Below are 64573 nucleotides of genomic sequence, written 5' to 3'. Positions count from 1 at the left end.
ATTGGCGTGTTTCTCGGCAATTACTAGTATCTCGCAATTTGGAATTCGGAATGAACAATAAAATTCGTTTAAAGCCAGAACAATAACACGGAGTATATATTCGAATTATTTAACATGACTGTATGGTTACTTACCAGCTTTAATGAAAATCTTGATGTGAAGCTAATCAACACGCAATCGATCAAATCCTTCATTTTTATGTCAGTTGTCTCCATGCAGTTTGATACACATTTGTTAAAAAAAAGAAGTACCTTTAGGGAATTATAAAGTCACTGATGGCAACTTATTTTAGGCCAATTCTCACAAACACATTATTGGAAACTGTGAACATATTTCTATTATTCGTCTAGCATTTTTTAATATCAGGCCGAATTGTATGAAAAGTAATTTACCACAATAATATAAACATCACTGACGAAGCCTCTGTTGTGTGATATTCTTATCCCTTCCCAACAGGTTATTTACCTTGATCAAGGCCTTTTCCGGGTTTGTGTTTTATTTCAAACGGGAAAACATATAGGTAATCACAGATTACAAAGCTCACCAATACGAGACACCACCTTTATGAGGCATCACCTTTCTGACACCACCTTTATCTTATTATATGAAATTAAACTCTATGATCTTAGATTTTCATGGATACTGTTTTGACACAATAACGTATATCATCTGTTAAAAAAATTGTATGATAATCATAATTATGTTCATTTCATACGGTATTGTAGGATACAATGTTTATCAATACAGTAATATAAAATATTGCATACTATCATACTTACAATATATACATGTATCATATAATACAATAAAATACCGTAATAAAAATTATGAGATTTGATATTATAACACATGATATGACATTGAACAGTGTTTTACATTATTGTATTTGATCACAAAATACAAAATCATAATACATAATATATGTTACAATATAGTATTATATGATACAATATTATATCACATAAAACATCACAAAATTGTACATCATGATATCATATTGTATTATATAGTATTGTATTATGTTGTATGATACTGTTTCATATTTGAAACATAATAAAATATTGTATTACACGATACAAAATAATTTGATACAACATTGTATAATATAATTTGATACATTATCATTTGATACAGTAATGAAATTATATAATACAATTCATATAATACATATTGTGTAATATAATACATTGATATAAATAACAATATCTTATCATACGATTGCATGTGATATGATAATATTTTATATAAACAAATATAATATTATACAATATCACATGATACGATATTATTAAATATACAATATCGTATCATATGATACAATATTATATTTTGCAATATTATATGTAATTTATCATGTGATAGAATTATATATTAATGATACAATATCATATTATACAACATTGTATCATAATATACAATACAACACATACCAAAATGATGAAACCATATCATATCATAAAATATATTCAAAAAATGATACAATAGTATATTGTATCATATAACTTTTTAATAATATATGATATAATATTGTATCATATTAAACAATATCATTTCATACAATACTATATCATAGGAATCATGTCATATCATTGTACAAAAAACACATCTATCAATCAGGTTTAAGTGAGGTAGGAGATTTTAGTATCCTTGATAATGTAGATCAGGCTCTACATCTGAAGCTACATCTACGATTTATATCATAGTTAAATCAACTATGCAAACTATTATCTATAAAACATGTGACCTGTTCCACAAACTAAACCCCATCCAGCATCCGAAACCTATGGATCACATTCAGCATTTAAGCCTATCGGGTGCATCAGTATCATAAGATGCATCATCCAGGCAAGTTTAGTGAAGTTAGGACCAGTAGTAACTAAGATATCATCATCAGATGGCACCTGTTTCAAAAACTTTAACCAGGTCTTAAAACCTATGGCTCAGATTCAGCATCCATGCCTGTCGGATCAGTATCATAAGACACACCATTCATGCAAGTTTGGTGAAGTTAGGACCCATAGTAACTAAGATTTTTTTTAGCATCCTTGATAATGGAGATCAGGCTTTGCATCTGAAGCTTCCTCTGAGATTCATTTATATCATAGTTTAGTCATCTATGCAAGTTATAGATGGTACTCTTATCTATTGAACATGCGACCTGTTCCAAAAAATTTAACCGTATCCAGCATCCAAACCTATGGCTCAAATTTAGCATTCAAGCTTGTGAGGTGCATCAGTATCACAAGACACACCATCCATGTAAGTCTGGCGAAGTAAGGACCAGTAATAACTAAGATATCATCATCAGAGGGCACCTGTTTCAAAAACTTTAACCAGGTCTTCAAACCTTAACCTCCTCCAGCGTCCGAAAACTATAGCTCAGTTTCAACACTAATGCCGGTCTGGTGCATCAGTATCATAAGACGCACCATCCATGCAAGCTTGGTGAAGGTAGGACCAGTAGTAACTAAGATATAATCATCAGAGGGCACTTGCCCTAAAAACATTAACCTCCTCTAGCATTCGAAACCTTTGGCTCAGATTCAGCATTCAAGCCTGTCTGGTGCATCAGTATCATAAGATACACCATCTATGCAAGTTTGGTGAAGTTAGGACCAGTAGTAACTTAGATATTGCTATCAAAGGGCACCTGCACCAAAATCTTTAACCTGCTCCTAAAACCTTAATCTCCTACAGCATCTGAAATTCAGTATCCAAGTCTTTCAAGTCCATACTTAAGTCCCGATGCATCAACCATGAAAGTTTGGTGAAAATAGGATAAGTTATAACTTAGATACAGGACCTGCAACAAAAACTTTAACCAGGTCCGGACGCCGACGCCGGGGAATATAGCACCTGACTTCGTCTCGGTGAGCTAAAATTGACGTTAAGAGAGAAAATATTAACAGCTGCAATAAAAAAAATTAAATTAACTAGCAGTAGGAGAATGTAGTTAAAACTAGTTAAATGTTGATTTTTACCTTTAATTTCCGAATTAATCTTAAGAATAAAAAAAAATGTTATTGTTACATGTGACTAGCCTTTTGTTATAATGTTAATTTTGTGATTACAACCACTCAGTATTTACAATTAACAATACGGCATTTAATGATTAACTTGATGGGTGTAACGTGTCGCGGCCTCGACCAGGCGTCTCGGTCCGTACACGGTTCACCCGAGTTTAATAGGGAATGCAGACACGTGCCTCTATGATGTACAGAAAAGCTTTAATTCAAAATATACAGATATAGGTTAACCACTGCCTTGTGGTAATTCTCAATATATACAGATATATATAAGCCACTGCCTTGTGGCTATTTCTATGTTTGTCAACTGCCCTTGCCACCTGGCAAGGCAACTTGTCGCTCAGCCACTTGGTAATGCAAGTTGGTAAATCAATCTGGCTATGCCATTTGGCCTATCAATTTGTCATTCGAAGAACCTGACTTAATCCACTTTAATTAACCAATGTTTCCTACTTACAGAATTCACGGCTGGGAAACTCTACAACACAGTAATTCGCACTCAGGGATTACTTTACGTATGAGTCTTCTATACAGACTATACAACATCAACGTCCAATTAGCGACACCATCTGGCTCTTAAACCAATTGCATTATGTCTAACACAAGTGTTTAAGGACATCCAAACATATTCTCTCGATTTATAAGTCTATCTGACTAATAAGAAACTAAAATAACTGTTTTTGTTGTTTTGTTTTTATATAATAAAAATACTTGAATCACTCTTTTAATCATTTGATATTTTAATAACACTATTTACAATAATTACTGATAATAAAAATACAAACAAGGGAAGATAACTCTTTCAACCGTTTCACTTCCCTCCCCTTAAGAATATGCGTCCCGCATGATTCTACTGTCAGAACAAACAATAAGTAAATAAAAATTAGCAAGTCAATATGCCGATGATCTACAGCATCGTTTCCCTCTTCACAGTGATTGTCTTGCGTCCGTGCTCCCGGACAATGGTTGTTGTCTTGATCGACTTGGTATATACAACTGGATCTGTCTGAACAGCCTTATCTGCAACTTTGCACGTGGGGTCATCAGCCTCGGTGTCTTACAACGGTCAGGTGTATACACGGGCATGGGTTGAGTCCTCTTTCTAACAGTAGGGTCGACGGCTTTCTCACAGGGTGAAGGTCCACTGGTACCCGGTTCTTCGTCAATGGTTATGTCGGGTTCCTGTGAGAGCCACTCCTCTTCATCTGAAGACTCGTCCTCGTGGAGATCTCTAGATAAACTATCTTCACTGGATTTAATACCCTCTGCATTATCAGACTGTTGGCTGCCTTGACCTTTCTCAACTTCGTCTGGATGGTTTCTCTTTAGATGCCGGATGTAGTTGACTTTCTTGTCCGTCGAATAATCACATCGTCTACAAAAGTGTCTGGTTTCATAACAATCGGCCATGTGGTCTTTCCATTCCGAGTGACTTCTACTTTTAAAGGAACAGAATGGACATTTCTTCAGCTGTTCTGCACTGGTAGTCTTCGTCTTCGCCATTTCTCTACAACAGAAAAAAAACATGTTGTAAAGACAATTTACCACTGGACATAATCTTGCAGCCATTTAGGCTGTCTTCTAATTCTAGAACTACCCGTTGCACCCAAATTAACATCATTGTCAACCTCATCTGTTTCAGACCCTTCATCGCTTATAACATCCGCCTTGACGTTGCTTGTAGCAGATAGGTTAGTTTCTACGTGAGAACTAGCCTCTTCAACAACCTCTTCTCTTAATACCTGATCACGCTTTAGTCGTAACCTGTCAACATGCACAACCTGTGGTTTGCCACGTTGTCCACAATCAACCTTGTAGGTTAAGTCTGTCAGTTTTCTGAGTACTTTAAATGGACCTTGCCAGTAACTAGTGAACTTCGGGGATCTTCCGACCTTTCTGATAGGAAAGTAAACATAAACTTGATCGTCTGGCTTGAACTTTTGCCATGATAGTTTCTGGTCGTGGTACCTTTTCTGTCTCACCATAGCTGTGTTTATATTCTCTCTGACATACTTGTGAGCCTCCTCCATTGTCTCTTTGAGTTGCCATGCCCACTTGTTGCTTGGAATATATTTAACTTCCGTTGGCATCTCGTACATAATGTCCAGCGGTGTAGTCACCTCTCTACCAAGCATCATGAGGTTTGGTGTGAACCCTGTGGTCTCATGTACTGATGATCTGTATGCCATCATGACATAAGGTAAAAACCTATCCCAGTCAGAATGGTGATCATTTACGTAGGCACTAAGCATCGTCACAAGTGTCTTATTAAAACGTTCCACCATCCCATCACTTTGTGGGTGGTAAGGGGTGGTACGTGTCTTCTTTATATGTAAGACATGACACATCTCGGAGAACAGTTCGCTCTCGTACTGGCGACCCTGGTCAGAATGGATGATTGAGGGTGTTCCATATCGTACAACAACTTCCTCAACTATAATTCTAGCAACGGTTGCAGCTTCCATGTGTGGCATGGCAAAACTCTCCGTCCATTTAGTAAAATAGTCGGAAATGACTAGAATATATTTATTGCCGTTTTCAGTCAACGGAAGTTCACCCAAGATGTCAGTCGCAATTCTGTCCATGGTAATCCCACTTTTTACAAGTTTCATTGGTGCTCGCTTCCTCATTTGTGGACTCTTTCTCTTAGAGCACTTTTCACAGCCAGCTATGTAGGTTCTAGTGTCAGCTTGTAAACCTGGCCAATAGTATTTCTGTCGAACTCGGGCTAGTGTCTTGGTAACACCCAAATGTGCAGCAGTCTTCATATCATGGCAATATTGCAAAACAATTCTGCGTTCGCTTCGGGGTATTATTGCTTGTAGACAAGACGCTTTTCCATTGCCAGCATCATACCTCCGGTATAAGATACCATTTTCTACCACAAGGCTATCCCACTGAGACCAAAGAGATCTTAAAACATATCCAAGATCACTTATATCCTCGTATGCAGGTTTGCTTGTACTTTCCAACCAGCTCTTTACTTGCTTCAATTCATGGTCTTTATTTTGTACTTCCCTGATGTTGAGACATAAATTTTTGCTTTCAGAAGCTAACTTAACAACATTGACATGACTCTTTGGTGACTTATCTTGTGGTTTGTCTAAGTCACTTTGGTTTTGCAATTGATTTGATGGATCATATCCACACTGTCTACATGGTAACCTACTTAATGCATCTGCATTTTTGTGCTGAAGCCCCGGCCTATGTTGTATCTTGAAATCAAAGGCACTTAATGTCTCTAGCCATCTGGCAAGCTGACCTTTGGGGTTTTTGAAGTTAAACAACCATCTTAGTGAACCATGGTCACTACGAACCAAAAACTCTTTTCCATACAAGTAGTGCTTGTAATGTTTTATAAAATGAACTACTGCCAAGAGTTCCTTTCGTGTGACACAGTATCTACGCTCGCATTTTGTCAGCGTTCTACTTGCATAGGCTATGACACATTCTTTCCCATCTATGTTCTGTGACAACACCGCTCCTATTGCTTGGTCACTTGCATCAGTATCAAGTATAAATGGGACTTTGAAATCTGGGTGAGCCAATATAGGGGAGTTAATCAAGTGGCTTTTTAACTTTTCAAATGCTTCTTGACATTCCTTTGTCCATGCAAATGATTTTCCTTTCTCAGTCAGGGAGTGAAGACATTTGGCAACAGCAGAGAAGTTTTTGATAAACCTGCGATAATAGCCACAAAAACCCAAGAATGACCTTATCTCAGTGACGTTTGATGGTACGGGCCACTCTTTCACTGCAGCTATTTTGCTTGGATCTGTGGCGACACCTTTTTCAGAAATGACATGGCCAAGATAAGTAACTTCTTTGGCGAACAGGCAACACTTTTTGGCCTTCAATTTCAAATTGGCTTTCTGTAGCCTTTCAAAAACTCTACCCAGGTTTTCCAACATATTTTCGAAAGTCTTACCAGTGACAATGATATCGTCTAAGTAGACTAAACAAATGTCCCATTGTAAACCCGCTAACACGCTTTCCATGAGGCGTTCGAATGTAGCTGGAGCACAACTCAAGCCAAAAGGCATTACATTAAACTCAAAGAGACCTCGCCTCGTTGCAAATGCCGTCTTGGGTTTGTCTGCACCCTCCATTTCTACTTGCCAGTAGCCCGAACAAAGGTCAAGTGTAGAAAACCAAGTTGACCCAGACAACTGGTCTAAGGATTCATCGATCCTCGGGAGAGGATATGCATCTTGAACGGTGCAGCTGTTGAGGCGTCTATAGTCCACACAGAACCTATATGAGCCATCTTTCTTCTTAACCATGACAATAGGTGAGGACCATGGGCTATTGGATGGTTTGATGACGTCTCTCTCCAGCATGTCATCTAATGTTTTATCTGCTTCCTCTGTCAAGTGAGCCGGTACCCTCCTTGGATGCTGTTTGATAGGACGACTATCACCAGTATTGATGTGATGCTTGACAACACCTGTTCTGCCCAAGTCAAAATTATTTTCTGCAAACAAAGAGGTGTACTGTAATAAAAATGCTTTTGCCTCTTTATGTTGTTCGGGAGTTAGAGTGTCTACTGTCTTCTGCAACATTTCTGCCAGATCCTTCCGCAGCATGGTTGCACTCTGGGGATCTTCATCTGACAACATATTCTGTACTGTATTCACTTCAGAAAGCTGTCCTACTGTGGTTCCTGAATAAATGATTTTTGATTCTTGTTCCGTATTCATGAGTCTTACGGGAACAGTTTCTCCAGGAGAAACAACTGACCTTGCAGTCAAAGCAACTTGCTTTCCAACAATGTGGTCAACTGGTTCCACTATACTTTCACAAGATGGAATATGTGAACCTATTGGCACACAAACTTTGCCGGGTATTATGACCTCACTTCTTGGCGGAATGCTAACTGTTTTGGCAGCTGTTATCCTAAAACAGCCAAGGAACCCTTCTATCGCCATTTGCTTCTCATGCCCCTTGATGATGAGTGTCTCATTGTTGACATCAACTGAACACTTGTTTGTCTTCATAAAATCAAGGCCTAAAATACCATCAATCTTGAGATTTGCAACTATAGCATCATTGTAGCATGTCACCTGGTCAACACAAATGTTAAACTCTGCTTTTCCATGCACGGAAAGTGGGGTACTATTAGCTGCCCATATTGTTTGAGATACTTCTCGCAAGTTAGGTCTTATTGCCACTGGTAACTTTTTGTATAGAGTTTCTGATATCAGTGTTACAGTAGCACCAGTGTCCACAAGAAACTTTGCCTTTTCTCCCTGTACCTGAACTTCTACATACAGTCCACATTCCTCAACTGATGAACCAAGGCCAACTGACACATTTGGTCTTCTCGCTGCATTCTTATCACATTGTGCGTCATCTTTCTGGCCTTTATCAAGACTGTCATGTTGTTTCCGTCTTCTGCGTAGCTCAGGGCAATTACGTCTAAAATGTCCTGTCTGCTTGCATTCATAGCACCTGCGCTCTTGATTGTTGTTATTTGCACGGTCACTTCGAAACCATCTGTCATCATTATTCTTTTGCCTAGAGCTTCTTAATTCTTTCAGTTCTTCTGTAATGCACTTCATTCCTTCTTCTACTGACTTCATCCAGGTTTCCAGCTTGTTATCAACATTGATACCATTTAGCTGGGGTTGTTCATCTGCAATAGCTGTCCTCAAGTGTCCTCTGAGTTCTCTATCTCGTTTTTCAACTTTGTTATATGCCTCCAGTTCTACAGCAAGGCTAATGGCTTCATTCAGATTGGCAGGACGAGATTGCTTGATTCGAATACGAATGTCTGAATCAATTAAGGCATCAATAAATTGATCCTTAGCCAATGTTTCACGAACTTCGCCAGGTGCAGTTGGGTATGCCAAGTTAGTCACCCGCCTGATGGCCTGGCCTAATTCCGAAAGAGTCTCTAATGGTCTTTGTCTTCTTTCTTTTAGTTGCACTCTGTATAGATCGGTTTGGTTAGGAGGTGAAAACCTTTCTTGTAAAGACCTGACAAGTGTCTCATAGTGCTGTCCCCTGTCCTTTGGCAAGTCACCTAATACTGCTTGAGCTTGACCTCGTAGGGATAATGCTAAAAACAAACCTTTCTTTTCTTCGTTCCAACCATTGACACTGGCACATGCTTCAAAGTGACACTTTAATCTAATCTAGCCAGGAACTAGAGCCATCATATGTAGCTGGCTTAACTGTCAATTTGCTGTCCCTTTCGTCTCTATATGTTTCATTCAATGTCCTGTTGACATCAGATTTAATGGAAGGCTGGTGTATATTGGATCTATAAGGCAAATTGTCTCTTGGCAAATAGTCCTTCTCCTTGTCAAACTGGTCTGCTTCAAAGCGAACTTTCGGTCTTGCACCTTGATATTGGTGGGGGGAGTTGGTTCCTTTGCCTTGGTAGATACGATCATATAGATAATCTGTCCCTCTGTCAGAATACCCACGTCTCCTACTATCTGTCAGGGTGATGTCTCTTGGTGCCCTTTCATAGTCATATGTATCATCTAACCGACCAGTGGCAAGACCACTGTCCCTTGATGACACTTTGTCATATTGGCTACCAATTGGCGTAGATTGATCAATGCGGTACCTCTTCAACTTTTCTTCCATTTTGTCAAGTGTTTCACGCAAACTGGTCTCAATGTCACCTGACTCCTTTTCTCTGTCCGTCATAATTCCCTACAAAATCCCGCAGCTGCCACCAAATTTGTAACGTGTCGCGGCCTCGACCAGGCGTCTCGGTCCGTACACGGTTCACCCGAGTTTAATAGGGAATGCAGACACGTGCCTCTATGATGTACAGAAAAGCTTTAATTCAAAATATACAGATATAGGTTAACCACTGCCTTGTGGTAATTCTCAATATATACAGATATATATAAGCCACTGCCTTGTGGCTATTTCTATGTTTGTCAACTGCCCTTGCCACCTGGCAAGGCAACTTGTCGCTCAGCCACTTGGTAATGCAAGTTGGTAAATCAATCTGGCTATGCCATTTGGCCTATCAATTTGTCATTCGAAGAACCTGACTTAATCCACTTTAATTAACCAATGTTTCCTACTTACAGAATTCACGGCTGGGAAACTCTACAACCCAGTAATTCGCACTCAGGGATTACTTTACGTATGAGTCTTCTATACAGACTATACAACATCAACGTCCAATTAGCGACACCATCTGGCTCTTAAACCAATTGCATTATGTCTAACACAAGTGTTTAAGGACATCCAAACATATTCTCTCGATTTATAAGTCTATCTGACTAATAAGAAACTAAAATAACTGTTTTTGTTGTTTTGTTTTTATATAATAAAATACTTGAATCACTCTTTTAATCATTTGACATTTTAATAACACTATTTACAATAATTACTGATAATAAAAATACAAACAAGGGAAGATAACTCTTTCAACCGTTTCAATGGGTATATTCACGAATTTACAACATGACAAAATTGAAATTTTGTATTTCGACCATCGAGCTACTCCTTGCAATTCAGTAAACAGCCTACACTTAAACATTTTTTTCATTTAGCATATTGCCATAAAGTGCTTTTGAAACTGTGTAAAAATTCAATACGACTGTAAGAAAATTATCACAGAGAAACATTGAAGAATCCATTAATGTCAACGTATAAATTCTCTTCTGCACAGAAATTGAATACCTCTATGGAAAGCAAAAAAACAACAATCAAGCCACAAATAATGATCCAAATACAGAAAATATGTAGTTTTTAGCTGATAGTGGAGTAGTGTAGCGACTGCATTAAGTTCGTAGAGAAACTGACGCTCTTTGTTTATGTCCCAATAGCATCTTTACATTTGCCGGTCAAGCTGACATTGAACAATTTTGGTAAATATAGGCGCCGGAACCGGGGGTGGGGGGCGCTATGCGGTACTCGGTTTTAATAATTTTAGCGTAAAAAATTGTTATGCCTTCAACTTTTAAATAATGCAGTGGGTCTTCGATGATCAATGATCATTGACACATAGTTTCGAAATTTAGCGCTCAGCGCTGAATATGTTGCAGTCTGAATTTGAATACTCTTCAACGTTGAAATATTTCTTTTAATTTTTGAGATATATCAATAATTGAAGTTGTAGAAAGATTTATTTTTACACAATTACATGTGTGTGAACAATATTTAACACGAACTTATAATTTAATAACCTTTCCGACAAGATTAAGGTCTTTTCAGAGTTTGTTGTCCATTTCAAACAGGAATATTGAAGCATGCATTTCTCACCCACTGTAAAACAGATGATACAGCTTTTTGGAAATTAAAGGAAATTAACTCAAATTCATGTAAAGCGAGAATAAACCTATAGGCATGTATTATATATATATCGTGGGAAGTGAGGAAATGATTCGTACACGGGTACCATCCACAAACAGATCAGCAGGAAATTACTTGATTATAATGAATAGCATGATTGTTAAGAATTAAATGTATATAAATAAAAAAGGTTAAATGAGCAGTATTGGATAAAAATTGTTAACTTTTCAAAAATGTTATTTAGTTAATTTGAACAAAAGCCCATGCAGACTCGAACTCATGATTTGTAGGTCTCAAGCACGATACTACAACCACTGAGCTTTGACATATCACCTGCATTACCTGCATATGGTGTTTTTGTTTCTCAGTTAATTCGATACGCAAGGTCATGCTCTTCGAACAGTTTCTAAGGCGAGGCAGCTACTGACAAACAAGTTGATAAAACAGGACTATCAACAGTCTCGTTTGAAGTCATCTTTTCGTAAGTTCTATGGTCGATACAACGACCTTGTCAGCAAATACAAGCTCCCAATTAGTCCCATGCTGACTGACATTTTTCAACTAATTGTTAGACCATAATTAATCACCTTATTGTCTACGGACTTTTCCGTTTTTGGGAGTTGATTTTTAATCAACTCTCCTATGCAGTCACTCGGACAAACCGAAAGTGAAACAGTGTTTGGACCTCAGCACAAATCATTGCTCCTGACAAGACTTAGTTCTTGAAAATAATTGATGAATTCGATGTGATGTATGCTAAAGCATTGTTTTTCAAGGAAACTAATTTACAAATAATTTAAAAATAGTCAGATTTTAAATGGTACTAACAATTTAAATATTTTTTGTAGTCGTATGTATTTCTACGCCAGAGTTCAATATAGTCTCGTTCAACTCGACGCTCGGCTGTCTCCGTAAACCTTTGTCGGAGATTTACGGTGTCAGCCGAGCGTTTGGTTGAACGAGACTATAGTTCAATATTGCTTGGATCCATACAATTTTCGAGAAATATTTCTACCACTGATACATACTTTGATTGAATTAATGTTATCTTTAAATATTATTTAAATGATTAATATGGAGGTTTCTCTACATTCTAGTCGAAAAAGTTCAAAAATTCATAGTATAAAAATATGCGTAATTCAAATTAGAAACTACGTATACGTGTACTTGTCATGCAAAAAAACATATCATTGATTTTAAAATAAATAAACGTCGACAAAATCAACTCCCGTCAGTTCTTCAGTACTTTGATTCCCGATTACGACAAAGGAGCACACGGCGGGTGTGATCGGTCAGCAGAGGATGCTCACTTCTCCTAGGCACCTGATCCTACCTTTATCTATATGGAGGTCCGTGTTGCTCTGCTTTAAATTTGTATTTCGTTTTATGGATTTTTGAGATGGTTGACGGTTTGTTATTGCCATTTTTTTCATTCAACCAAATTGATTGATCCAAACAATTAAAGAAAACATTTAAATCACCATCTTGCTACGAAGTGTCTTGAAAAGTATAAGATTAAGGCAGTGGTGAGCTACCGTAAAAGTGCACAGTTTAGCAGATTTTGTTTCAAACTTGGAAATTTTGGAAACATTCCCATGAGAATGTGCAGTGTTGAAGTTATGCATAACTTTAAAGGCTTACATGCAAGAGAGATCCCGTTGGAGACTATATATATACTTTTAAGAAGTGACTGCTACCCAAAACCCAACGCACGAACCTCTACTTATCAACATGAATTATTGTAACAGTATTTGTATGGTTTTTGTTTGTTTGGGTTTTTTTCTTGCTTGTGCTTTGTTTGTTCGGGTTTTTTTGTTTGTGTGAACAAAGCTGATTATAAAATGTATTTGAAATACCCAGTTTTTAAAAGGGATATTTTTTTTAATTGTACATGACATGATTAATATATACAGTAAATAAACATCAGTATCATGCCTCATCATTTAAAATTCAGATTTACTGTATGAATGTAAATACAAAATTTACAATATGACGTTAATCTTGTGTTTACAACCTCCCAGCCACTCCAGCAGCCTATAGTTAGATTTGAGAGATTACATCCTAATCTTAAACAGCTTGCATACATGTATAAATTAAATTATCATATAATTATATATTAATATACATGTATATATTGCGGGAAGTGAGAAAACAGAGCATGCATCGACCCTCTGCTAAACTGTGTATTTCATGTACATGTATTTAAACACGATAATAATATTTACATCTGAATCACTTAAAATTAATTTGCTTTTCCCTAATAAAACTATCGAAGTCGTGGTCGAAACGCACACCACTAGGCAGATTTTGCGTATTCAACTTAGAAGTTTTGTAAAGGGATTCAAATGAGAATACGCTGCATTGAACTAATCGGAAAAAAACCCTCTCATTTAAAATCCAATGACATTAACTGTCTTTGTTTTTGATAAATATTCTCCATCAACTAATATCATAACTGGTTTGAAAAAAATATGGAAATGATTATGGTATGCAGGCTGAGTGTTCAAGAAAATAACCATCAGATCTACTTTAATTTTTAGAGATGAATTGTTTGGCCATAAATTATTACCAGTATTTAGTAAAGAAAAAATTCAAATATTTTGGCTTGAAATTTTGAATATCTTCCTATATATTTATACGAATCTCTTCTTCTAAAGGAGATAAATACAGTTTAAAAATGGCCACGACCAACCCTCCTTAATACAGAAAAAAAATATATCTTGAGCTGAAACATGTACGTCAACAAAACGATCTGATAATAAATTGAATTCAATTAACCACCAGAAATTGAATCTCCGGAGTAAAAAGGATACATGTAACATACAACTCGTCTTTTTAAGGAAAAAGGAATCATTCTTTGAGTATTATGAGGTGATGATTTTGGTCGGGGCGTGATCAAATCTAATAAAGCTCGAAGGGCTTTATGATAGATTTGATCACGACCCAACCAAAATTATGTTATGTTTTGTTATCACAGGCAAAGACACTGGAAAATGTAAATATAATTCAATAGAACGCAGAAGGCTCTAGTAAACTGACACCCCGGTTTTATGTTGTCATTCAGTTTCTTTCGAAACCATTTGTTACAAATTCTAATGACATCCTCTTTTCCTTTCACCCTAATCATCAATTTTTAGGTTATCACATTTATTTATTTTCAAAAAAAATCCAAAATATGAGAGAGAGAGAGAGAGAGAGAGAGAGAGAGATTCATTGTTAAACACAGCAATAAAAGAATATCAACTCTTGCTGAATAAAATGGCTGCAATTTTATTCGTGAAAGCATTTCTATTACATTTTTCAAAACCAATCAAAGGTTTGGCACAGTCTGAATTAAATTTTCTGTTTTACATGTGAAGGAAAAAGAGTGCATACTGATGACTTAATGTAGTTTCAAGTCTAAGATATCCATAAAAGATTAACTAAATAGTAACTGTTTACAAACTCAGATACTGTAAAACAACTTTTATTCACGTGCCAGATATTTTTTGCGAGATTCGCTAGGGCCTCATCGACGCGAGTATTTCTCACACCAATCGTTGTCATATTATGGTTTCAAATTGGTTAGCAAACATTAGTCGTCGCGAACCAGTTTATCAGGAGTAAATTGCAAAACGAAGTCGTCGCAAATAAAAGTCGGTTGACAGTAACCATTCATTGAAAGAAAAGTAATATGGCACTGATTGATCCTGACTCAACAGAAGTAGATGACATACATATGCATTGAAATACATCAGGGATAAATTACTGGATTATTTGCTTAACACATATTCATCTAACAAAAACTCCCATACAAACTTTAGAAACATTATTAACCATACTTATAGTACAGAACGAACTTAGTTTCACTAAGCTTTTTGAGAGATAACTAATAGTTGCTCACACTGGCCAGGTATACATCACAGTAAGCTTTTCATTATTAAATGAATTATTTCTCTCTTTGCTCTTACAATGAATAACCACCAAGCCTCCATTTTTATAGAAAGTTTTGTTAGGAAAATTTCAATTTTTATTTTGCTATTTTGCAAACACCAGAGTACATGCACAGCTATAATTATGCTTTGTCTTGTCTAATTATGAATTGTGAGATCAAAGAGAGATAAGTATCCTTTGTTAATATAATGTATCAAGCCATCATTACTAAATTCCATTATTTAAGCTCTTCATGACAGGCTACTACGTATCCCCAAGTATCATTTCTCAACAGTACATTGTTATGTCGTTTCATCAACACATAAAATTATATACGAAATATGACATAACTTACAATGCACTGGCGAAAAATGGTAAACGGTGAAAACTGATCACAAGTCAGTAGAGATTGAATTTTTCCAAACAGAGCTCTCTTTTTCTAAGAGGTAAGAAAAGTCTAAACATGGCCATGATCATCTAGATTTTTTTAATTGTATAGAAATTTTCATAAAAGTACTTAAATCATAAGATTAACAGAATGATGTAGACATTGTCATGGTTATGAAGCTCTTTCAAAAGCAGGAATGTCACCATAATTGTGAAAAAAGTAACTGTATAAAAATTATATCCACAAAAATAATACACAATGAAACAAAATTCATGATAATCAACATTATTTTTAAAATACATATGGTAAAGAAAAAACTTTAATGTGGACTAGTCAAAAACTCAGGAGTTTAATCAACTAGCAAAATCTTCATTCAGATGTTTAGACTTAATCCAGAATAACATATTAATAACGCTATCTATTAAACCTCAAAAAATTGAATTGTTTTTTTTTAATTAACTTAATTACATGTACATTGTATCCAAATAATCTTCACAAAAAAATTCAAGTATGGTACAAACAGTTTCATTGATAACTAAAACACCATTTTAAGTCCAAGGTTTTACCTTAAGAGATCCTCTTATCTTTCTTACAAGAAGAAATCCCTTTTTACAAGTAAGAAAGTTTTAATTACCTACTAGAAAGATTGAGTTATCTCTCTTACCAGTTTTATACAACTACCATGTGTTATACATGTAGCACCTTAAAATAAAAATTCCAGATAAGACTGTGTGTTTTCAATAAAATTTCAAAATAAAACTGAACAAAAATATAGAATATTTCACTTGCATTGTGGATTAAAATGTTGTGAAATAAAATCAACAAGAAATCAAAATATACAAAAGCAAAAGAACAATTCATACTGACAGAATTTTCTTCCATCATCTAGACAGCTGGTGAAAATTCCTCCCTAAAAATCTTCAACTGACGAATTTTTCCAATTCTCCAGATACCGGGTAAAATTACTGTAAACCAACTTTTATTTGCAATGGGCGATTAGATTTTTGCAAAATTAGTGAGAGACTCACCAAAGCAAATATTTCACGCCGTGAAAAATCATTGTTGTATGATTGTTATAACAACATAGGTCTGGATGAGGCTTGGACACGAACATAAGTCGTCGTGAGCCAGTTTATCAGAAGTTAGTCGTGAAATAAAGTTATTCCGAACAAAAGTTGGTTCACAGTACCTCCCAATATCCAGACATTTATTGAAAATTTTTCAAAATAATTTTATCAAGAAAAATGGTGGAACTACTCCAAATATCTCGATATTGAATCAGATGCAATTTCCATCAGTATATCTAGACTCCTGTCCAATTCCCTCTATCTACTGAACAGACTACTAAGGCATGTCATCATAATAGCAGACAATGGCTTGATCAATGTTCATCTGACACTTGTCGATGTAGTATCTCGCCGTTTCTGAGTTATCGGAACCAGTAACTTCCATAAACTCACTAATGAGTGCACTCATCACTGCTTCTACATCTTCATCATTGTCATCACCTTAAAAGAAAACAAAAATGTTAGAAGTTCGCAATCTAAAAACTGAAAACTTGTATGTCCTCTATGCCCAAAATTGCAAAATAAATTATCTACACAGTACTTTTTTCACTTTTTGTTTTAATGATTGATTTTGGCACTGGGAGGTTTGAGACAGACCTAAAGAGAAGCTCTGAGAGTGAGGAAACATGGTGGTGTTGGCAGCAGACTCGTCAAATGCCCCCTCCAGGTCCTCAACTTGAAACTGAGGCTCACTCGCCGTGTGTCGCATTCTGGCAGTTTTCTGTCAAAGGATTATTTGAACAATGCACTTACATGTATGTACATGATTTATATTTATAGCAAACACATATCACCTCAAAACTCTTTGGTATAGAAGAAATTTCATGACAAAATTGACTGGTCCTTGAAACTACTGGCATATCATTAAGCCCTACCTCTTGTAGACTTGGTAACGTGTTGGAATCCACATTATGGAGTTTTTGGAGCCTTTCCCATATGGCCTTATCCTGTTGTATCTTTTCCTGTAGTTATTACATAAAATAGACATTTTATTTAGCCATTGTATTATTTATTGTCAAGATCATGATCCAATTTTAGGAAAATAAGAATTTGGATTGCACTTTTTGCACTAACATGATTGACCTATTCATGGGTTTCACTGACCTCATTAGGGGGTATGTAGGTCTGTCCCCTTTCTTCACATCTTTTCTGTCTAATGGCCTCTCTTACCTGACTGAGTCTGTCAAAATGGTCGTCCTCATTTCCAGAGGATTTCACTCCAACAAATCCTGTTTCTAAGAATCAAAGTTATATATGCATTAATAGAAATAAATTTAAAGACTGAAGAAAAAAAAACCCACATCATTATTTAAGATACTTTTGCTCATGAAATTAAAGAGAAATCTCATTGTTCGCAGTCAATACTGTGGTTTCATCAACATTCATCAGCATCAAATTTAATAGATTAGTTAAGTCACAGTTTAAATGATACATTTTCTTGGCCAATGATCCTTTCAACACAAAAAGTTATTAGAAATTGCACCTGAACATTTAATTTTGATTCATGGATTAAACTAAAAAAAATCCACTAAAATTCGTATTCAACGAATACTGATGAAATCACAGTATCAAATAAAGGACTGTTGTATGTACTATTAGGCAGTAGTATCAAACTAACCTACCTGTACTGTAAATTCTTTATTTTACGCGAGTACTTAATTCCTCTGTTTTGCATCAAATCACGAAAATATAAAATTGCGAGCATCATTTTTTTTTGCAATGGGTTCATATAGCTCAAAACTGTCTGGGAAATAAGAGCAAGATTTTTAAATCAGTGAGGACTTCTTCTCGCGATTTTACGCTGAAATTAATTCCTCGCGTTTAATTAGGAATTTACAGTACTAGTATGTAGGTCTTTTATGAAAACTCAAATCAAGATTTTCATTTGTTTATTTAAGGTAAATGAACACTGTAAATTTAATGATAGATATGAAAAGTGTAAGCTAAGTTTAATATCTTTCATATTTTTACAGCTTTCAAATTGGTCTTTACAAGTGAAAACAAGTGGGAAAAAAACTGAATTTAACATGAGATTTGGACTTTACAAGTGGAAAATATTTGAAATGAACATGAGATTTTTGGGCTCTATGAATATCTTACTTCTCGGGCACCTAAATTATCATTTTGACCTAATCCCCCAGCAATAACTATATAATTAATTCACCTCTTCCTTGGCTGTCAAATAACGGACTGGGGACTCTCTCTCTTAATCTGTCTTGACCTTGCTGGTTGACCCTAAAAGTGATGATGTAATCAATCATTGCTCGTCTGCTCTCATAAATGACATATTCGTTGTAATCTTTTGGACAACCCTGTAAAACCAAAAAAATAATATCTAATCATTTATAGATGAACAAATGATTTTTGAAAATTAAATCATTTTAGCAGCTTTATTTGAAAGTAATCATCAATGCAAAATACATGTACATGTAAAAGATACATGTATATAAAAGTTTACTCCTCCAGGAGGACTATGTCCTATATGGACTACATGTAATACCCCATATGGGCCCCCTCCTCCACACTTTTTCTTATTAATGTTGATGACAATATGACCTTGCCCTTGGTTGAATAGTATCGGGGTCATGCTTGATAATCAAAGGGCAATTGTATGCATTGAGCTTTAAATATCCATGATTATAAAAGAGTTTTACATACAGATGGAAAAAAGATACTTAACAATGTATGATGATTTCTGCATGTGTATACCTCCTCTAGAACTTTGTTACAGTAAGTTTGAAGGGGCAGAGTCAAAGACTACCTTTTATCCATGAATTAACATTCTCCACGAATTAATAAACTAGGATAATAAAGTCATTTTCCCATTTGTAGGTATAAGACATACACGAAATTACATCGCCACAAACCTGTAAAATTTAAGCAATGCACGAAAATTGGCACCCACAAATTTTAATGATTCCACAGTATTTAAATAATGAAGAATGAGGAAATTCTAGCTAGATCGACAGTGCTCACCAAGACAGAGTCGTAAAACTTCCAGGAACCAGGCTTGGGATTTTCCTTTTCTGGTTCTCTCTTCAGTGTTGTTATGTATTCTCCTTTCCTGTATTTCTGGTTGTGATAAGGAAGAAATAATATCTCATTATCTCAAAAAATATTTAATAAATGTCATTGAATAAAAGAAGTTAGTTGGTCATGGACATTTTTAGACTAAGTTGATCTCCATGATTGAAATGAGGAGCCCTGTATAAAGCTAATAGAAAATATTTAAATTAGAAATGGTATGTTACAGGATTTGTCAAACATGTAATTCCCTTACGTTTTTGTTACCAAGGATTATTGTAATAAGTGCATTTCATTATGATACTGTGTTACTCGGTTTGTCACTTTTACCTTACCTTTTGATCACCGAGGATTACCCTACACTTCAGAAGGTATGACTCTCCTTTGGTGTCAGAACTCCCAACATAATTCATACACTTCACAGGAGTATCACTGAAAAAGTTCGGATTTAACACATTTTAAATTCATATATTATTTGGTCAAATTATATTAGGATCTATAGATATTGAACCATTTTAAAGGGGCATGGTCACGATTTTGGTCAAATTCTATTTTTATGTTTTTATTATTTACAATGCTTTAGAATTGCATTTCTAATGATCAAATGGAATTGAGAGTCATTCGTAGAGTTAAAAGCAAGATACAGGGCTCATAATTCTTTGTCATGTAAACAAGGCTCGTGCCCTGTTTTTGTTTACAAAGGTTCAATATACCAGTAAAAATTCTTTTTCCACCATTTTTGTCTATCTTTTTATTTATTTTAAGCATATATAAACAGTTCCTAAAGTTTAAAACATTCGTTTAAGGTTTAAAACTGAAACTATTACTTAAATGTTCAAAATGTAAACAAACTCTTTGTTTACATAGCGAAGAATTTCAAGCTCTGTAACTCGCTTATAACTCAACAAATGACGATCAAATTTCGGTTGCCTATTAAAAATGCCTTTCTGAAGCATTTTAAGTATTAAAGGTCATATGAAACGATATCCTGACCATATTGAGTTATATACGGGAATAAGTTCATAAGTGCCTATTTAATAAGACTGGCATTGTTTTTTGGATATTTTATGCAAAATGTGAGCGCCACAGTCGATCAAAATTACTTAATCGGGAAAAGGAACATTGACTTACGCGGCTTACCTCCCTTGCTTATGACGTCAGTAAGACCCAATCGCCTTATAAAGGTATGTTGTGAATACAAATATCCATGTCATTTTGCAGCATTTTAAAAGAAAAAAAATACTATTTTTTTTATAAAAACTTGTATAATAATACAATAATCAACCACGTCAGTATTTTCTTCTCTCAAGAAATGAAATCGTGTGCGTTTTTATTACATGTAATAGCGTGTACATAATGATATTCAGTTTCGAGACTGCAGGAAGAATAAATGATTTTCTTCATAGATCCACATGCAAGTATAATATAATTTTAATATAAGCATATTTATATGTTTTATTTTGATCTTTTAAATGAAATTGACAAATTCAAAAATAAGTCTGATCGTTTTTTTCCCATAATTTGCACGTTCATGCAATTCATTAAGGTTTTTTTCTAAACAACTTGTAGGCCTCATTGTGCCTCATTCGATTCACGATTATATTGTTTGTTTCACTTTCAAATTCACAAATATGTTACCATTTAATTATTTTTAGTCTAAGAGAAATTTCTTCAAATGTTTTGTTTTTTAAAACGTGTACTTGAATGTGCCGTGTTTTGATTTTAAAACGTATATGTGCGGTGTTTACTCACAGATCCCTTTTATCTCACTTTCTTCCGCAATGTTTCCTTTCGGGTTTTTTTTATCATTATTGATGCTTTTTCTTAATAAAATCTGTTGATTATCTTCACAACCGATTTATTTTACCGATACATTTCTAAATCCTTAAATGCCATATTTCCGCGATCTAATTTAATAAAACGTTAATACACGTGTACACAAAGTATTTTCTAAAGATATTGCTACATGTATATATAAATAAGTCAGAAATTTATATTATTTCGAAATAAAATTTAAGAATAATTTTGAGGCATTTTATAGCAGCTCTTAAATACAAACTATGTACACAATGCCTCAAACATTTTAATTGGCCTGCCTTATATACTTTTTTATGTGACAAAATAAATCAAATCAATTTCAATGCTTTAATTCCCTTTAAATGTAGCTCAATCAGTATACGTACCGAAGAAGAAAATGATGTCTCTATTTCAAAAGGATAAGGATAATTCATTAATCAGCTGTAAATGTTGGAGCATTTCTTTCGTTAAATATCCACTCCAGTACGGGATCTTCATCATGATTTTACGTTTGTGAGAAGCTGATATTAGATTTATTCATTAACGACCAATTAAAACTAAGTCATCTGTAGGCTACTACGAAATCAAATGATCTCATTTGAAAAGAAAGACACGTTCATATATGCAAAAATTACTAAAATTTAATCGATAAACTACTGTAAAATTACACTTGTTTTAATGCATTGTTTACATCAGTGGGTCTTTGTGACGTCATAAATCCACAAAATCAAGAACGATAAGCGGGCAAGAATTTTTTCAGGTGCTCAGTTTTCACGGTTAAATCTATGTAATGCAAAGGCAAAAAAATCTTACATCATGTATTTTAACATTTGTTTATACCAAGCTTTATATTCATGAAAGAAAATCATAGTGTTAAAAATCGTTTCATATGACCTTTAAAATCGGATAAATCTTTTTTAACGAAAATCGTGACCATGCCCCTTTAACAAGAGCTTGGACTTTGGGTAGTTGTGTCGAACAGCAATGTGACATAGGCCTGTCTATTTTATTGCTGGCCAATCAGCCATTGCTTTTTGAAATCAACCAGATTTGTCTGGTTTTTGAGCTAAGACTTTTCAATCGGTGCATATTTCGCTTGAAACCGCGTCATTTTTAACTTGTTTTGACGCAATAAATAGATAGCCTCGTCCAACCGAAAGTCCAAGGTCTTGTTAAAATGGTTCTAAAACTTCCTTCTATGATTACATGTATATGATTCATCAATTCAATTTGAAATCAATGTACATACCTGATCTTGATATCAACATACCTATCTCACCTTGACATAGACATGCACATACCTGACCTACACATTAGTATACATACCTGACCTTGAGATGGACATACAAACCTGACATTGACATCAGTACACAAACTGACCTTCAATATACATTTCTTCCTTTGACATCAATATTCATACTTGACCTTGACATCAATAAACATGTCTAACCTTGACATCAACATACATACATGACCTTGATATCAATATACATACCTGAACTTGGCATTAATACTTATCCCAAACCTTGACATCAATACACATACCTGACTTTGACATCAATATACATACCTGATCTTGGCATCAATACTTAACCTTGACATTGACATCAATACACAAACCTGACTTTGACATAAATATATGTTACATTACATTGCAACCAATATACATACCTGACCTTAACATCAATTTACATACCTGAAGTAAATGCCTTTACCAAAGAAGCCCATCCTGCTGAGTCTCTGGTCAAGTCCCTCCTCACAAATACAAGTCTTGTTCACCGAGGTACCGTGATACAGGTAACGGATGTTTAGGTCCTCACCTGTGTCAAATGGTAATACAACAAATCAAATCCATATCTATACAGGTTTACTTAAAAAGTTGTCAATGATCATTACATTTATAATGAATTGCTAGAGCTACTACGGTAACCATAATATAGACAGCAGATACTGAGCAATCAAAAACACATATTTTGAAAACCTAATATATTTTATTTTCAGTAATCATACCAGGATCCTTTCTCTTGGACATATGCCTGGTTTCAGACTTGAACTTCTCCAGAGAGTCCAGATTCTGTAGCCGCTCCACTTTCACCACATGTAGTCCGACTTTCTCCATGTCCCAATAAATCCGATCACACTCTGGATCACCTCTGCTCAGCAGGATCAACCGAAACATGGAGTGGGACATGGGCTCATCCCTATTCCAGTTAACTGGAAGACCATCCCTATCAATGTCACAGGGTTTGTCAATAGAAATTGGAATTGTTGCCATACGATTTCCAACTTTCCGTGACTGAATTTCCTGGAGTCTCATTTCTCCAACTGAATCTGACAATGTTTTATTTTTCACTAATTCCCGAATCTCCTCGGCCTCTTCATCATTTTCACTATCTTGATGAAAACTCCTCCTTCTTTTAGAATTTCTTACAGCCCCTATACTAGAGTTTGCGTAATCACCATGGTTACTGGAAGCATGAACGCTTGTCCTGCTTTTAAGATTCTGCAACATTTCCTGTCCCTGTGATGAGGAAAGTGTCTGATTTTTCATCAGCAGTCTGATTTCTTCTGCAGCCTCCTCATCATCCACATTGAAAAATTCTCTTTGGTTTGAAATGCCACTACTCTCTTCCATATCCAAGCCTCCAAAATCCCCCATCACCTGAAAGCTTGGTTTTCTTTGGAATCCTCTAACTTCATTGGACATTTCATCTCCCTCTCCTTCCTTTACACTTTTCTTTCTATTTCTGCTGTTTGCGGTTCTTTGTCTTCCCTCTGGTGAATTCTCAGCTCTCTCTTTTATCCACCATGATTGTCCCTGCTCCTCATCTGAATCACTTGAATCTTTATCCAAAGATGCTTTGTTGGAAGCATTATTATATCTGTTATACATCCTCCAAGAAACAAATTCTCTAATCCTTAATTTATATAATCAGCAGACTGCATGACTCTGAGTGTGATGTAGAAAAGACCTCCCTACAACTTCCTACAAACCTTACTGCACATGTATTCCCATGTTGTATTATGATACTGTACCGTTATCTGGCATTTTAGTTAATGTTCCTGAAAGTATGGAAAATCTTTAGAACATTGAACACACTATCACAGTGACATTATGGTTGCTAACGGTATGTGATTCTTAGGTCATGGATTTCCTGGCCTGAGGTAAATGTCAAATGTCAAAGTTACAAAATGAATTACTACATAGGCTACTCTAAGAGTCCCCTAATAACACACGCTAGATCGGTCATGAGACTTTACTTCTGGATTCTGGGGATTCAGCTATTGTATTCCTATTAATATCAAAACAGCTGATTTACAATCTTTACAATACTTGTAACGTTTACGTTATGTGCCCCTATTAGCTTATCAAAAATACTAACAGTAACATCACAACTGTCAGCTGAAAGTAAAGATCTTTTCTTTCAACAATGACAGTGATTTTAAAAACTCTAAAGCTGTGTTGTTGTTATTACTTTGTTTGAATTACGTGGAGGTAAGTATTAAAAACAAACCATGTCATCCGTGCACAGGGGCTGGAACTAGTTTCGATTTCATCTATAAATCATATTTGGAATTACCTCGCCCTTTATCCATTATCATTGGAAAAAAATACCCGAGGATCATCCGAATGCTAAAACCCTTTATAGACATCTCGAGCCCGATTTTATTTATTATCTTTGGCGAAAAAAACCCCCAAAAATGTCGAAAAAAAAATGTCAAAAAATATGTCGAAATTCGTTAACCATAGGCCTCTGAATTTCTATCAATAAGCCGTTAAATGTAGGTGCATTTATGTATAGATAGGATATATCTCTCCCCTACATATAACGGTTTATTGATAGAAATTCAGAGGCCTGTGATTTATTATAATTGACATGCAAGAGTTTGTCGACTCATAATCATGTCTCTAAATTACAAATGATCTATATTTTTTAAAAAAAATAACGATAGCTGTGTAAATGATAAATCATTTAAGTTCCAGGTTTTTATAAAACTGAAATATATAATAAGACCGCGGAACATTAACTGGCAATATTAGAAATACATGTACACGTAACAGCGATATAAACTTAGTTGACAGGCCAAATATCAGATAGCTTGGACTACAAGCAGGGATGAACCGAGGATGAATGCTGGTAATCACCGTACGAGAGAAAATCCGAAATCTATTTTTCCGTTTCTCGTATTTGCAATGCTTCAGTAATGGATTTCTGATAGTTAACCAAAATTTGAGTGTCAGTCGTCGAGTTTTAAATTAAGCGAGACACGAGATTTTTGTTTACATTGGTTTATGCCTAGAATAAAAGTGACTAGGAACTGTGTATTAATTTTATGTTCAAATCGAAAAAGTTTATAGAAAAGAACTTATACCGGTTTATTGAACCAATGTAAACAAAAACAAGACACGAGCCTTATTTAATTACACATCAAAGAGTTAATTGTGAGCTTTTTATCTTGGTTATAACTCTACGAATGACATTAAAATGTTGGTTGATCATTAGAAATTCATTGCTAAAGCATGTAAACAACAAAAATAGAAAAATAGAATTTCATAAAAAATCCTGACCATGCCCCTTTGATAAATATATTACCCCAAAAATATCAATAAGTGTAGACAAACATTTATTTTGTGAATTTTACAAACATGGTAGCATTTTAAAAAAATGCAATGAACAAACAGTCAAATAATTTTTTTACTGTTCAATAAAGCGATGATAAAATCTAATATAAAATAATTTGACACTTTTTAATGATAAATCAGTGGCATTTCCAAAAACCACGATTTTCGCAAAAATTGACATTATGGCAAATATGTCAATACATGGCACTAAATTTATATATTAGTATGGTAAAACAAAAATACCTTTAGTAGTCTATCGCTATTAGTTTTTATTGTAGTTATAAAAGTACATTTAATGTAGTAAAATATCTATGATTTAATTACTACGTCATTTCTAAGTTACATGTATTATGGGGCGCTCTTTCCCATACAGGACTAATTCTGGGCCAACCTTGAGCTTATTCTCTTGTTGTTGGACCCAGCCTCATGAAACCTCCACAAGCTAACACGCGTTTTAGTTTTCGGACTTTAATATAGACTTTACATGAAATATACTTTTACGTGAGTTTGGCATATATGCATCAGCACCGAAGGTCTGATTTCAACTGACTATAATTTACAATTCAGAATAATATATAATGAACAATGGAACAACACAAAGAAGGATTAACATTATAAGTACAGATGTAAGCTTAGTTATCAAACAGCTTTTGATCGAGTAAATCATGACATTTTACAGAATTGGATTAATAAGATGAAAGATGAAGTGTCAATAAACATGAACAGAAGTCAATTAAAAGATAAGCTGTCCATCACTGATTGTGCCTCAGGTGGGATTAAGGCTGCGCGGAATTAGAAACGTTTTTCAAACAGTTGTTGAAATAGGGGGAAAGTTTTTGTAACAATTAACACAAAGTCCGAAAAAAAAGTTAACTCACACAATGATTAAAAAACAGTCCGAAAGACTGAATGTCACACCGTGACAAATGACATTGCACTGTAAACTCTGATGTGCACAAGCTTAAGCCAGATTATTGCAAGTTTTATTGCATATAATACATGTATAGGTGTGTGATAAATGACCTTGTATTAGTATATCACTGTATAACTGTATATATTTTTCATTGATATACGAATCTGAGTAATAAAGACATGTTCTTCACTGCACTCTCTGCATGAGGACTAGCTGGTATTATTCAATAAAAATAAAAATATTCTACTGGCAATGTAGACAAATACATCTTCACAACAAATTGCATGTGTAAATGCACATGTTTATGCATATATATAATTAAATTAACTTTTTTAGATATTTTTACAAAAAAATAGTGTTCTACGATCACAACCAAGCAAAAAGACAGCGCAGAAAATAACAACCAATAACATGACCCACAATTGCAAAATTCAGTAAAATTTTGTTAAACAGCGACCAAAAACCAACTAATCAGTTTACCAGCAATGTATTCAGAAATATATGATACATTAAATGCTTTTACTGTGTACATACATGTAATTATAACAAAGAACGAGTATTACTAGTATACATGCATTCGTAACGTCATCAAACTGTATGTACATTGTAAATGTTTATATATCACAGTCATATAATCGAGCACATTACCTATATTATATTTTCGCGATTGTATAATTTTTCGCGCTTCTCGCAATCACTTTAACATGCATTGCAAGATATTCAATATCAGTCACATGCAATTATTGATCAATTACAGATTTTACCCATAGATTTTTGCAAATTTTTGGGACACGCAAAAATAACTGGATATAAAGTATTACAGTAACTTTGAAACAAAACCGAAGACCTTAAATTGATCAGAGCATTGAGGAGTGAACACTTTGTATACAGCTTAGCTTGATAGGGCCAACATAGTGTCCTTTCAGATATATTTCATTTTATCAAATAAAATATCCAAAATAACTATACATGTACTATATATCGGAAAGGACAATAGCATTGAAATATGATAGATATTTGTAAAAACAAGCATCATATAATGATACCAAATGTTATATTAAAGTAACAAAGCACTACAACTGTCAAATGTTAATCAGTCTCGAGATAGAATTAAAATATTAATATCACATTTTATTAAGTTTATTATATAATTATATATATAAAAAAATAAATGTGTTGTCGAAATTCAAATTGAAAGTCCTAGTTAATTGCATGTTTAATAAGGAAGCTGAATATTCAACAAATTAACCATCAGATCTGCCTTATGGTCAAAATCATCCCAAAAAAGCCTGACTCTCTTATTGAACACCCGTCTAACAAATCATATCAAATACATGTACTGAACACCACCACACAAAACCCTGTTCCTCTAATGTTTTACAGTCGTCTAACAAATGTTGCCAGGGTAAGGTGGGGGTGGAGTGGGGTCATAGTCCCCCGGCCCTTCCCTAGGTTGGTAGCTTGGTGGTTCCTGGGGGTTGAAGTACTGTGGTGGTCTCGGTGGTGGCATGTTTTGCCGCACGGTAACCCTCAAACTCACCCCTGTAATGAGGACAACAGGTAGATTCCGAAATTCGTGGGAATCGTCGATACATTTCCTAGTTCTTTGAATCTGAAGTTAAAAAAAATATCTACATTCTTCTTGTTTCATCGTTAATGCGATGATAAAAAAAATTACGTTAAGTAATAAATCCAGGTAAAATATTGAGACTGCAATAACTATCACAACACAATTCACACCTTTTGTTCTATACCCATGGAATTGTCAAATGTGTGTGCAAAACGTGAACACACCGTGGTGGGGGTGGGGTGTGTGTGTGTGTGGGGGGGGGGGGGGGTTACAGTTGTGACTACTAGTATAGACTTACACAATAGCATGATCCCCCGAAAAGAAGCCAGAGAGGGAAGCAACCCACAATATACAGTGGGTTCATGCAGCAGTCCCAAGGGGTCGAGTAGTTGTGAATCGCGATTTTCATGTCTTCTGAGTCGCTGTTCCGCCTACCGTCACAAAGATCGGGTTGGGAATCTACAGCCCCACTGTACCACTGCCGCATTGACGGACCGAAGTCTAGCTGTGAAAAGAAAAGTGATGAAGTTACCTAGTAAATATTTCAACGCCAATCAAATTAATGTTTCTTTTTCCAGGCATCGCCGCATCAGGTTACATGTTGTCACATTGATTAAAGGCTATATATAGCTCTATGGTCCGATTTGAAATATAATTTGATTAAAAATTTGTTATCATTTATTTGAAATGATGAAAGGTAGCAGCATAAGAAGTAAATCTGCCAATAAATAGGCAAAAAAATAAGTTTTCGCCATATATTGAAAAAGTGAATTTATAGAGCTAAATTTATAGAACTCAATGTTTCAGTTTTTTTAAGAAGGCTTGAGGGTCAACAAGTTGCTCATCAGATTTGCTTAATTTTTTTTTTTAGCTTAAACTATCATTTAGTGTAGAAAAAAATTCAGATATATTAGATGAAAAAATTGAACATTTTCCTATATGTTTACATGTTTACAAAGCTCTTGTATAAAGGAGATTAATATGGTCTAAAAATGGCCACAACCATCCAGCCCTCCTCGAATTCGGTTAAAAACATAGAAAAATTGAGTTATTCTTAACTTGCATAATTTGCTATAATAGCGAGGTTGAGATTTCAAGCGTGTACGGGTACGTGTACGTGAACTAGGGGAATCACCTAAATTCTTCTCGTACGTGTCGTCTACACGTAAGTACAAACGTGTAGCTTTTTACAACAAATAAAATCTTATTGATGAGTGAATGTATTTTTGTGATACATTATATATTTCTAAACTTCATTTGCATGAATATTGATAAGAAATTTACTATTTATTTGGAATTATAACTAAATAAATTCATCATTTATTCATGTCACAAAACTGCGTCGATTTACGTACACGTTTATATCCCACAAGTTAAGAAATCTCAACTGATAAATTACAAAAACCTGTACGTGAAGTTTTAAGACACGTACGCGTACCCGTAAAAGTTTTAAATCCCAATCCCTCTATTATTAATATCTGCCCTGAGAAAAGACTCAATCTATATTCCCATTGCGCTATTTGCGTGTATGTAATAAGTCAATAGAATTTGGACTCACCGCATACAACACACAGCTTAAAAATCTAGAACACAAAATTGGTGGGTGGGAGGGCGAGGGGGAATCTTGACCTCCCAGACCGCCCAAGACAGATTCTTACCTGCAGACAGAACTTTTTGCCCTCTTGCATGTGCTGAGTGATCTCCAACAACTTGTGGGTCAGTACTTCTCGGATCTTTGGATGCCTGGTGTTCACAAGGACTGCATACTCAGCTAAAAATTCATCAACAGACAACTTAGCAAAACACCTGACTGTGAGAATTAGAGTACCACGGCGATTGTGCAAGTATTAGAGATGAATACTATCTACTATCATTTTTTTTTTTGGGGGGGGGGGGGGGGGTTATGGTAGGAAATTGCATAAATATCGATTATGTCAGCTTCAGTATTTGTTCTAAGATGTATCTTCTGTATAACTGTTTTTTCTATTGGTTCAATATTTTTTTTAATTTTTATTGAATTTTTATTTCCTGGATGAATGAAATAATGACACTCAAATCTTAAATAGAGTAACTATTAATACATGTACAAGTCCAATTTTTTGTTCTCGCATCTTATTTGTTTCATATAATTTTTTTTGGTGAAGAAGATTTGACTTTGACCTCTCAATTAATTACATTGATGTTTACCTCTGACATTGGCCTTTTACTTGACTAAATATGAATAAAGAAAGATTTAATGTAAAAGTTGCATGCAGACAGACACATTGCCTACCCATTTTTCAATCTCTGGAGATATTATAAAAATATACATAGTTACAATGTATTAATTTCATGACTATCTCTTATATTATAAATCTAGAAATCCGTATATTTAATTTTTTACACTTTATCTACATGTATAAGTACATGTACTACATATAGTGCCTTAGTTAGATTAGATTAAAATGCCCGGCAAATGAGTCCAGCCTTCCTTTAAGCGCGTGTAGAGGGAAATATTAAATCACATATAAATAATATAATATATGATTTAATAACTAAGTCATATATTGCTTTGTACTACATCTGTAACGTGCAAGGGGGTCACTGCCTGTGATCCCCCGCGGGCCCGTACCCGAGATAGAATCGGATAGCCCTGATTGCTGCCAATATTTACAAGTGCAGACTTTAATCACCGCTCCTGCACATATATAGGGACTCGACGTTACGCAGGCAGGGATGACCACACACCTACGCGACTGAACAGGTACCAACGTTAACGCAAGCAGGGATGACCGCACACTTACGCCAACAACGCAACCTAACGCAAGCAGGGAGTGCCGCACACTTGCGCTAGAAAGGCCAGAACACCAGCAGGGATGACCACACACTAGTGCTCCGCCGCAACCACCACCAATACAAGCATGGATGACCGCACACTTGTATTAATGCGATACAGAGCAGGGATGACCGCACACTCTGTATCGTAGGTTAGATAACACGAAGATTAGATAGAGCAGGGATGTCCACACACCCAATCTAGCCGTACCTGTTCAAGTTTTACCCCAAACAGTCGTTTAAGTGACGCAATTGACACTGTCCCTATATATGTGCCGGCCTAAAATAATTCGTGGTATCTTAAAACAGGAAATCAAAAATAAACAAACTATTCCAACATAATCCAAAAAATATTTATACATTACAACTTATTTACATAGGATATTTATTATTGTACAACAAATAATCATCATAATAATTGGTTAACAGTGGATACATTAATTAAAATCATCATGAATCAATAAATCAAGGGCAATAACTCAATACAGTAATACATGTACAAAAAGACTAATGAAAAATAGCTGCCTGCTTCACATCCATGGCTAGATCACACTTAAACGTCCGTTAATTTGAGCTATTTCCTTAATTTTGTGTACATCTATAAGGACACGTGACTATATGTAACTGGTATATTGCTACTGTCAGATTGTTGTGTACCGTACGGTAATTTGAGTCTGATATCATCACAATTACTATTACATGTATTTCATGCAGTTTGCGAAATTTTTTTTTGGTTGTTGAAGATTTCAACCAATCGATAAACGGGGGTGGTAAGATTTCAGTCCTGTCAGGTTTTTTTTCTTCAGAGCTATGATTAAATAACGATCAATTTCCGTAAGAAATAGCAGGAATCATACATGGACATGGTGGATGTAAATATTTATTCATAAATAGCAATTTGACTATAACCATGTAGCTTGTTTAATAAACACATTTAAGTAATTAAGCAGGAGACGGTTTCAAATAATACAGGTATACTTTTTCTCAGAATTGCAGCTATTAAACTTTCTTGTTCTATGACAAAAAATGTTATTTTATAGAACGTCAGTGTAAGTTAGATGTACAATGTAGCAAGGGACAGTTTTGGATAAAGTACCCGTCAATATTTTCAAATTGTAAAAATGAGAATTGCTGTATTTGAAGGCTCGTGGGTGTTGCTAAATTTCATGAAATGATCTTGAATGATTTTATTTGGTCAGAGGGAATGTCTCCACTTGAAGTCAGTAAATAACATGTAGCACCTTAACATGAGAATCAGAAGATGGTAAAACTTACGGCTATATAGATTTTAATTGAGTTTACACACGCAGTGAAATTGCAAGTTACTGGCGGGTCGGGTAAAATATCATGAAAAGTAGGTGGAAGTTATTTATATTCATTACATACTTAGTAATAAATACAGGTTTTTGGCATATGTGATTCAGATGACATCACGCAACTCATATCGGCCTCCGGGGCTGATACAGGTTATGGCTGATACGGATCCGTATCACACCCCTTGCGGAACTCCTCTGCCTTTTTTCCGTTTCGGCATTTGTGCATGTTTACAGATGAAAAATGAAACACATCTTGCAGTCGACATTTTTAAATGCAGTTAAAAACTACAGTTTTGGAACATTTAATTTAAAAACATGAGAAAATTCCATTTCTGTAGCTACAATGTACATGTTGGTAAAAGAATAAGATTTCATATTTGTATTTATTACATGTACAAACTACTTTCAGATAATATCTAAAATCAATTTGTTCAAGTTGATGCCTTATTACATTATTTATTACTAAGTATGTAATAAATATAATAATAAATACCCTTTTTCCATATCATAGCCTGTATCAGCCCTCGACCAATATCATCCCTCGGGCCTTCGGCCCTTGGGCTGATATTGGAGTCTTGGGCTGATACAGGCTGTGATATGGAAAAGGGTATGTATTATTCTCTATATATATTACTATATATACATTGCATGGTAATTTGTCATTTCAAGATGTGGCACGGACTGCCAACTTTGTGCAGGGATCTAAAAAGGTGAAATAGGATCTAAAAAGCAAACCAAAAAAAAAAAAATAATAAAAATGAAAAAAGGTGAAATAGGCCAGGGTCAAAACCTCAGAAAACCACAGATAGGAAAAATTGCACATTTTTTTTTTTTTGGTCAAATGATTTTCCTAATAAATAGATGTTAGGCCTTATAGAGTAAGTGCAGAATGGGATCTAAGGACATCATAGCGACAGATAGCGATGAGCTTTGACCTGACCTTTCCAAGTCGTGTGGACTCTCACCATTGGGTAACGTTCAGTCTTATGGTGCTCCAGTTTCACATGGAACAAGATGGGCTTTGCCAACATCTCATTCCTGAGGCGCTCTAGTTCCTCTATATTGTCTACTTTAAACTCTCTGTAATTTACACATAGGCCAATAAGAATGGAATCATAAAACAAATACTAAATAAAATAAATCATTATACATTTAGAAATGTAACCTAGCTGCATGCAATATTAATACAATTGTCTCTCCCCTCTCCCCCGCCTAAATTGTTAGAATTCGTGGGGGTGGAGGGGACACTTTTCGTGGATTGCTTCAAGCAGGTTCAGGTGAACGTAATTTTGTGTATTCTCTTATACATACAAAAAGAAAATTACGACTTTATATACATGTCACACTAGTTTATTAATTTGAGTAGGTTGTAAAATCATTGTAAATGTACCTACGACGAATTCCACTAAAATTGAGCCACCACGAAATCTAATGATTTCAGAGTATAGTCTCTCCCCTTCCCAATCTAAATTATAATTTTTTTGAGGAATTAAAGGCTAAAAATATCAGATTAGGTTGATCAGAGTAGGCTATACACTACTGCAATATAGTACAGTAAATGAACAGTATCATGCTTTCAGGGGTGTGAAATTACTAAAACTGGCTATATACTAGCCTAGGAGCTCTAGAGGCATAACGAAGTTACTAGCCCAAGGTCAATACTGTATACATGGGAATATTCGCCCCACCCCCGTACCCTGTATACAGTAGTTGCTATCCAACAAACTTCATGAAAACAGAGTACTAGTACAAAGTGAAATAAATAACCATAACAAGTGAAATAAATAACCACGCAAACAATAGTTTGTGTCAAATATTTTAATTAATTATTGAACCTGTTGGTTGCAGTAGTTGGTCCAGATGTGGATTCAGACATTACATTCTTTCTTTTTTTTATCTCACATGTTGTTTATGATCATTTAGCCAATAAAAAATGTATTTTAATGTGTGGACAAAAGCTATTTACACTGAGGCTTCTATTAATTGTGAAAAATAGTTATAGTCCTGCAAGTGCATGAGTTAATTCGCTAATAGCGAGCACAGCTAGCCAGCAAAACCTACAGATTTTTTGGCAGCATCCCAGCATTTCTTCGAGCTCCCGTAATGCTTTGCCAAAATGGCTGACATTTCATTTGGACTTTCTGGTTTTGTGAAGTTTGTTCGCTCATGTTTCAGTATCCTACACGGTTGAGTGAGAATTTAGGTAGCTATTGAGTCACACATCTCCATTTTTACGTTCTCTGTTGACAAACGTACCAAAAGAAAGTTTATGTACTAGTAACTAAAGACGTTCTTTATTTCCAGCCAGAAATATAGAGGTGGATCAAGCATCCCTACCGGTGTTGTATGTAGTAATTACTCGCTATTTACTTGCTATTTCAGTGTAAACTGCAATCTCTTGGCTGATTAATGTTTGTTTTTATTAATTCTATTATGACTTATATGAGGGGATGCTATACATGTACATTGATGTGTTTGCCCGATCGAACGGTCGCGTTGAAATTTCCTCCATGCACTGTTGTCTATATAATTTTGAGTTCTTCAATATAGTATTTCTTATTTTAGGAACAATGGTTTCAAACGATGTTTTATCAGCACAACATCACTCTCTTCATTATTTCTGTCAAGCGAACGTTTGCGCTTAGTTAACGATAGCAATGCACGTTTCAAAAATGTACATTAAAGAGCATCAAAGATTTTGATTTGGCAAAAAAGTTAGATATATGAAATTAAAAGCAAAGTAAATAAAGTTAATTCAATTCTCAAAATCACAAAAATTTACTTACAAAAAATAATCCCTGCAAAATGTATCAAAAAGCTTAATAAAGAGGTTTTGCCTGATTCAACCTGACCTACAGTCCCAGTTATTTCACCAAGTCAGGACAAAATAGCCACAATAGCTTGATTTGGCTATTTCAAACAGCTAGGATAAACTAGAGGTCAAAAATTCAAAAGACACAATTCTTTATATTGAATCTTAGATAAACATAAGTAATAAAGATTACAGAGCTCACCGACACTAAGCATAACAATTCATATTACATGATTATCATTATAGTTAATGATCTTAATTGATATATTGTATTGTACTGTGTGACATGTTATTGTATAAATATTACATTACACAATATTGAATGATATTATTGTAATTTTAATACTGCATTATATTTAACTCTATTTACCAGTACACTTCTGTACATATGATACAATAAAATGTTGTGTTCTAGGATAATTATAGTATTCCGATTAAATGTAAGATTGTATAGCATCATATAATTATACAATATATATTGAATTATGTCATATTGTATATGATATGATTTTGTGTCATATTGTATTTTATGATATCGATCATGATATGATATCATATTATGTAAATAATATTAATATATGGTAAATTATGATTTGTCACACAAAGATATAGTATGTATCATGTCATATGATATTATTATACATGATATTTCATTATGATATAAAAAATAAACATCATTGTATAATATATTTTAAATGATACAATATCATTTTCTATGATACAATCTCATTTTACAGTAAAACACGGTTACAATGAACACACTTATAGCTAATTAATGCTTACAGCGAAAATATTTTCATTCCTCGTGACTTTATTACATGCTGTAAACTTTACAGATATAACGAATTCAGCTGACAGTGAAGCAAAATCGCCCGTCTCAGGCACTTCGTTATGAGCGTGTTTAACTGTATGTACTAGAGCATCATATCATACAATTTCATATGATAGTATACTAAATAGTAACATGATATGACATCGAAGCATATGACATAATCCTATACCCTATAATACTTCTATAATTTTATATCATATGATATCAAAACAGGGCCATTCAATCTTATTGTTGCAATCGATTGAGATGCGCAATTATCTTAAATTTTGTTTATCTTAGTAAAATATATGTATCTTTTATATAATATAATAGTTAATATAACTGTTGGTTAACATGTACAATTACAATTTAATCAAATTAAGGTATATCTTTTATTGACATTAGAAAAGTGACAATCTAAATGTATATTTAGCTAAAAAAAAACCAAACAATCTGCTGATTTTTACCTTGAATACGATAGGTTTATCCAATTGTCCGCTCTGTGATTCGAAGGCCCTGGACACAGGTTGTACAATAAATGAGGATTAGCGACAAAATCCCCCCATTTCAGAGCCGTGTATGCCGGCAATTGCGAAGAGTTCTCGGCGGTGTCTTCCATTTCCTTACAAACTCGAACTTAACAAAATGAAGTTTAAAGTGAAAAATGGGAAATAACCACGATAGTGTACTTTAAAAACATCCTGGTTGGGATGTGAAGTTTTGTTATCTTAAAGTAATTGTACCCTATTTCATTTATTAAACTGAAGTAAGGTATGAATATGACTGTATTCTCCCTGACTTCCGGTAATTCAAGCTCATTTAAATAACGAATTATCTCGTGAAATTTTCCTTCTTCCTGGCTTCCAAGTTAAAACGACAGTTTTTGTCTCTCTTTTGGAGGAAGTGGGAAAACTAAGAGAGTTATTAGCGAAAATTGCAAAACCAAAAGTTCATCATACCTTGTCCAGAATGACAAAGAAAAAGGGTGATAGCGTGATTCCGAAAAGAAATCGTAAAGAAGTTAAGTCAGAAGACGAGTCAGATACAGAGCCCCTTGTGGATGGAGATATCAGTTCTGAAGAACATCAAAAGTGAGCTCTCTGATAAATTGATCGCAGAAGGTGAGAAACTATTGTTATAATTGTAATAATTACATTTATGTATACCAATTTGTACTCTAAGTTCATCACATGTCAACACAGTCAATTAATTGTAAACGGTTTTCTGTTTAATATTTATGAATTAAAGTTGTATCTTATTTGATGAATACATTTAGCATCCTTATTCAAATACGTGGTTAGAAGAGAGAGAGAGAGAGAGAGAGAGAGAGAGAGAGAGAGAGAGAGAGAGAGAGAGAGAGAGAGTCGAAAGATGCACCAACCACGGGAAAGATGGTAATCTGTTACAGATGTTCCAAAATGAGGCACGCTTTATTCCAGTGTCATGCAACAACAACTTACATAAACAGGTATTTCAGCTGCAGTTACATTAAATTAAAAAGAAGAGCCAAGGTAAATGTTCAGTTCAGCGTTTACTTTCGTTAGTACCACACCTTCAATCTCGAGTCCAAAGACTGATTTAGTAAGTACATTTTCTTGCAATGTGACAACTTCTTTAGAGAACATGCCTACATGTGATGGCAGACCATATGAATGTGAACTCGGTTACTGTAATAGGAGACACGGGTTGTAACGGTGTATTGGTTTAATATAAAGATTTTAATTTGTGATTTGCAGTTAACTGGCAAGTGTCGAGAGTGTGTTCTTCTAGATGGATCCAAGATAAAAGTACAAATTGCATGCGAGGGGATTGACACACCTTACTTTGTTGGGGATTTTGAAGAATATGTATGATGTAATCATAGGGAACATTCCAGACGAAAGAGACCCAAAAGATCCAGATATGAATTGGAGTCGCAGTACCGCAAATGTAGTGTTAACTAGACCACAAGCTTGCAATGCAGGTAAAAAGACTAAGTCAATTTGTGTTCCAGATAATATAGACACTGCAAGCAGAAGAGAAAATGCTACAGTAACTCTGGATTTAATTCGTGGTTAAGTGGGAAAGGATACAGAGGCAGACCCCTAACGTTCATTTCATAAAGATGAAAGTAATGATTTATAACTGAATATTTAAATCGGCCAATGTTGAAAATGGAAAAAGTTCACTCAACTATATAGTTGTTCCTGAAAAATTCAGAACAAAAATATAAACACCCGAAATTGATTTCTGATGTCAGGACATTAAGTCATAAAAAAGAACAATTGGCAGAGCGTATCAGAGTTCTTCTGGTCGGTAGTGCAAGGAGATGTCTGGCGACTTTGTTAGTTATGTAACATTTGTCAAAGGACAACTCCAAAAGGTAGGATAACATAAGAACCTTTTGGTAAGATGCCTGAAACATTGTAAGCGTGCTGCAGTAGATTTGTTTGGCCCAAGTTAACCAGCAGCGGACCAAAGGAACCGGCACATCTTCACCATTGTAGACTTTGCTTAACGGTACCAGAAGTCGGTGGTTTTAAAACGTATAAAAGCTGATGGCCGAGACAAGTCGCGATCGTCTACTCTCATTTCGACAGCTGACGTCGACAACGCCGTACCACATCTTGTGCAATGGATTGGTCAAGGGTTTTAGCCGAACGCTTAAGAAATGATGAGACGACTTTGTGCAGAGGGCCCTAAGGTAGCAAGGAACAGTTTCGGATAAAATACCCGTCAATACTTTTGTAACATTGAGAGCTGCTGTACTTGAAGGCTTATGAGTGTTGCTAAAATTCATGAAATGATTTTAAATGATTATCATTAGCTAGAGGGGTGTCTCTTGTTGAAATTGATATGCAATATGTAGGCCCCATATGTTAGGTACATGAGAATCAGAAGTAAAATGCGAAACCTGCGGCTATGACTGTTGTGTTGACTTTACACAGTGAAATTGCAAGTTACAGACGGGAGGTAAAATAACACGAAAAGAAGGTGGATGGAGCATTGTAAACTATACACTGGTAAGTTTCTGACATGTGATATGGCTACATGCAAGCGGTATGGAAGGTCAACCCTCTGCAGGGAATTAGCTGTGGGAGGTCTAAGAAGCTGAAAAATCATGAAAAATTAGCAAAAATTAGGTAGAGAATTTTACAGGTTTTGACTAGCAATTATCTTCAGAAATTGGTGATTGGCCTTATAAAGAGTGAATTAAAGGTATTTGTGCTGAATGGGACTGAGGAAATTCTAGTTACAGAGTTCCGAAAACATGCATCCCTTGGCTACAATGAATTGTATCAAAAAAACTGTCGCCTGCCACCTAAGGACTGTGATATCAATCTGCGGCGCTATTTGCCTTTCGTGACACCACTCAAGAAACTCTTGGATATTCAACTTTTGAAGTGGTTGAAGGTCACAAAGTCAGAGGTCCTATGTGGATTTTTTGTAAGCTACGGATAAAAGAGGTATCGGAACCTGAAATTAAAACAACTTATCAGTATGTTTCAGATTTAAAAAATCGTCTTCAGTCGACATTTCAACTAGCCAAAGATAATCTGGAGAGATCAGTCACCTACTGTAACGAACGGGCGGGGCAGCGAGACATGAAGAAAGATGAGAAAGTTCTTGATTTGCTTCCTACCTCTAACAAATTATTGATACGGGTGGAGAGGACCTTACAGAATAGTTCAGAAGGTAGAAAGTTTAGATTAAAAGATTGATGTTGACGAAAAGTTAAAGATGTTCAATGCTAATATGCTGAAAACATATGTTGATAGACAGGAAGATGAAAATTTTAGCAGAGATATTGTAGGTGTGGCAATTAATGATGTACAGGCATCAATTCAATCAATGACAGTGATCTAAGTAATTACAGTGTACTAGTATCCGCGACAGCTGAATACGGAAGTTTCAGAGGATGTCAACATAATTAATAAACTTGATAAAAAGACATGAAATTAAAACATTGCTTTGTAAAATACCGGTACTCTGATGTTCTCACGGCCGTTCCAGGACTTACTACTTATTGAGCAAAGTATGTAATCAGATTGACCAGTGAAAAGCCCGTACTTTCAAGACATATCCATTTCCTTTTATTTAACTTAAAATTGTTTATGAAGAGGTAAGGAGAATGCTAAAAACAGAGATCACCTCATCATAATGATAAACAAGTTCAAATACTGTCGAATCATTTTCATTCGTGGGGTCAATGTTCGTTGGCAGCTCAGGTGAACGATTGGGTTCATGGGTCTTCTGTTTTATAATTAATGGCAATTTCTACTCTCAATGTTAAATGTTTCGATAGGTTGGGTCAATATTCAGAAAAAAAGGAATAAATTTCATTTGACAAGGTTTGGCAAAACAAGATTGACCTTATCATTGTTGAACAAAGATATTTGTTCCTACTTTTCCAAAAAATAAGATGTTGGATCCGAAGAGATGCCGGAATTTTTAATATTTTTTTTTAACATGAGGATTTAAGAGAAAATTAAAAGACAGTAACAAGTTATTTTTAAGTTGAACCACCCTAACCAGTATCTCATCGTCCAAAACCCACGATTGATTACGTGTCGTTCATTGCTGCGAATTTGCTATTAAGGATAGCTAAAAATCTCATGGGTTCTCTTTTCAAATCTCATGGGTTCTCTTTCTAATGTTAAATCAATCAAAACTAGGTAAAAACGATTATCTATCATATATGTGTACATTTTTGTTTTTAAAGTGCAATAATATAGATGCTAACGAAAAATTTAAAATGTATATATATAATTTTCAAACGCACTTTTTTTTCAAAGTAATTTTTCGAAGTGCGTAATACATGTATTTCAAAGTGCGTTGTAACTATGCTGTTGCTTTTCTTTAACATTGTTAATAATTTCCCTACATATTGCAAATTTGTTTTTGTTTTTTTAGTTTTTACTGCTTACACAATAAATAAGCCAAGTAAACCGAATGACGTTTTCCTGTCGTTTTATTTTTCTTTTACCAATTTTTGAAGGAAAAAAAATCATTCTAAAAAAAAGAAAACCGTCAGATGTTTTGGACTGATACAATGTACATGGAAAATTGAGAAGAAATACCAGTAATCCGCGTATGATAGAGAGAGAGAAAACAAACCATGAAACCAAATTAAAAGTTTTAATGTTTGAAAAATAAGCAAGCATAATACATTTAATTGCAAAACAAAACAAAAATATAATATCTGAATGTAAATATGTTCAATAGCACTATTTTAACTTTTGATTTTGGAGATATTTTATTAATTTATATATTGCAATGGGAATGGGCACAAGTTATAAAAACATAATTCGGCCTCTCCCTTCAACTTATAATAACAGTATAAAACACTGTGCCGGATATTTATGCCAGTGCCAAGGTGACATTTTTGCACCCGCTTAAAATGCAGTTTCGGAAAAACCCATGTATACCAAATGATACACCATTGTCTTGACAATATAAAACAACTTTTGTTTTTAGTGTGTTTCACTTGACAGGTGAGATGTTTACCTTGAAAAATTAATATCCCATCGGAAAATGATAATTCCCATAGGTGATTTGATTCTCCTACATGAAATATTGACAATCCTATAGGATTTTTAAAAAGTCCTATAGGAATTATATTTCCTGTAGGAGAATGGTATTTCCTGTAGGAATTTAATTCAGACATGTAGTTTTCCTATAGGATATTAAGTTTTCCTATCGGATTTTATCAAATCCTATCGGAATTGAAATTCCTATTAAAAGTTCTTGTATTCCGATATAATATTTCAAATTACCTATAGGAATATTGTTTTTCCTAAGGGAAAAATTATTTTCCTATAGGAATTTATTTTTTAAAAGGTAAATATCTCACCTGACAGGTGAGATACAATGATAACAAAAGTGGTTGTTAACTCTTTAAGCAATGGTCTATCATATGGCATATTTGATTTTTCGATATATGCAGCTTAAGCAGGTGAAAAATGCCACCTTGGCACTGGCATAAGTATCCGACACAGTGTTTATATAAAAGCACAACAGTTTCTCTGCTTCTGACAATAAATGTGTAACAAAAATCCCATACACATACTTGCAATTAACTTTAAATACACTAACATGTATTTAGTGAATTTGACAAACAATATGGGATTAAGTATTGCACTGAATACTGTTAAATTGTTTCTTTTTACATTTAGTATACACAACATTTATCAGAAATTGCATTTTACATCAAGTTTGCGTAAGCTTGATTACATATAAAAGCTCAGACTTTCTCTATTTCAAACATTATTCATAAAAGATTCTGCGGGACAATTAGCAATGTACTTCACTTAGAGAAGAGAGCCGCTTTCAAATAAAAATCTACTTGAAGTTCTCAATGAATTTAAACACTGTTAATTTATATATTTGAGTAAAATTTTCAATATGTTGTCGAGTAGTGATAAATACATGTATAAAGATTTTTTCAAACATTTTCAATGATTAGTTACTTATAAATGGCTTATTACCAAAACAAAAAAACACTTCATAACATTGTATTTCCTAAATTGACATGCTGCATGCAAAAATTTCATTACAATGCCATGAATATGGTAGTATATGGCAAAACAAAGCTACACATAATTAGAGTCTATTAATAATTTATTAATATCAATTAGTATAAGTAGACTACCAGTACCACACGGATAAGTATGAAAGTTGTAAAAATTTGATGATCATTAACTAAATTATTAGGTCTTTCCACCTTTCAGGTGAAAGACCTCTTGTTTTCTTTATGTTTTTAGGTCTTTCCACCTTTCAGGTGAAAGACCTTTTGTTTTCTTTATGTTTTTTATTATTCTTATAATTTTTCTTTTCTATTTTCCTTGGGACAACTTTTTTATTTCAAGAGATATTGAAACAATTTTTTCTTAATGTTATTGGCCATTAAAAGTTATGGTACCAAATGACCCTTTGCTTGATCACTCTCAGAACTTACAAAGTTATTGTCCTTGTGTACGAAAAGCTTGTTATCGCTACTCCTCTGAAACCATAAGAGATAGAGACTTGGAACTTTTACCAATGTCTTCAGTACACTTAGAGGGTTCTTCAATCTACTAATACCGAAAGGATCTGAGCCCCCCTTCTATCAGTTATTGCCCCTGAAAGTATTTGAATTTCCATAAAATCACTTCCAACTTTTTTATTATTTATCATAGAGACTTCGGACCACTTGGGATGGAAGCGTCTACCTTGGCCGAACAAAATGACATAAAGGTCAAAGGTCAAGGTCATCTACAAATCTCTTAATTAATGAGTTTTTAGATCTCTTTTGTTTAGGATGGTAGAGAAAAACTTTTTCATGGATGTAGTAGGACATCTTAAGACATTTCAAAATATATCCCCTTGGCTCCTTCTTATAAATAGTAACAGAGTTATTGCCCCTTTTGTACGAAAAGCTTGTTATCGCTACTCCTCTGAAACCATGAGAGAGAGAAACTTAAAACTTTTACCAATGTCTTCAGTACACTTAGAGGGTTCTTCAATCTATTCATACCAAAAGGATCTGAGCCCCCCTTCTAGTAGTTATTGCCCCTGAAAGTATTTACATTTTTATAAAATCACTTCCAACTTTTTCATTACTTATTATAGAGACTTCGGACCACTTGGGATGGAAGCATCTACCTTGGCCGAACAAAATGACATAAAGGTCAAAGGTCAAGGTCATCTACAAATCTCTTAATTAATTAGTTTTTTTGTCTATTTTGTTTAGGATGGTAGAGAAAAACTTTTTCATGGATGTAGTAGGACATCTTGAGGCATTTCAAAATATCACCCTTTGACCCTTACCATGTAACAATTATAGAGTTATTGCCCCTATTGTACAAAATGCTTGTTATCGCTACCCCTCATTAACCGTTAGAGGTAGAGACTTGAAACTTTTAATAATGTATTCAGTACACTTAGACGCTCGTTCAATCTATCATACCGAAAGGGTCCGCAGTCCCTTTTATAGCAGTTATTGCCCCTGAAAGTTTGAACAATCAATAAAAACACGAATAACTTTTGAATCAATAATCATAGATAGATCGGACCACTTGGTATTGAAGCGTCTACCTTGTCAGATCAAAATGACATAAAGGACAAAGGTCAAGGTCAAGAAATAAAAAATTGCAAACTTAATCGTTTGACACTTTTTATGAAGTAACGCAGAGAAATACTGTATTCTATCGAAGCAATCTTATGTCAAAAAAAAAACAAAAAACAAAGAGGTGGAAAGACCTCTAATTGTTCGAGAACAATTAGTCTACTAGTTTATTCTTCTTCTTCTTCTTTTTTTCTATTTAGCTCGGGGTGACTTTTTTATTATTAGAGTTATCCAAATAATTTAAACTTTAGGTAATTGCTCATTAAAAGTTATGGTACCAATTGACCCTGTGTCAAAGAACTCCCAGAACTTACAGAGTTATTGCCCTTTGAGATGGAAATGCTTGTTATCGCTACTCCTCTGAAACCATAAGAGATAGAGATTTGGAATTTTTACCAATGTCTTCATAACTCTTAGAGGGCTCTTCAATCTATTCATACCAAAAGGATTTGAGGCCCCCTTGTAGTAGTTATTGCCCCTGAAAGTATTTAAATTTCCATAAAATCACTTCCAACTTTTTTATTATTTATCATAGAGACTTCGGACCACTTGGGATGGAAGCGTCTACCTTGGCCGAACAAAATGACGTAAAGGCCAAAGGTCAAGGTCATTTGAGAAGCTGTTAATTAACGAGTTTTTATATCTCTTTTGTTTAGGGTGGCAGAGAAAAAACATTTTTATGGATGTAGTAGGACATCTTAAGACATTTTAAAATATAGCCCCTTGGCTCATACCTTTGAATAATTACAGAGTTAAAGCCCCTATTGTACGAAATACTTGTTATCGCTACTCCTCTGAAACCATAAGAGATAAAGACTTGAAACTTTTACCAATGTATTCAGTACACTTGGAGGGTTCTTCAATCTATTCATACCGAAAGGATCTGAGGCCTTCTTCTAGTAGTTATTCCCCCTGAAAGTTTTTAATTTTCTATAAAATCATTTCCAACTTTTTTATTATTTGTCGTACAGACTTCGGACCACTTGGAATAGAAGCGTCTACCTTGGCCAAACAAAATGACATAAAGGTCAAAGGTCAACGTCAGTTAGAAGTCTTTTAATTAATGAATTTTCATATCATTTGAAATACAGAATTTTAGTAAGGGTTTCAATAGCTTGCTGGATTGCGCAATAAGGTATTCAATTGGGTCAGCCAGGTATCACATCAAGTCCTGTGGTTACTCAAGTGGAACTTGTTATTCATTTTGTATAAAGACAGCTAGCCTGTAGAACACTCTCTTCTATTGTTAGCTTTACTGTTTATACGATTGTGTAAAGAATATTCACTTGGCTCAGTTTTGTTCATAGTAAGTGGAAAAAAATTCAGAAAAGTAATTAGATAAATCTTTACCGATATATACAACATGTAATTTTTAAAGAAATGGCTTGATAATAATAAAAATAAAAAATCTCTTTTAAAACCATTTATCAATTAATGGCCCTGTGGTTTTCCCATTTTATAGTATAACATATATCATAGGTATAGTAATGTTTTGTATATCTTATTGAGCAATCTAGCAATTCATTAAAATATTAGGTGGAAAGACCTCTAATTGTTCTCGAACAATTAGCCTACTAATTTTATTTATTTTTTATGATGTACAAAACCAGATCAATGCTATACTTAAGCTGAGTTTCGTTGCAAATATGTATGACAAATGACCTTCAAAAGGTATTTACTTACATGCAATTACGACAATCCTTCACTGCAGTTTCTACATATATGGACTTGCTAATCCGATTAATGTATTCCACTGGCAATATGCAGGCAAATTCAGCAGTCGTAAAAAATGGTTCCTTATTTGTTTACAACCAAGCAAAATAATGCCACAGAGAAGAACAAATACAACAATATCTAAATTTCGGCCTTTACCTAGACCTATATAACACGGAAAATCAAATTAGATTCAGTCATTCCACATATTCCATGCAAGTCAATTGATCAGAAAAAAATGAACCAATAACAGGTTTATTACCAACGATGTACTTATAAAATCCTAATTCAAAAACACAAATATGGGATGCTTACCCCGCGTGCTGAATTTACATCAAAATTGTAATTCATACACACAATGACAAGATTGTGGCACAATATTAATATTACATTAAAAAATTAAAAACCCAATGTATTGCCAGGCATTTCGCTGTTTTACTAAGGCCCACCCTTTATTTTCATCTTTATTCAAAATCAGCGTTAACAAATGGCTAAAAATCAAGATGATTTTCCGCTGTAATTTTTTCTTAATAATAGCGATAATACATTTATCCCCGTAACAGTAATGTTTTAAACTGTTTTAATGAGGTCGTTTTAATTTAATTGTGTCTGAAAAACCAACAAATTTGGTGTGGTTTCATCGCATAAGGAGGGGGTCCCAAAATGTTGTTAGAGCATATCATCCTTTAAATTTTTCTGTATAGGTATTTAACGTTTAGTGAAACATTTCTAGTGATAAATCAAAATTTCAGCGTCAATCGTAGAATTATAAGCAAGATACAAAACTCACAATTTTCGGCTTGGTTTGAGTCAATTTTTTGTTCACAAGAGGTAATTACATTCAACTTAAGATTTTTAAACTTGGTATTTCCTATTCAAAATGAACAAAAAATGGCCTTAGTTCTGTGAGCAAAGCATTGTATATTGCTTATATTTCGAAACTTGAACAGCTGAATGTGGTTAGTAAAGAGAAAATTGTAAACAATTTAAACAGAGGAAACCTGCACTAAAACAAAGAAAGAGCACAATATATATATATATATATATATATATATATATATATATATATATATATATATATATATATATATTTATTTATTTATTTATTTATTTCTAGCAGCAAAAACAATCACCGTTTAAACTGAAAATGCAGAGCATCTTAACAAAACACGTTGCACTATACCGGTAATCAACCATAATGTAGAGATCGTACCAAATTACCAATAGAATGTATAGTATCTGTTGCTAGCGCTCTCGAGCGCTACCAACTACGTTAGTCATTTTTCACTGGAATACGCATGCTCGACTCCATAGTAGGGGATTTTGGGAATACTGTACTATTGTGGATAAACTGTACCATTTGAATTTCGTTTTATCATCTTCACATGAAGTTCTGTGTTTTATTGAAAAATGTAAAAAAAAGTAACAGTATCTTACGTTTAATTACAATGCAAAGTTATTCTAGATATTATAATAAATAGCTAGCTTTATCTAAAATGCCTTCAAGCTCGGAAAACAACCTCGGATATGTTTTCCGAGCTTGCCGGAAATGCCATGCCGGAAAGGCACGAGAAGATACGACTGCTACACAACAATACCAATGGTTCTTAAAAAATTCTCACCTCGAAATTGAAATTACAGTAGAAACCTAATGATTAAGGCACAGTCAATGAGCTATGCCATTGCCGATGTGAAGCCCACTCTAGATTCACAATTCTAAATTGAGACCCCACTCCAGCACAATTCCAGTACACCACTGTGCCTTCTTATTGTTAATTAATTGATTCAGGAATTTAAACCAATATTTAAGAAATCTGCTTCTGTGTTTTAGAATGGATACGGTGCTAGCTCACCAATCTTTTTAAAAGATAAACTTGTAATATAATACGTTGTTAGAGCATCAGATTTTGCTAATTTGGCACAGGTAAACAATTAACAGTCTGATTTACCGAAGTCTATATTTGATTCGATACGTAAAAATTCCAAAATACAGGCGATATTTCCCCTCAAGTTAAAAAGTATAAACGATATTCAAAACAACGTAAAACCACGGTCACGAGTGAAAATGTCAACGCATTAAAATATTTAACCTCAATTCACTTCACGAAATCGGCACAATTTATTTAGAATGTTTCAAGTACTAGTATCCCTTCTCACGTAAACTGTTGCACAACAAGCATATTCATCTTTGTCAATTTGACCCGTTTGTCATGCGTCAACATTCAAACATGGCTGCCTTATACAAAGAACTTTCGTTTTCGATATGGAATACGGAACCCGAAGTTATATACTGATTGACATGACCGCGATTATCTCTTAATTTTTATTTTTGTAAGTAACTCAATTTGGAACAGAATTCGCCGATAATTTTTACAATGTATATTTTCCTTTACATAAGGATTATTTATGCAAAATTACGTTGAATTTCACTCGGTAGTTCTTGAGAAGAAATTTTTTAAATGCATCCCCCTTTTTCTACAGTTTCGAGGTTTTCTCCGTTTTAAATAACGATCTGTCTTTCATTTCTGCAATTTATAATTACCTTTCTATGGGGTTGCTTTGTGCCAAATTTGGTTGAAATTGGCCAAGTGGTTTTAGAAAAGAAGTTTAAAATGTGAAAAGCTTACAAACGGACGGACAGACGGACGACGGAAAAAAGGTTATCAGAAAAGCTCACTTGAGCTTTCAGCTCAGGTGAGCTAAAAATCAAATATTTTCAGAATTTGAACAATTTCCTCTATCTCAATATAGATCGATATCTGCGATAAAAGAGGATAAAAATATTCTAAAAATAGCCACAGCCAGCCAGCTCTCTGACCCTCTTATTTAATAGTCATCTTACAATATCATTGTAATATTTACAAGCATTGAACACCGCTGCACAAAACCACTAACCCTCTTGTTTTACAATTGTCTAACAATTGTTGCCAGGGTAAGGTGGAGGTGGTGTGGGGTCATAGTTCCCTGGCCCTACCCTAGATTGGTAGGTTGGTGGTCTCTGGGGGTTGTAGTACTGGGGTGGTCCCTGGGGGTTGTAGTGATGTGGTGGTCCCTGGGGGTTGTAGTGCTGTGGTGGTCTCTGGGGGTTGTAGTGCTGGGGTGGTCCCTGGGGGTTGTAGTACTGGGATTGTCCCTGGGGGTTGTAGTACTGGGGTGGTCCCTGGGGGTTGTAGTGCTGTGATGGTCCTGGTGATGGCATGTTTTGCCTCACAGTAACTCTCATACTCACCCCTGTAATTAGGACAACAGGTAGATTCCGAAAATGGTGGGAGTCGTTGATACATTTCCTCATTCTGTGAATCTGAATAAAATAATGTAAAATAAAATTCATTTTTTTTTATCTTTTCATAAAGCTTATAAATTATACAATATAGTGTTTCTTTAACAATTACAACCCTCAGACCATCCATATATTTTCTAAATCAGACTTAATCAGTGTATCTAAAAATCAAGTGCGTTTCATTTTTTTTTTGGGGGGGGGGGGGGGTTATACATGTATATATTGACAGTTCTGACTTACACAACAGCATGGTCCTCCGAGAAGAAGCCAGAAAGGGAAGCAACCCACAATACACAGTGGGTTCATGCAGTAGTCCACTGGAGTCGAGTAGTTGTGGATTGAGATTTCCATGTGTCCCGAGTTACTGCTCCGCCTAATGTCAAAAAGATCTGGTTGCGAATCTACAGCCCAACTGTACCACTGCTTCATTGCTGGGCCAAAGTCTAGCTGTAAAAAGAAAAAAGGTGGGATAAGAACAGTATCAAAAGGCCAAGTAAATTAATGTTTTGTTTCTCAGGCACTGCCACATCAGGTCATATGCTTAATAACTGCTACATTGATTAAACGCTGAAGCTATATAGTCAGATTTGGAGTACAAAAAATTAAAAATATTCATTGACAATGAATAAAATGTAGTATGAAAATTCAATCTGTCAATAAATAGGCAAAATATTATTGCCATTTTCAAAAAGTTAAAATTCATAACTCAATTTTTCAGTTTTTAGGTTAAAATAGAAAACAGAGTTATTACTCTTTGCTCTTTTTTTCCCAACAAAAACAGGAATAAAATACCTATGGCTCCTCTGAGAAAATTTGGCCAGATCTGTTTTTCCTCCATGCTCATTAATTATTTTATTGATAAAATTTAAATTGATTCAACACGCACAGTTAAATCGCTCAAAAACTAGCAGTCAGTATTTACCAGGTAATAACATTTGCCGGAACTTAGATACAGGTATATATAGATAAAATACGATCTGCCATTTTCTAGTATAGGGCGATGTCAGATGTATGTGTTTCCAAATTGACATGTGGATGGTTTGACAATGATGATCTGAGTGACCAGACATATTCTTACCTGCAGACAAAACTCTTTGCCCTCTTGCATGTGCTGAGTGATCTCCAACAACTTGTGGGTCAGTACTTCTCGGATTCCTGGATGCCTTGTGTTCACAAGGACTGCAAACTCACCTAAAAAGCCATCAATATATGAACATGTATATAAGACAACTTGGAAATACACTTGACTGCACGAGTGTATTAAATCTCAAGTTCCAATGATAATTTACTCACTGACAATAATTTATGAGAGACTATCATTATCTTACAAGCATAAATAATCATTATGTCGGATTCAATATTTGTTATAGCGGTGTTTCAATAAACATGTCCCAACTTTGGATGTCTATACCTTTGCACAAACATTACATATTTTCTTTACAATAACTGCATCTGACAGCGTTTATTCCGGCAAAATGTATTAGAGTGCAAATACAATGTACTATGATGTCATAATTAATATTTGATGACATCATCAAAAGTCAAGTATTCAGGTAATTTGAAATGGATGATAAAAATGATCCAATATTGATATTGTAAAACTGTACTTTGAGAATGGAAAATCGCCAACCCTAGTGAAAAAGGTTTTGAAAAAGAAGTACCCAGATGTGAAACATCTTTCAAGGAAACAAATTTTTCGTAATGTTACTAAATTTGAGCAGTACGGGACTATCGGTGACAGAAGAAAAGACAGAGGACTGGCCGATCGGATGAAAATATTGAAAAGGTGAAGACAATTATCCAGGAGACTCCAACGAAATCAGTAAGGAATGTATTTAGAGAAGTGAACTCCAATATAAGTTCTTCATCTGTTTATTGAATTTTAAAATACGATTTAAATTCTATAATGCAACATATAAAAGATACGGACATTTCATCCCGGTTAAGTTTTGCACAATTGATGTTGAGAAACATTGATTTAACTGACGTCATTTGGTTTTCTGGTGAAGCACATTTCACTCTGGCCGGACATGTCAACAAGCAGAACATGCGTTTCTTGGGAACTTCAAAACCAGACTTTTACGCAGAAAGACCACTTCATAGTCAGAAATTTACAGTATGGGCAGCACTGAGTAGTATTGGTATCATAGGCCCCTTTTTCTATGAAGAAGATGGTGAAACCACAACAGTTACGTCGCAACGTTATCTGACCATTCTAAAAAAGAAATTTCTTCCTGAGCTAAGGAGAAGATATATAGAAATGAACAACGTATGGTTTCAGCAGGATGGTGCCACCCCACAAACTGCAAAAATTGTACTTGAATGGCTGGCTGAAAAGTTTGGAGAACATTTCATATCCTTACGTTCAAACATTGAATGGCCACCACATTCACCTGATCTCAACCCTTTAGATTTCTTTTTATGGGGCTATTTAAAGGACCGTGTTTATTCACCACCCCCACAAGTGCTCTGAAAAATGTCTATACGAAGAGAAATCCGACGTATAACCGTAGACTCTTATAAACATGTTATCAGGAACTTCAGAGATAGAATGAGACTAGTGACTGAGAAACAAGGCGGACATTTGGAACACGTGCTAAAATGACGTTAAATCGAGTACTGTGCGTCTAAGTTGACTTAGTTTTAAAATGCCTGTCGGAAAATAAATGATTCAGCTTTATTGAAACTTTTGATTTGATAAAATTGTATGCAATTGCTCATAACATTTTTGCAAAATTTCAGTTCATACATGAAGCATAACTTTTATTCTAAAACTGTAAAGTTGGCACACGTTTGCTGAAACATCTTGTATGTATGTTACTATATGTATGTATGGTTTTTTTTCTATTAGAGCAAAGAACTAGGTACGTTAAACAGCAAAACCGGCCCCGTTTTCGAAGTTTTAAATGAAATATTTGGAGACTTAGCCACTTCAAAACAGTTTGGTTTTTAATGAAGGGACTCATTAAATATCATGATTAGATATATCATTTGTATACAATTTTTAATTCTCAAATTTTATTTCTCATAATTTCATTTTTTGAAATATAAAACCTGAAATGACTTTTAATTGATCTCTATAGAATTAATGACCTTATTCTTTATTTTACTGACATGGACCGTTTACTTTATGGAATGTGAATTTGGAATATGAATTAAGAGGTTCAGACATAGTTTTCACATAATAAATTACATATTGCCGTGAGTGATATTACCATTACAGTGTCTGGCAAATTGAGCCTTTTCCTTTTGTGTATCAAAAGCTAGGACATATATACATATCGGTATATATTGCATGTACTTATAGCCTTTGTTTGATTACAGTGTCTGTTTATTTGAGTCATTTTCTTTTGTGTAAAAGAACACATATAATTGTATATGTATATTTATAAGGCTCTTGTGCTACAGCATGAAGTTAAATCAATTTTCCGAGACAAACCTCTAAATATTTACTTGAATCTTACCTTTACAGACAATCATTATTGTATAAAAAACGGAATGCGTAATATGTGTATATATGTTATAATTGCATTTGCAGTGACATATAGGCCCAATGGGCCGGGTGTTTCATTATCTATTTTGTATAACATTTTGTAATTGTTAAAACACGTGTCACTATTTGAGAAATAGTGTTACCACAGGTTTGGGTTATCCAGCAGAATCCAAAAAATTTCAAATCATAATATTTTAAAATTAATTGAAAATTTTAAACCAATAAAAGTGATTTAGTTATAAATATACTTTAATTAAGCCACATTAATATCAACATATTATGACTATATGTAGTGTAATAACTTCATTATAATTTGATGAACTACACTGTAAAAGGCCTGACCTTTCCAAGTCTTGTGGACTTCCATCACTCCGTAATACTCAGCCTTTTGATGCTGCAGTTTCACGTGAAACAAGATCGGCTTTGTCAACAGGTCATTGCTGAGCCGCTCTAGTTCCTCTATACTCTCCACTTTAAACTCCCTGTAATTTAAAAGTTGTCCAGTAAGTATACTTAAGTATACTAAATTAAGTATTTTACGAGCGGTATCCATATATATATATATAACAGAGAGCGAGATGAAAGGTCTTATTTTAATTAGAAAATCTCTCTCTCTCTCTCTCTCTCTCTCTCTCTCTCTCTCTCTCTCTCTCTCTCTCTCTCTCTCTCTCTCTCTCTGTAATAGATGTAGCTAAATATAGCCTAATAACTATTATATTTAGAGAAGTGCATGGACAGACAAACATTTATAGTAATCTAATCCATGTCCACTTTTCTATAAATGAGAAAGTACAGCTTTTATTAACCATATTTAGTCTATATTTTTAGTTCATCAGATGAGCTTTCTCACCAAAATTTGTCCGTTGTCTATTGTCGCTGTCGTAAATTTTTCACCTGTCACGAGCGGTATCCATATATAACAGATGAAAGGTCTAATTATAATTAGATTGAGAGAGAGAGCGTGTTGACGGCATTTTTATTTTTTTACCTGTTAATTGGGTTAGTCCATATTGCCATGTTCATCACTTTGTTCTCTTTGCGATTCGAAGACCCTGGACACAAGTTGTACAATAAATGAGGATTGGCGACAAACTCTCCCCATCTCAGAGCCGTGTACGCCGGCAATTGCGAAGAGTTCTCGGTGGTTGCTTCCATTTCCCTTTTACATGTATTGTGAAATTTTGGGAATTCCCAGGCAGCTTAAAAACATCCAGGTTGGGATGTGAAGATGTTTTTCTTTCTTTTCGAAGTAATTTTACTCACTGAGTTCTGCCCAAAATGTACCAAAAATTTAATATATCATGTGTGTCTTCAACTTGTAACGTTATAAAATTATATTTTTTCCAGACTATTGCCAGTCTTCCTTAGGCTTTAATTTAGGATGCATATTATATGTATACAGATTGCCAGTCTTTCACGGTGCGTCGATTTACCCAAATGGACCCAAATGGCGAATAAAGTGGAAAACAATTACAATAAAATCCTTATTACTAAAATTTTTAATTGTTTTAGTCATTTCATGGGGTTGTTAGCCGTTATACATGTATTTGGTTTAAAAAATAATTTTATTATAAATTAATAATTAATTAATAATTATTAAAAATAATTATATTATATAGATTGATACCAAAATTTTAACATTAAGAAGGATAAAGATATAACTTGTATCATAATCTTAATTTAAGATAAGTGCTGGTTTTAGTAATTTTAAGTATGATTGTACGAGAAACCGCTGAGTCTGGGCTCTGGTAGGGCGTTGGGTTTCACAAAACTCGATAAGAACAGTTTTCTCATTAAGGTCTTCCGTTTCCAACGGAAGACCTTATAGTTTTCGTACGATTTCTTATTAAGGTCTTCCGTTTCCAGCGGAAGACCTTATTGTTTTCGTACTGTTTCTTATTAAGGTCTTCCGTTTCCAACGGAAGACCTTCTTGTTATTCTTCGGTTTCTTTTTCCCTATTCTTATTAAGGTCTTCCGTTTCCAACGGAAGACCTTATTGTTATTGCTTTGTTTCTTTTTCCCTATTCTTCTATATTATTATTATTTTTTTTTCTTACAAATTTTGTGCACGCGAGATCTCGAAAACTACTCAATTGATTTTCATAAAACTTTCAGATCTTATAGATGATGACATGAACCGTATTGCAAATTTTTTTTATGGATGACGTCACTTCCGGTTTTGAGATATAGTCGTTTTATCGATTTTCAGAGGGGTATTTTGTCGGCAGTACTCCTCTTAAACTATAGCAGATATAAACTTGAAATTTTCAGCGATGGTAGACGGAAGACTGAAAATGTGCATGAAGGTTTAAAATCATTTCGATCGCAAAAAGCGTTGAAGCTCGCCTGGACCCGAAAATTGAGATTAAACAAACGTCATAATTTTTTCTGGTTTTCTTTAATTATCTCTTTTCTGAAAAACATTTTGTTAAGACATGTAATGTAAAAAAAGTTTCTATTTACAGGACCTTTTCTTTGAAATCAAGAAAAAGGGGCTGGTCCTTCAAATAAGGGGACGAAAGGGCTCTAAAGTCTTTAATCTGTAGCCCTTTTCTGAGAGATATTTTGTGAAATGTTATAGAAGCAAATATGTTTATCTCACAGTTATGTATCCAAGCAATGTAATGATTTTGTCATGTTTTACGTAATTAAGGGTTTTTAGGGGCCAAAAGTCCAAAATTTCGATCTCCCATATCTCAGAAAGGAAAAATATTTTGTAATGCAATACAGAGAAAAAGTTGTTCAAATTAATGTTCTTAACAATATGCAACCTTCAAAAGTTTGTTAAACGGCCCCTTTAAGGAGATAAAGGATCGGCCCCTAAAACCTTCTTTCTCATATATCTCCAAATTGGTAACGAATTTTTAAACACTTGTTGAACAAAATTTGTTTAGAATTAAATGACCTTTCATTTGATATGTAGAAAAAGGGGCTGGCCCCTCAAATAAGGGGACCAAAGGGCTCTAAAGTCTTTAATCTGTAGCCCTTAACTGAGAGACATTTTGTGAAAAGTTATAGAAGCAAATATGTTTATCTCACAGTTATGCATCCAAACAATGTAATGATTTCGTAATTTAAGGTTTTTAGGGACCAAAAGTCCCAAATTTTGATCACCCATATCTCAGAAAGGAAAAAATATTTTGAAATGCAATACAGAGGAAAATTTGTTCTTAATCATATGCAACCTTCAAAATTTCGCCAAACGGCCCCTATAAGGAGATAAGGGATCGGCCCCTTAAACCTTCTTTCTCATATATCTCCAGAACGCTAACGAATTTTTAAACACTTGTTGTTGACAAAATGTTTTCAGAATTAAACGTCCTTTCATTTGATTCCAAGAAAAAGGGGCTGGCCCCTTTAATTAGGGGATCAAAGGGCTCTAATTTTTTTTATCTATAGCCCTTTAATGAGAGCCATTTTGTGAAAGGTTATGAATGCTAAATTAGGTATAATACGTTTATATATCCTTACAATATAATGATTTTCTCTTGCGTTACCCAATTAGGGTTTTTAGGGACCAGATGTAAACATAATTAATCTTTTCAATCTTAATTGGAAGAAATTCAAGCAGGTAAAAAAGCAATGTAATAGAACTTATAAAAAGCGATGCAATAAAGCATTAGTACTTCACTCCTTTTTCCATATCATGTTTTGTTGTCGAAAATCAAAGTAGATGATGTCATATTTTCTTCTAAAAATCGGACGGAAGACCTCCTCGTTGCTCGCAACGAGATCGTGTCTAGTTATTATTATTTTTTCCCCTTTTTTTGTGCACGCGATTTCTCAGAAACGGCTCGGCCGATCTCAATCAAATTTTAGGATGTGATAGATAGTGATCTGAACTTGATTGGAAATTTTTTGTATTGATGACGTCACATCCGTTTTTGAGATATTGAGATTTTTCTAATTTTTATATGGGTATTTTGTCTTCTGTTGTTCTCCTAAACTATAAGAGATATTAAGCTCAAATTTTTACGGTAGGTAAAGGAAAGATTGATGTTTTGCATGATTGTTGTTTTGTATGTTTAGCACTACTGGCGCCGAAGCTCGCTATGGCTCGAAAATTGACATTAAAAAAGCGTCGTGAATTTTTGTGTTTTTCTCTCTTTATCTCTTTTCTGGAAAATATTTTGTTAAAACATGTAATGTAAAAAAGGTTTATATTTACAAGACCTTTCTGCTGATATCAGGAAAAAGGGGCTGGCCCCTATTATTAGGGACCTAGAGGGCTCTAAACTCTTTTACCCATAACTCTTTACCGAGGGATATTTTGTAATAAATTATAGAAGCAAATATGTTTATCTTACAGATATGAAGCCAAGCAGTAAAACGATTTTCTCATATGTTACGTAATTAGGGATTTTTAGGGGTCAGAAGTCCAAAACTTTGACCACCTATATCTCAAAACGGAAAAATATTTTGAAATGCAGTATAAAAGAGAAGATGCTCAAAATGATGTTCTTAACACCATGCAACCTAAAAAATTTGGTTCAGCGGCCCCAATAAGGAGATAAGGGACCGGCCCCTAAAACATTCTTTCTCAGATATCTCAAGAATGGTAACGAATTTCTGAACACTTGTTGAACAAAATGTCTTTATAATTAAATGACCTTTCATTTGATACCAAGAAAAAGGGGCTGGCCCCTTATATTAGGGACCTAGAGGGCTCTAAAGTCTTTTTAACTATAGTTCTTTACTGAGGGATATTTTGTAATAAATTATAGAAGCAAATATGTTTATCTTACAGTTATGAAGCCAAGCAGTATAACGATTTTTTCATATGTTACGTAATTAGGGATTTTTAGGGGTCAGAAGTCCAAAACTTTGACCACCTATATCTCAAAACGGAAAAATATTTTGAAATGCAGTATAAAAGAAAAGATGCTCAAAATGATGTCCTTAACAACATGCAGCCTAAAAAATTTGGTTCAGTGGCCCCAATAAGGAGATAAGGGACCGGCCCCTAAAATATTCTTTCTGAGATATCTCAAGAACGGTGACGGATTTCTGAACACTTGTTGAACAAAATGTCTTTATAATCAAATGACCTTTCATTTGATACCATGAAAAAGGGGCTAACCCATAATATTAGGGACCTAGAGGGCTCTAAAGTCTTTTTCCTATAGTTCTTTACCGAGGGGTATTTCGTAATAGATTATAGAAGCAAATATGTTTATCTAACAGTTGTGTAGCCTAACATTATAATGATTTTTCTCATGTGTTACGTAATTAAGGATTTTTAGGGGTCAAAAGTCCAAAAATGTGATAACCTATATCTCAAAAAGAAAAAATATTTTGAAATGCAGTATAAAAGAAAAGATGCTCAAAATAATATACCTAATAACATGCAACCTTACAATTTTTGTTCAGCAGCCCCAATAAGGAAATAAGGGACTGGCCCCTAAAATATTCTTTCTGAGATATCTCAAGAACGGTGACGAATTTCTAAACACTTGTTGAACAAAACTCTTACACCTGAAACAAAATAGTATCAGGCACTTTAAATGAAGATCCTCTTTTCCTGTTTAAATCATGTATAGCTGTTAAATAGCAAAATCAAGATCGAACATAAATCTCAATTTCTAAAATCAGACGGAAGACCTCCTCGTTGCTCGCAACGAGATCGTGTCTAGTTATTATTATTATTTTTTTTTTCCAAATTTTGTGCACGAGATTTCTCGAAATCTATTCGACCGATCTCAACCATTTTTTCACAGATTGTTGGGCGTGATCTAAACTTCATACGTTTTTCTTAATTTTTTCGTAGTCACTTCCGGTACCGAATTGTCGGCCATTTTGTAATTTTTGACGACCCATTTTGTGCAGCTATAAACTCGGAAACCATAAGAGATATGAATATGAAATTTTCAGGATAGGTAGACTATAGTTTGAAGTTGTGCAGCATGTAGTTGTTTAATGCCTGTTGCGCCATTTCTTGGAGCTCGCCTGGGCACGAAAATTGGGCACGAATTTTCATTCAAAATTTGCACACGTTTTGATTTATATCTTTTTATCAGTTGATATTTTGTTTAGACATATATAACAAAAGTGGTAGAGAATCAAAAGTTCTTTCCAACAAAATCAATAAAAAGGGGCTGGCCCCTTTATTAAGGGGCCAAGGCACTCTTAAACTCTATTACAAATAACTTAAAAACGATAAAGATTTTGTAATGCAATATAGAAGCAAAGTTGTTGATCGTACCAATATCTATTAGAAAAAATTATTGCCACGCCCATTTATTACGTAATTAGGGATTTTTAGGGGCCAAAGTACTTAAACTTTGACGCAATATAACTAGAGAAGTAGACATTTTTTGTTAGACATGATAGAAGAGAAAATGTTTAAATTTATGATTTAAATCGATTCCACTTATCAAAACACGAATTCCTGTCCCCATTAAGGATCTAGAGGGCTGGCCCCTAAAATATTCATACATTTGTATCTCAAAAATGATCAACAATTTTAGATGGGTGTAAGAACAAAAATTGTTAGTATTCTTAAGACCTTTTCAAAGAAATCAAGAAAAAGGGGCTGGCCCCCTTTTTTTTGGGGGGGGGGCAAGAAACTCATAAAGTATATTACAAATTACATAAAAACGATTAAGATTTCGTAATGCATTATAAAAGCAAAGTTGTTAACTGTAGCAATATCTATCTGGAAAACTCATTGCAACACCCATTTATTACGTAATTAGGGATTTGTATACATTATCTGAAAGTGTGTGTGTGTGTGGGGGGGGGGGGGGTAATTCTAAAATCATATCGATTATTCATGGTATGATTAAAAACAGAAATCGCAAGGAAGACCTACTCGTTACTCGTAACGAGATCGTATCTAGTTATTATTAAGGTCTTCCGTTTCCAACGGAAGACCTTATTGTTTTTCTTAGGTTTCTTTTTCCCTATTATTATTATTATTTTTTTTTTCTTACCGATTTTGTGCACGCGATTTCTCGGAAACGGCTCAACCGATTTACGTCAAATTTTCAGTTCTGATAGGTATTGATCTGAACCTTGTTGGAAATTTTTTTTGTTGATGACGTCACTTCCTGTCTCGAGATATCGTGGATTTATCAGTTTTTATAGGGGTATTTTGTACCGAGAACTCCTCTTTTACCATTGAAGATATGATGTTGAACTTTTCAGGGCTGATAGACGAAAGACTGAAATAGTGTCTAATGGTCATTAATCATCTTTATCTCAAAGAGCGCCGAAGCTCGCCCGAGCTTGAAAATTAAGATAAAAAAGGCGTCATGATTTTTCTTGGTTTTCTTTGAATATCTCTTTTCTTCAAAGCATTTTGTTAAAACATGTAGAACAAAAAAACTTAATTAAATCAAGAGCTTTAATTTCAGATCATGAAAAAGGGGCTAGCCCTTCAAATTAGGGGCTAAGGGGGCTCTAAAGTCTTTTAATGATAACTTTTTACCGTGAAATATTTTGTGATGCGTTATAGAAGCAATTATGTTTATTCTTAGGTTATTAACCTAATCATGGCAATCATTTACTCCTATGTTACGTAATTAGGGATTTTAAGGGGCCAGAAGTCCAAAACTTTGATGTTCTATATCTCAAAATTAAGAAACATTTGGATAAGCAATATTGAACAAAAGATGCTCAAAATATTGAGCTTAACAATCTGAAACCATAATTTCCTTGTTATGCGGTCCCTAAAAGGAGTTACAGGGTCAGCCCCTAAAACGACCCTCTCCAGATATCTCGAGAACGGTACAAAATTTGTAAACACTTTTTGAACAAAATGTGTTTGAATTGACAAGAGCTTTCATTTGAAATCATGAAAAAGGGGCTGGCCCTTCAATTAAGGGGCTGAAGGGGCTCTAAAGTCTTTTAATGATAACCCTTTACCGTGAAATATTTTGTGATGCGTTATAGAAGCAATTATGTTCATTCTTAGGTTATTTACCTATACATGGCAATCATTTACACCTATGTTACGTAATTAGGGATTTTAAGGGGCCAAAAGTCCAAAACTTTGATGCTTAATACCTCAAAATGAAGAAACATTTGGATAAGCAATATTGAACAAAAGATGCTCAAATCATTGAGCTTAACAATAATCAACCATAATTTATTTGTTATGCAGTCCTTAAAGGGAGTTACAGGGTCGGCCCCTAAAACGACCCTCTCAAGTAATCTCGAGAACGGTACAAAATTTGTAATTACTTTTTGAACAAAAAGTGTTTGAATTGACATGAGCTTTCATTTGAAATCATGAAAAAGGGGCTGGTCCTTCAAATAAGGGGCTGAGGGGGCTCTAAAGTCTTTTGATGGTAACTTTTTACTGTGAAAGATTTTGTGATACGTTATAGAAGCAATTATGTTCATTATAATGTTATTTACCTATACATGCCAATCATTTACTCTTATGTTACATAATTAGGGATTTTAAGGGGCCAGAAGTCTACAACTTTGATGCTCAATACCTCAAAATGGAGGAAAACTTTGGAAAGCAATATTGAACAAAAGATGCTCAAAATATTGAGCTTAACAATGTACAACCATATATTGTTTGTTATCTGGACCCTAAAAGGAGTTTTAGGACCGGATATCAAAACGATTTTTCCCAGATATCTCAAAAACGGTAACCAATTTCTAAACACTTATTAGTGGTACACAAAAATACCTTTTGACTAGACTGAATGAAAAGGAGCTGATCCCTCAAATAAGGGACACCAAAGGGATAGATAGTCTTTCACCCATTACTCATAGACCCCGCCTCATTTTCCGGATCATTCCGTTGGCGAAGATCAAGCGTAAGGTCATTCCATATTCTAAAAATCGGACGGAAGACCTCCTCGTTGCTCGCAACGAGATCGTGTCTAGTTATTATTATTATTATTATTTTTTCCACAAATTTTGTGCACGCGATATCTCGAAAACTATTCGGCCGATTTCCACCATTTTTTCACAGATGATTGCCAGTGGTCATAATTCTAGAAGTTTTTTAAATTTTGAAATTGTCACTTCCGGTTCCGATTTACGGCCGATTTTGTAAGTTTTTACGACCCATTTTGTGCAGACATAAACTCAGAGACTATCAGAGATATAATTATGAAATTTTCAGGATAGGTAGACCATAGATTGTAGTTGTGCACAAAGTAGTTTTTTGGCGCCAGTGGCGCCATTCCTTTGAGCTCGCCTAGGCTCGAAAATTGAGTATGAATTTTGCATCAAATTTTTCATACATTTTGATCTGTATCTTTTTATCAGTTAATATTTTGATAAGACATATATAACAAAAGTAGTAGATAATCAAAAGTTCTTTCCAACGAAATCAAGAAAAAGGGGCTGGCCCCTTTTTTTAGGGGCCAAGACACCTGTAAACTCTAATTCAAATAACTTAAAAACATTTAAGATTTTGTAATGCTTTATACAAGCAAAGTTGTTGATCGTCACAATATCTGTCAGGAAAAATTATTGCCCCGCCCATTTGTTACGTAATTAAGGATTTTTAGGGGCCAAAGTACTGAAACTTTGACGCAATATATCTAGAGAAGGAATCATATTTTGTTAAGCATTGTAGAAGAGAAAATGCTTGCATTGATGATTCTCATCGATTCCATCAATCAAAATACCAATCTCTGTCCCCATTAGGGATCTAGAGGGCTGGCCCCTTAAATATTCAAACATTTGAATGTCAAAAATGATAAACAATTTTAAATAGATGTAAGAACAAAAAACGTTAGAATTTGTAAGACCTTTAGATTAAATTCAAGAAAAAGGGGCTGGCCCCTTAAATTAGGGACCAAGACACTCGTAAACTCTATTACAGATAACTTAAACATGATAAAGATTTCGTAATGCATTATTGAAGCAAAGTTGTTGATCGTAACAATATCAGTTTGTAAAACTCATTGCAACACCCATTGATGACGTAATTATTGATTTTAGGTGACTAAAACCTTTAAATCTTTAATATGCAAAATGTAAAAAAGCAAAACACTTTGTTTTGCATTTTAAAGGATATTGACAATCGTATACATTATCTGAAAGGGAGTGTTTGAGGTGGAATTCAGAAATTTCATTGATATTTTAATCGTATCGTTTCAAAATTGAACGGAAGACCTACTCGTTACTCGTAACGAGATCGTATCTAGTTATTAAGGTCTTCCGTTTCCAACGGAAGACCTTATAGTTTTCGTACTGTTTCTTCTTCTTATTATTTTTTTTTCCAAATTTTGTGCACGCGATTTCTCAAAAACTATTCGGCCGATTTCAGCCATTTTTTCACAGATGATGAGTCATGATCTGAATTTTATATGTTTTTGAAATGTTTGTTGTCGTCACTTCCGGTACCGATTAATCGGCCATTTTGTAGTTTTTTTACGACCTATTTTGTGCAGAGCTGATCTCGGAAACGATCAGAGATATGACTATAAAATTTTCAGGATAGGTAGTCTATAGTCTGAAGTTGTGCACTATTATTTTGTTTCACGCCAGTGGCGCCATTTCTTGGAGCTCGCCTGGGCACGAAAATTGGGTACGAATTTTTATCCAAAATTTTTATACGTTTTGATCTGTATCTTTTTATCAGTTGGTATTTTGTTAAGACATATATAACAAAAGTGGTAGAAAATCAAAAGTTCTTTTCAACGAAATCAAGAAAAAGGGGCTGGCCCCTGAAATTAGGGGCCAAGACACTCGTAAACTCTATTAGAAATAACTTAAAAATGATAAAGATTTTGTAATGCATTATAGAAGCAAAGTTGTTGATCGTTACAATATCTATCAGAAAAAAATCATTGCCACGCCCATTTATGACGTAATTAAGGTTTTTTATGGGCCAGAGTACTTAAACTTTGTCACGATATATCTAGAGAAGGAGACATATTTTCTTAAGTATTGTAGAAGAGAAAATGTCTGTCTTAATAATAATAATCAATTCCACTAATCAAAACACCAATCTCTGTCCCCATTAAGGATCTATAGGGCTGGCCCCTAAAATATTCAGTCTTTTGTATCTTAAAAATGAAAAACAATTTTAGATAGGTGTTAGAACAAAAAATGTTATTATTCGTGAGACCTTGCGATTGAACTCAAGAAAAAGGGGCTGGCCCCTTAAATTAGGGGCCAAGAAACTTGTAAACTCTATCACAGATAACGAAAAAACGATAAAGATTTTGTAATGCATTATAGAAGCAAAGTTGTTGATCGTTACAATATCTATCAGAAAAAATCATTGCCACGTCCATTTATTACGTAATTAGGGATTTTTAGGGGCCAAAGTGCTGAAGCTTTGACGCAATATATCTAGAGAAGAAGACATATTTTGTTAAACATTGTAGAAGAGAAAATATCTGTATTGATGATTCTAATCGATTCCATTAATCAAAACACCAATGTCTGTCCCCATTAAGGATCTAGAGGGCTGGCCCCTAAAATATTCTATCATTTGTAATTATAAAATGAACAACAATTCTAGATAAGTGTAAGAACAAAAAATGTTATAATTCGTGAAACCTTTCGAATGAACTCAAGAAAAAGGGGCTGGCCCCTTTATTTAGGGGCCAAGACTGTCGTAAACTCTATTACAGATAACTTAAAAACGATACAGATTTTGTAATGCATTGTAGGAACAAAGTTATTGATCGTAACAATATCAGTTTGTAGAACTCATTTCCAAACCCATTGATGACGTAA

At 34.5% G+C, this 64573-nt stretch overlaps 4 protein-coding genes across 7 annotated transcripts; all 4 read right to left on the bottom strand.

Moving 5' to 3' along the window:
- Positions 1–3953: 3953 nt before the first annotated feature.
- Positions 3954–5466, bottom strand: LOC128162210 (uncharacterized). Its single transcript, XM_052825389.1, has one exon. The coding sequence runs from the start codon at positions 4593–4595 to the stop codon at positions 3954–3956; it is 642 nt and encodes a 213-aa protein (XP_052681349.1). The 5' UTR covers positions 4596–5466.
- Positions 5467–14545: 9079 nt separating this feature from the next.
- On the bottom strand, positions 14546–25093 carry LOC128163873 (uncharacterized). Of its 4 annotated transcripts, none has more exons than XM_052827549.1 (10): positions 25061–25093; positions 23490–24542; positions 23176–23299; positions 20018–20114; positions 19635–19730; positions 18823–18970; positions 17763–17893; positions 17534–17620; positions 17256–17379; positions 14546–17099 (listed from the first exon to the last, which is right to left on the bottom strand). In XM_052827549.1, the coding sequence occupies exons 2-10, from the start codon at positions 24370–24372 to the stop codon at positions 16936–16938; spliced, it is 1854 nt and encodes a 617-aa protein (XP_052683509.1). In that variant the 5' UTR covers positions 24373–24542; positions 25061–25093; the 3' UTR covers positions 14546–16935. The 4 variants fall into 4 exon arrangements, with proteins under 4 accessions (XP_052683509.1, XP_052683508.1, XP_052683507.1 ...); XM_052827548.1 differs by having other exon boundaries at positions 24956–25074; XM_052827547.1 differs by having other exon boundaries at positions 24995–25074.
- A 1005-nt stretch (positions 25094–26098) lies between these two features.
- On the bottom strand, positions 26099–37087 carry LOC128163181 (uncharacterized). The gene is made up of 6 exons (XM_052826711.1): positions 36807–37087; positions 35503–35514; positions 33657–33796; positions 30245–30357; positions 28885–29091; positions 26099–28628 (listed from the first exon to the last, which is right to left on the bottom strand). Exons 1-6 carry the CDS (start codon positions 36956–36958, stop codon positions 28404–28406), a joined length of 849 nt encoding a protein of 282 aa, XP_052682671.1. The 5' UTR covers positions 36959–37087; the 3' UTR covers positions 26099–28403.
- Positions 37088–48629: 11542 nt separating this feature from the next.
- Positions 48630–54346, bottom strand: LOC128163179 (uncharacterized). The gene is made up of 5 exons (XM_052826707.1): positions 53900–54346; positions 53254–53393; positions 50497–50609; positions 49659–49865; positions 48630–49439 (listed from the first exon to the last, which is right to left on the bottom strand). The coding sequence occupies exons 1-5, from the start codon at positions 54064–54066 to the stop codon at positions 49053–49055; spliced, it is 1014 nt and encodes a 337-aa protein (XP_052682667.1). The 5' UTR covers positions 54067–54346; the 3' UTR covers positions 48630–49052.
- Between the last annotated feature and the right edge of the window lie 10227 nt (positions 54347–64573).

This window comes from Crassostrea angulata, chromosome 9 (genome assembly GCF_025612915.1).
Source record: "Crassostrea angulata isolate pt1a10 chromosome 9, ASM2561291v2, whole genome shotgun sequence".
In the NCBI taxonomy this organism is placed as follows: domain Eukaryota; kingdom Metazoa; phylum Mollusca; class Bivalvia; order Ostreida; family Ostreidae; genus Magallana; species Magallana angulata.
This window is presented reverse-complemented; position numbering and strand designations above follow the sequence as displayed.

Excerpts from the sequence above, each read along its gene's own strand:
- LOC128162210 (XM_052825389.1), bottom strand. The coding sequence starts at position 4,595 with ATGGCTGCAAGATTATGTCCAGTGGTAAATTGTCTTTACAACATGTTT.
- LOC128163873 (XM_052827549.1), bottom strand. The coding sequence starts at position 24,372 with ATGTATAACAGATATAATAATGCTTCCAACAAAGCATCTTTGGATAAA. Across the intron at positions 19,731-20,017 it reads TAATCCTCGGTGATCAAAAG|AAATACAGGAAAGGAGAATA; the intron begins GTAAGGTAAAAG and ends TATCACAACCAG. Across the intron at positions 17,894-18,822 it reads ATTTGACAGCCAAGGAAGAG|AAACAGGATTTGTTGGAGTG; the intron begins GTGAATTAATTA and ends TTTGATTCTTAG.
- LOC128163181 (XM_052826711.1), bottom strand. The coding sequence starts at position 36,958 with ATGGAAGACACCGCCGAGAACTCTTCGCAATTGCCGGCATACACGGCT. Across the intron at positions 29,092-30,244 it reads GCAAAAAGTTCTGTCTGCAG|CTAGACTTCGGTCCGTCAAT; the intron begins GTAAGAATCTGT and ends TTCTTTTCACAG. Across the intron at positions 28,629-28,884 it reads TCGGGGGATCATGCTATTGT|ATTCAAAGAACTAGGAAATG; the intron begins GTAAGTCTATAC and ends TTTTAACTTCAG.
- LOC128163179 (XM_052826707.1), bottom strand. The coding sequence starts at position 54,066 with ATGGAAGCAACCACCGAGAACTCTTCGCAATTGCCGGCGTACACGGCT. Across the intron at positions 49,866-50,496 it reads GCAAAGAGTTTTGTCTGCAG|CTAGACTTTGGCCCAGCAAT; the intron begins GTAAGAATATGT and ends TTCTTTTTACAG. Across the intron at positions 49,440-49,658 it reads TCGGAGGACCATGCTGTTGT|ATTCACAGAATGAGGAAATG; the intron begins GTAAGTCAGAAC and ends TATTTTATTCAG.